The sequence below is a fragment of the Lolium perenne genome, chromosome 6 (assembly GCF_019359855.2).
Source record: "Lolium perenne isolate Kyuss_39 chromosome 6, Kyuss_2.0, whole genome shotgun sequence".
NCBI lineage: Eukaryota > Viridiplantae > Streptophyta > Magnoliopsida > Poales > Poaceae > Lolium > Lolium perenne.
This window is the reverse complement of record NC_067249.2, coordinates 26,471,697-26,542,447: the sequence shown is the minus strand read 5'-3', so window position 1 is coordinate 26,542,447 and position 70,751 is coordinate 26,471,697. Positions and strand designations below refer to the sequence as shown.

The 70,751-nt window shown below is 46.2% G+C and overlaps 5 protein-coding genes and 1 pseudogene across 12 annotated transcripts; 2 read left to right on the top strand and 4 right to left on the bottom strand.

Annotated features, from left to right (window-relative positions):
- Positions 1-14,509: 14,509 nt before the first annotated feature.
- LOC127308533 (uncharacterized) lies at positions 14,510-18,790 on the bottom strand. 2 transcript variants are annotated; one of them, XM_051339386.2, is made up of 3 exons: positions 15,371-18,790; positions 14,836-15,264; positions 14,510-14,695 (listed from the first exon to the last, which is right to left on the bottom strand). In XM_051339386.2, exons 1-2 carry the CDS (start codon positions 18,303-18,305, stop codon positions 14,840-14,842), a joined length of 3,360 nt encoding a protein of 1,119 aa, XP_051195346.1. In that variant the 5' UTR covers positions 18,306-18,790; the 3' UTR covers positions 14,510-14,695; positions 14,836-14,839. The 2 variants fall into 2 exon arrangements, with proteins under 2 accessions (XP_051195346.1, XP_051195345.1); XM_051339385.2 differs by lacking the exon at positions 14,510-14,695 and having other exon boundaries at positions 14,770-15,264.
- Positions 18,791-20,928: 2,138 nt separating this feature from the next.
- LOC139829702 (uncharacterized) lies at positions 20,929-25,545 on the bottom strand. The gene is made up of 2 exons (XM_051339389.2): positions 21,880-25,545; positions 20,929-21,774 (listed from the first exon to the last, which is right to left on the bottom strand). Exons 1-2 carry the CDS (start codon positions 24,803-24,805, stop codon positions 21,350-21,352), a joined length of 3,351 nt encoding a protein of 1,116 aa, XP_051195349.1. The 5' UTR covers positions 24,806-25,545; the 3' UTR covers positions 20,929-21,349.
- Positions 25,546-25,878: 333 nt separating this feature from the next.
- LOC127308534 (pre-rRNA-processing protein ESF1) lies at positions 25,879-32,767 on the bottom strand. The gene is made up of 7 exons (XM_051339391.2): positions 32,035-32,767; positions 31,189-31,305; positions 30,041-30,354; positions 29,565-29,727; positions 27,399-27,527; positions 26,337-27,040; positions 25,879-26,228 (listed from the first exon to the last, which is right to left on the bottom strand). The coding sequence occupies exons 1-7, from the start codon at positions 32,659-32,661 to the stop codon at positions 25,994-25,996; spliced, it is 2,289 nt and encodes a 762-aa protein (XP_051195351.1). The 5' UTR covers positions 32,662-32,767; the 3' UTR covers positions 25,879-25,993.
- Positions 32,768-32,887: 120 nt separating this feature from the next.
- Positions 32,888-37,355, top strand: LOC127308535 (uncharacterized). 7 transcript variants are annotated; one of them, XM_071821501.1, is made up of 8 exons: positions 32,888-33,235; positions 33,804-33,854; positions 33,943-34,068; positions 34,210-34,260; positions 34,402-34,453; positions 34,560-34,618; positions 35,362-35,407; positions 37,003-37,355. In XM_071821501.1, exons 3-8 carry the CDS (start codon positions 33,985-33,987, stop codon positions 37,140-37,142), a joined length of 432 nt encoding a protein of 143 aa, XP_071677602.1. In that variant the 5' UTR covers positions 32,888-33,235; positions 33,804-33,854; positions 33,943-33,984; the 3' UTR covers positions 37,143-37,355. The 7 variants fall into 7 exon arrangements, with proteins under 7 accessions (XP_071677602.1, XP_051195354.1, XP_071677601.1 ...); XM_051339394.2 differs by having other exon boundaries at positions 33,943-34,100; XM_071821500.1 differs by lacking the exon at positions 33,804-33,854.
- A 61-nt stretch (positions 37,356-37,416) lies between these two features.
- LOC139832325 (nucleolar GTP-binding protein 1-like) lies at positions 37,417-39,248 on the top strand (annotated as a pseudogene).
- A 1,952-nt stretch (positions 39,249-41,200) lies between these two features.
- Positions 41,201-41,680, bottom strand: LOC127310659 (agamous-like MADS-box protein AGL61). Its single transcript, XM_051341311.1, has one exon. The coding sequence runs from the start codon at positions 41,678-41,680 to the stop codon at positions 41,201-41,203; it is 480 nt and encodes a 159-aa protein (XP_051197271.1).
- Positions 41,681-70,751: the final 29,071 nt, after the last annotated feature.

Here is a 70,751-nt window from a genome sequence, read left to right as displayed (position 1 = left end):
TAAACAGCTCACATCATTTATCTATTTAGCCAAGCAAGAAATTACAGATAAATGAAACAGACAAGTAACCAAGCACTAACTTGTTGCCAGTGAACCAATGGCTCACTGCAAGCATCAGATGATGCTTGAGCAAGCATTAACACTCACCAGCACAAGTGCATGTGTCACACAGACACCAGGAGAGCACCAGCTAAACATAAGCATGAAACAGCAGCCAGTCACCAAGCAATTGATGATCATAAGATCATCAGGGCTTGACAGAGCATGCTAGAACCAAGCCTAGCACCAACACATTAACCATATAAATTAAATGGCCACATAACAGGAATAATGGCCCAGCAGACAATCAAATACATGTTATAGAATTGTATGCAGTAACACATCATCAAGGGATGGTGTTGTTTAGCCACATGCATGCTCAAGAGAGCATGACTATAAAGGATAGAACACTGAAGAGCACCCAAGTGCACTGGTTCTTGCAAATTTGCAAGAAATTGCACACTATAATCAAGCCAGGGACAGAATTATGCACACACAATATGTCCAAGTGACAGTAAAAATAACAGGAGCAAGCCAGTAGGCCATGAGCATCACTGGATGCTCATGAGCAATTACAGGAGGGCCACAGCAGGAGATCACCATAAACAGAAGTAGCTAGAAAGCACAGAAGCTATACACAACAGTAGCAGCACAGCCAACAAGCTTGGCAGTAGCATCACCGCAAGCAGCATACGCATAGCAGCAGAGCAAGCACATTAGCTAGAAGCCATGGCGCATGTAGGCAGCAGCAATGAGCACAACCACAGAACAGCATAGGCACAAGGAACAGCAGGCAGTAGCCAGAGCTAGCTCAGAAGAACAGAAGAAGAGGATGAACTAGCAGTAGAGAAGGAAGAAGGAAGAGGATGGCGGCGCACGTACCTTGAGCGGAGCACCACAGCAGGCCATGGCGGCACGGTGGCACGGGACACCCACGGCAGCGCCAAGCCGCGCCTGGCCTGGCGTCGCCGAGCGCGAGCGCCCCAGTACCGTCACGGCAACACCACGGCGGCGCCACGGCACCAGGAGCATCGGCGGCGAAGAAATTGCCGTGAATCCTCACGGTAGGCGAACAGAGGTGATGGGGGCGAGACGAGGAGGCGACGAGAGCCAAATCGACGCGGACCACCATGACCACCGTCGAGAGGCGGATCAGATCCACCTGATCTCGCCGGCGGCAACCGCCGGAGTTGGCCGGAGAAATTGCGAGAAGGGGGAGGCGACGAGGAGATCGCCAGAGAGGCGAAGGGGAATTAGGGTTTCGGTGAGAAGCGAGAGGAGAGGACGAGTGGGCCGACCGAGCCGGACTGGTGGCTCGGGTGCGACCTAACCCACTGGGCCACCCTGACAGGTGGGGCCCAGGGGCATTATGGTCTTTTCACAAATCCTTTAAATTACAGAAACTTTGAAATTCCATAAGAAATGTTTAAGAGCTCTAAAAAAATAATTAAAAATATGAAAATTGATTAGCCTAAAATTATCTATCTAAATAAAATATCAAAGAGAATTTTTTACGACAACTAAGAATAAGTCTTAATTTGATGATTTAAAGAATCATTTAAATCCCAAATATTATTTTCAATAATGAAAGTAAGTCCATTAAGGTATTTGGACTTTAAAAACACCTTGACAACATTTCAAGGTTGTATCTTACTTTAAATAGAGTTTCTCCAATTCATTCTTAATATCAACCTCTTACCTGAAATAATACTGTCATCGGAAGGGGGGAACAAACCCTAAAAACTGGAATCATGCATAATTGCTTCTTTAACCATTGCCCTTATCGGACAATGATGCTATTTTTCAGCAGAAGGGGACAAGAGTCGGTCCACACCATCCAACTGCAAAACTTTGCAGTGTTCAGGCAAGTTCATCGCTTGCTCATGTCATTTGAGTATTTCTATCAAATTACTTGCAAAGTACTATGGTTATCACTATTGCATAAAAACCAAAACCACTATTTTCATAACTATGAATGTGACTATGTGGTTGGCAATGGAACCATGGATTGTGTTGATATGGTGGAGGTTCCATTGCAAGGGTTTATATCTATCTAGGATTAAACAACAAATGTCGTCCAGTGATTCTTGTGCCGTAATACCCGTGTTAACCATAAGATCCGGAGTGGGACGGAATAGTCAAAAGTGTTTCCACCTCTCGTTCATCAACGGATGCGCTTTACCGTAGTACACTTGTAATCCAAGGGGGCAAGCGGTGAGGCTGGGGAGTCCTAAGTCCCCACGGCATTGTCCGTAGTACACTTGTCGCCCGAAGGAGCAAGCGGTGAGGCTGGGGAGTCCTAAGTCCCCACGGTATTGCGGTCTACGATGGGTTGCAGCTACCGGCGTAGGAATGTATGGTAGAGCCCTGCATTGATGTCGTGGTCGGGGTCCACCCTGAAATCTACGGGAATAATGGGACCGGCGTGGACCCAGGGTCGGGGCATGCAACAAAGGGTGGGTGTTCGAGGTAGTGGAGGAACATGATTGGCTAGACCTTATACCGGGCCTCACACCATAGGAAGTGTGGACGGGAAAGCTGCCCGGTTGGCACCAAGGTTAAGATCTCTTATGGGTAAAGCAACACACCTCTGCAGAGTGTAAAGAACCGTGACCTGTCACTCCCTGTTCCGGGATATGGAACTGCGAACGCGGCCGGAAAGGAACTCCATGAAGTTCTAGTAAACCGGTGAAGGCTGACGGACATAGCTCTTTGAAATAAAAGCAATCTCTTGAAGAAATGTTTATCAAAACCTGCATTGGTATTAGACTTTCTGGTCTGATATCGTAGCTAGTGCATTAAACACCTCTTCTCTATAATGAACTTGTTGAGTACGCTCGTACTCATACCACTCTTAAATCCCATGCTTAGATTATGCAGATAAATGCCCTGGAGGAGGACGACGACAACCATGAAGGAGCCGAGATCATCGGCTATGAAGAACCAGACCTCTCTGGAGGTGTTGAAGGCGTAGACTACCTTATAGTCTACGGAACCGGGGAGGCTTCCGGAGGAGATCAAGCCTAGAAGTACCAAATAGCAGTAGTAGCCGAGCAGTGCGAACTCTTAGTATTTAGCTGCTCGAGGTAATAAATGTATAACCTAGTAAAACTTCTATATTGTAAGTTAAGTTGGGTTCGCCTCGAACCCAGGAGTGTCCCTCTTAGGACTCAAGAGGAGCTCCGAGACGATATGTATATTATGCTTGTAATAATCAATGAATGAGTTATGGACCTGCTATGTTCTGTTGTACTACTCTGAGGGATGTAACATTTGCGGATTGGTACTTCGTGAATGTTATATCAACGACTGACATACTACAACATGCAGTGGTATGCAGGGTCACCACAGTTGGTATCAGAGCAAAAGCATTGACCTTAGGTTGGAACCTAGTAAATGGGACGAAAGGTTAGGAGTCAAATAGGATTAGTAAACAATTCTCTAAAAATATGGTGTATATTCACTTGAGAATAAAACAATTATATCTTTTAGTGCGATAATTCTTTATTATCTCTGTTATGATGCATTATTACTAATCTTATATATTCTTCTATTCTACAGCCAACAATGGCAAGTTCACGTCCAGGACGAAACGTGAAGGTGTTGGATTCCACACTGAGTGAATATGAAGGAGGACTCGCAGATATACTTCGTGCCATGTTACTTGAATTTGGGTGTGATCCCCAGATCCAAGTAAAGAAATACTGGTTCTACGACGGACCAGTGTTGGCCAAGTGTAGGGTGGGACTTAGACTTCCCGAATCCCTAGGGTTGAGCATAGTAATGCCAGCAGGGGAAGCCAGAACTATCCAAACAGCCTACCACATTGCAGTTATGAGAGCCATTACTGATATCAGGGAACATAAGACGAAAGAGCTTATTGGTTCCGAGTTTAGCCACATTCCACACTTAGAGGAGGAAGATGACCCTATGCTTAATCACTTCAAATATGCAAAACGCAAACCAGCAGAAGCTGCAAAGTACATGGACAACAGCCGCAATCTATTATCACTGTTCTTTCAATTGAACCGACATTTGTCGGGAGCAATTGATACAATGCTGGAAGAGTTCACGGAACCCAAAGAGGAGGCGAAAGGGAAGGAACCAGTGGTGGATGAGGTACACACACCAGTTTATTCACCTGGTGATTACATTAGTATTGACCATCCCGAACAGCAAACTACACCCATGACACCTAGGTATTATTCTAGTAGCTCCTATAAGGGATATGAGGGTGGAGAGGAATCTGGGAACCATCAGCGTTCCGAGACTCCTATAGAAAACTCAACAGGTTGGCGTTGGGGGTCGGACACAGGAAACTCTGACAATCCAGTCAGGGGTAATTCTGAGATGGAAGAGGATGCCACAAACCAGTTCCAGAACAATCAGTACAATAGGGGAGACTATGAAGAGTATCCTATACTGATTGAGTCGGATACTGATGGTGGGAATACCTATGGTGGAGTCATCAGGGAGTACACCCGATGGGTGGATTATGATGCCCTAAATAATCAGTTTATGACCACAGATTTTTCTCTGGGATCATCTTCGAGTTCCGATTACCAGCCCACGGGAAGACCCTATGTTCCAGAATCCGTCAGGAGGACTACGCGTTCGACCGGATGGAAGCCTGGAATGTACCGGGAGTGAAGCACGCATAGAGACCACCAAGGGAGGCGAGACTACGATACACAAGTACCACGTGTATCGTAGTATGTAATATTTGTAGAAATTTGTACATATACTTTAATAAGTGAGTTTGCATACTCACATTGACTTGAGTATTGTAATAAGACCACTTAAGTATGTAAATACATGGTATATGTTTTGTATGATTTGGATTTGCTTCTTGATTTCCATTGCGTGACTAGTTCTGTGCACAAAGTTGAGCTCAGAAAACTTGCGCATGGAGTAATTATGAGTATCATCTTGTGTTGCAGAACTAGGGGGTTATGTCGGGACCGGTAGGAGAGGAGACCGAAGCGCAGCGAATGGAGCGCGAGGCAAAACAGAAGGAAGAGGCTGACGAAGCAGCCAGGAATCAGTTTCCACCACCACCACCTATGACGCAGCAGAACTTTGTCCAGTATATGCATATGATGGAAGAAAGACAACGTGTAACGTTGGAGCAGCAGAATAAATTCTTCCAGGAGTTGCTGCAACAGAATAGGGCTGAGAGGCCCGAGAACCAGGGAGTCACCTTATCAGACTTCCAGAACACTAAGCCTATATCTTTCGCATACGCGCCTGAGCCGATGGACGCGGAGGACTGGCTTATGGACACTGAGCGAAAGCTCAATACTGTTGGTTGCAACGACCTGGAGAAGGTCCGTTATGCTACACACTTGTTGTGTGGACCTGCCGCATCATGGTGGGATAACATCGTAGCCGTCTATCCGGCTGAAAAGGTATTTACCTGGGAGGAGTTCAAAAGGAAGTTCAGGGAATCCAATGTCCCTGAAAGCATAGTGGAACTGAAGCGTCGAGAATTTGAAAGTCTCGAGCAGAAAGATAAAGGTATCCTGACTTATGTCAGGGAGTTTTCGAAGCTGTCCCAGTACGCTGTTGAGGAGGTCAACACCGAGGACAAGAAGAAAAAGAGGTTCTTGCGGGGATTAAGTCCCCAGTTTAAAGTTCAGCTCAGGATGATGAGAGCAACGGAATTCCAAGAGTTGGTGGATGCAGCCATCACTCTTGAAGATGATTTTAAATAGTTACAAGAAGAAAAGAGAAAGAAGGCCAAGTTTGAGCCTAAGAGGTTTGTCAGTAACAAGCCCAGTACCAGCTTGAGTTTCAAGCCAAGGTACAACAACAACAACAACAACAACAGCAACTATTACAATAGCAGGAGGAATCAAGCATTTCAGACTGCAAATCAAATAGTTTGCAGAAGCTGTGGACTCACAGGACATTTTGCCAAGGATTGCAAGAAACCAAGGATAATATGCTTTGGTTGTCGCCAGGAGGGGCACATGCTGAAGGACTGCCCCAAGAGAAATGCTGGAGGAGGTCAGTCTGGAGGGGGAGGAAGCCGAGGAGGAAACTCTGGAGGGAACTGGAAGAACAGGAAACCCTTCGGCAAGTTAAACTGCACCAGCTTGGAGGAGGTGGTTAACTCCGATCAAGCAGTGATAGGTACGCTCCAGATACTCACTCATCCTGGCAAAGTACTTTTTGATACTGGTGCAACTACATCATTCATTTCCCAGCAATTCATCATCAAACATGGGATTAGTTGCACTAAGTTAGATAAAACCATCACCATACTTTCTGCGGGGGGGGGGGGGACGATAGTAGTAACCCATACCAAACAAGGACAAGTCATCATGATCAATAAATGCGCATTTGGCGCAGACCTGTTCATTTTACCAATGAAGGACATTGATGTCATTCTTGGTATGAACCGGTTAGAAGCTAACGGAGCATTGATCGACTGTGTGAACAAGACTGTGTCTTTGAAAAGCCCCGACGGAAGTAGAATGATCTATCAAGGAGACAAGCATACACAGATCGAATTTGAGCTACAGCTGAACAACATGAAGGAGGTGAAGTTGGAAGATATACCCATAGTGAATGAATTCCAGGATGTGTTTCCTAAGGAATTGTCTGGAATGCCACCTGATAGGGAGATAGAATTTACTATCGACCTAATTCCAGGAACAGCTCCGATTGCTAAAGCACCATATAAGATGGGGCCTAAGGAGTTGAAAGAGCTCAAGGAGCAATTGGATGACTTGGAACAGAAAGGATTCATACAAGAAAGTGTTTCACCATGGGGATCACCTGTGATCTTCGTAGATAAAAGAGATGGAGGAAGAAGGATGTGCGGAGATTACAGGAACTTGAACAACGTCACAATCAAGAACAAGTATCCACTTCCTAGAATTCAAGATCTATTTGATCAAGTTAGAGGTGCGGGAGTCTTTTCCAAAATTGATCTACGATCCGGTTATCACCAGATAAAGATCAAGAAGGAAGACGTTCCGAAAACCGCCTTTGTCTCAAGGTATGGACATCATGAATACCTTGTAGTGCCATTTGGATTAACCAATGCCCCAGCAATTTTCATGAATCTCATGAATAAGATTTTCATGCCTTATCTAGACAAGTTTGTCATCGTATTCATTGATGATATCTTGATCTATTCCAAAGACAAAGCAGAACATGCTGAACATCTGAGGTTAGTGTTGCAAACACTAAGAGAACATCAACTCTATGCCAAGTTCAGCAAGTGTGAATTTTGGTTAGATCAAGTGGAATTTCTTGGTCATGTCATTAGCAAAGATGGAATAGCTGTTAACCCGAGCAAGGTAGCAGCCGTTTTAGAATGGGAAGCACCCAAGACTATCAAGGAAATCCGAGGATTCCTAGGAATGGCAGGTTACTATCGGAGATTCATTGAAGGATTCTCCAAGATAGCAGGACCAATGATGAAGCTGTTAAGAAAGAACACACCATTCGTGTGGTCAGAGGAGTGTGAGAAGAGTTTTCAAACTCTGAAGGAGAAACTCACCACATCACCGGTGTTAGCAGTTCCGGAAGTTGGTAAGGATTACACCGTGTACTGTGACGCATCCAAACATGGATTGGGTTGTGTACTCATGCAAGATTGGAAAGTAATATCTTATGGATCGAGGCAACTCAGACCTCATGAAGTGAACTATCCAACACATGACCTAGAGCTAGCAGCAGTTGTATTTGCACTTAAAACATGGAGACATTTTCTTTATGGAGCCAAGTGTGAGCTCTATACGGATCATAAGAGTCTCAAGTACTTCTTCACTCAGAAGGAGCTCAATATGAGATAGAAAAGATGGCTAGAACTAATCAAGGATTACGATTTGACCATCAATTATACTCCAGAAAAAGCTAATGTTGTAGCAGATGCCTTAAGTAGGAAGAGCACTGGAGGAGCAGAACAAGATTTATCACCGGAGTTGAGGAAGGAATTAAGCCAAGCCCAAATACAACTTTGGGAGAAAGAAGCTCATGAAGGACTATCGGCGTTACAAGTGGCCGATGAGTTAAATGTTAACCTCAAGAACGAGATAATGATGGGTCAATTGGATGATCCATTTATCGTAGAGGAGATGAGAAGGATAGATGAGGGTAGACCATCAGAATTCCACCGAGGAGAATCGGGATCACTTTGGTTCCAGAAGAGGATTTGTGTTCCGGATATTGCTGAAATCAAAGAAGTAATACTCCGGGAAGCACATCAAACACCATACTCCATTCATCCAGGAAGTACAAAGATGTACATGGATCTCAAAGAATTATTCTGGTGGAACAATATGAAGAGAGAAATAGCACAATACGTGGCGGAATGCCATACCTGCCAAAGAGTGAAGGCTGAACATCAGAGTCCGGCAGGAAAGTTACAACCTTTACCAATCCCAGAATGGAAATGGGAGGAGATAGGAATGGATTTCATCACCGGACTACCCATGACTAATAAAAAAAGAAGGATATGATATGGGTAATCGTGGACCGGTTGACGAAAAGTGCACACTTCTTAGCGGTAAATCAGCAGGATAAAGGAGAGAAACTCATCGATCTCTATATCAAAGAGATCGTGAGTAAACATGGAGTGCCCAAGAAGATCGTGTCGGATCGAGGATCCGTGTTCACATCAGCATTTTGGAAGCAACTACACGAAGCCTTAGGATCCAAGTTGGACTATAGTACCGCCTATCGTCCTCAGACAGGTGGACAAACCGAGAGAACTAACCAGATCCTAGAGGATATGCTTAGGGCTTGTGCCCTAGACTTCGGAGGATCATGGGAGGAGCACTTGCCACTAGCAGAGTTTTCATACAATAATAGCTATCAAAGCAGCATCAAGATGGCACCATTCGAAGCTCTGTATGGAAGGAAGTGTAGATCACCAATATGTTGGTATGAAGCTGGAGCAAGCAAGGAGTTTAATCCTGATTATGTCAAGGAAAAGCAACAAATCATTGACATTATAAGAGATAGATTGAAGATAGCCCAGAGTCGACAGAAGAGTTATGCTGACCAAAAGAGAAGGACATGGGAGCCACAAGTTGGAGACATGGTATATCTCAAGGTGAGCCCGATGAAAAGACTTCAGAGATTTGGAGTAAAGGGAAAATTAAGCCCTAGATACATCGGACCTTTCAAGATTCTGAGTCAAAACCGAGGATTAGCCTTTGAATTGGAACTACCGGGAAGGTTATCTCAGGTTCACAACATATTCCATGTGTCGCAACTCAGAAAGTGTTTGAAGACCCCAGATGAGCCAGTATCACATGATGAGCTCGAGTTACAACCAGACTTGACCTACATCGAGAAGCCAGCAAAAATTCTAGAGGAGAACTGGAAACAACTCCGGAATCGAGCCATAAAATACTGCAAGATACAATGGAAGCATCATCCCGAGAAGGAAGCCACCTGGGAAAAGGAGGAAGACATGAGGAAAACATACCCCGAACTCTTCAGGTATTACAACCATAACTTTGAGACGAAGTTTTCTTTAAGGGGGAAAGGCTGTAATGTCCCAGGTTTAGAGACGATCGAGGGGTAGATTTTAGAAAGGGATGTGCATTGCATTGTAAATTACGGGGAAATTTCGCGCTTTTAAAACAAAAACTGCATCGAAGGGGGACAGGTTTCTCTCTCGACATCCTACAGGGTTAGGGTTTCGAGAGTGCGACAAACTTGTTCCTACTTAACTAGATTAGGGTTTTGAGAAGAGAGAAGAGAAGATGCATCACAATCTTAAGTTGCATGATTGAATTTGAAATTAAGTTATATGATTGAATTCAAACCACATTTGAATTTCAAATTCAATCATCAAATGGATATCACATAATTCAAAATTTGAGACAATTTAATAAACAATTATCATTAATCAAGAATACAAATAATACAAATAAGAAGACAAGCTCATTAGAGAAAAACTTGAACTTTATTGATTAACACACATTATACAATGTCTTTACACTATTCACAAATGAAATAAAGGCATATTACAACATATTACAAGAATTGGACAAAAAATAGAAAAGAAAAGAATAGGAAATTACAATTCAATGATCTATCCTAACACTACAAGTTAAACTTCATTTGATCTCGTACTTGATGATCTTCATGATCATTAGATCACCATTTTGCTCCCTGCACATAATCACAACAAAGAAAAGTTATGCCAAGTGGCATAGCCACTTGGCAAGTTAGAAATCAAATGAAATGGAAATTAAGCAGATATGACCAAAGTGGCCGAGCTGATCCACTCTCAGCCAAGACACAAGCCAGATACCAAGTACGTGCTCACACACACAGCTAGGCTGCTCACAAAGCAGTGTGCATGCAACACAACACACACACACAGCTCTGTGTGTCACCAAGAGAGGACAAGCCTTGTCGTCGACCAAGAGATCATCACCAGGTTCATATAAAACCTTTCCACCGCCAGAATCAACAATCCATCGACAGGCAGCAGTGGTAAGTCACCAAGAACAGCAAGAATAGCTCAAGAACACCAAGAACAGATGAACAGCTAAAGCTGTCTCATCCACTCCACAATCCCCAGAAGTGAAACCAAGACCACAAGCTTGCTAGGAGGAGCAGGGCAAGCAAAAGATCATCACAGAAGCAAACCCTCTACACCAACACTATTTCTAGGAGCTGGAGTGAGGTATACACAAGAATCATGAGCAAGCATCTGCCTTGCTCATAAATAAGCATATGCATCAATCACACACAAGCAAAAGGGTGTGAGTACCAGTTTGTATCATCATCTGGCTACTAAGCCTTTTGGTGCAAGCAAACTAGAGAACAGTCAGAAGGAAATTACCAAGGGAACATTGGCATGTCAACAAAGTGACATACCAGAGGAATCCAACCTGGATTAATCTCTCACTAGCCATTCAAAACCATCTAGCACCTAAAGCCAAGCAAGCCACCAGATATTAGACAGATCATGTCTATTTTTATTGTCAACAGCAAAGATAACTGGAAAACCAATATGGTTTCTTCCAGTAATGCATTCACCAAATTACAGCAAGCCAGAAAAGGTGGGAGCCACCCTAACAGCAAAGCATGGCTGCCAGGGCCACCTCAACCACAATCCCAAACCCAGCAGAGAAGCCATGCACAAATATCATCACCAAGATGGGTTCAAAAAGGAGCTAGGGTTCCCAACAGATGTTGGCATCCCTCTAGCTCAAACTTATTAATTGTAAGATGATCATTACTGATAACCCACAAGTATAGGGGATCGCAGCAGTCTTCGAGGGTAGTATAACCCAATTTATTGATTCGACACAAGGGGAGACAAAGAATACTTGGAAGCCTTAACAGCGGAGTTGTCAATTCAGCTGCACCTGGAAACAGACTTGCTCGCAAGAGTTTATCGATAGTAACGATTTATAACGATAGCAGTAGTAAAATAACAGCAACAGAGTAACAAAGACAGCAGTAGTAATTATAGTAAACAGCAGGATTAAAATACTGTAGGCACAGGGATGGATAACGGGCGTTGCATGGATGAGAGAAACTCATGTAACAATCATAGCAGGGCATTTGCAGATAGTAATAAAACGGTGTCGAAGTACAAAGCAATCAATAGGCATGTGTTCCAATTATAGTCGTACGTGCTCGCAATGAGAAACTTGCACAACATCTTTTGTCCTACCAGCCGGTGGCATCCGGGCCTCAAGGGAATCTACTGGATATTAAGGTACTCCTTTTAATAGAGTACCGGAGCAAAGCATTAACACTCCGTGAACACATGTGATCCTCACGTCACTACCATCCCCTCCGGTTGTCCCGATTTCTGTCACTTCGGGGCCATTGGTTCCGGACAGCGACATGTGTATACAACTTGCAGGTAAGACCATAAACAATGAATATCATGATGAAATAATAACATGTTCAGATCTGAGATCATGGCACTCGGGCCCTAGTGACAAGCATTAAGCATAACAAGTTGCGACAATATCATCAAAGTACCAATTACGGACACTAGGCACTATGCCCTAACAATCTAACACTATTACATGACCAATCTCATCCAATCCCTACCATCCCCTTCAGCCTACAGCGGGGGAATTACTCACACATGGATGGGGGAAACATTGCTGGTTGATGGAGAGGCGTCGGTGGTGATGGCGGTGATGATCTCCTCCAATTCCCCGTCCCGGCGGAGCGCCAGAACGGAGACTTCTGGCTCCTGCGGCGGAGTTTCGCGATGTGGCGGCGTTCTAGAGGGTTTCTGGCGACTTCGACTTCTCCCCGTGCGTTTTTAGGTCGAGGCCGATAAATAGTCCAAAGGAGGGCGTTGGAGGCCGACCGAGGGGGCCACACCACCAGGCCGCGCGGGCCCCCCCTTGGCCGCGCCGCCAGGTGGTGTGGGGCCCTCGGGCCTCCACCTTACTTCTCCTTCTTGCTCCGTCAGTATTCTGGGAAAATAGGGCCTTCTGCATAAATTCCGAGGATTTTCCCGAAAGTTGGATTTCTGCACAAAAACGAGACACCAGAACAGTTCTGCTGAAAACAGCGTTAGTCCGCGTTAGTTGCATCCAAAATACACAAATTAGAGGCAAAACAATAGCAAAAGTGTTCGGGAAAGTAGATACGTTTTGGACGTATCAACTCCCCCCAAGCTTAGCTTATTGCTTGTCCTCAAGCAATTCAGTTAACAACTGAGCGATAAAAGAGCTTTCACGAACACATTTGCTCATATGATGTATATATTCTCATGCTATGGCTAATACTTAAGCAGTTCATAATGAAATACATGTAAATAAGATCATCTAACAGCTATATCAATCATGGAGAGGTACCAACAATTAATAATAAGCATCATGAATCATGTATATAAGCAGGATTGCAATGTTCATAAGAGAATATGATAAAGTGGTATCTCGCTTGCTTGTATTTGAACAACAAAACATAAATGCTCAGGCACCTCTGAGGTTCATAGAAAGACTAGAAATAGAGATTGTCAAAGATAAAAGCATCAAAGTTATACCACAATCAAGAGTGTGAACGGGGAGCTAGCTGGACGGTTTAATGTTTGCATGCGAGCATTTTTTTTTGGACTGGCATGTGAGCGTGAACATGATGATTGCGTGAGCGCCTAGCTTTATTCGCTTCTCTAATTAACAGTCCTAATTAAGGACGTAAATTTAAATGCTGCATGCAGTTTTCTCTCCCAATCAAGTATGCCATGGTCCTAGCAATTTCTCTTATAGATGGAAATATAATTTTGCAAATTTTTCATGCTTCCATTCAACTTTGTTCATGCTCCAAGAATTATAAAATTGCGCTTCCACTATCCTCAGTGTCCTACTACCCGATAGGTGTTTTGGTATTAGATTTGACATGTTTCGAAGTTAAACACAATACTGAAGCATGCAAATATTATCGCCGAGACCAGCAACTTCTATCCATAGACAAATGTCCACGAAACAATAATTTTTTCACATGGAAGCATATCGCAATGTTATTGGAAACAAGATTTTGTTCCTAACGAAGCTAGCATACTATAGAAATTTCTTCATGTAAAGTAATTAGTCTCAAAATAATCTGAAATTAGTTTCCTAGAATCAAGCGCTGCAGATTCAAACCGGAGTCATTAATGGCAGGTTCACGCAATTAGCGACAAAAATTACATCTAGCGTTTACTAGAGTAATAATTAGGAAACAAATCGAGACCAACACCCACGCATGAGCCTGTTTTGGTGGTAAATCGTACGCTCTGGATGCAACTGATCGGTGTTGTAGTAGTTCGATCGAAGGCAAATATCGGCTTCCAATCCCTAGCGCTGCCTATTTTTCTACTAGGCCGGTTAATCTGGCCTAGAAGGAGTACATGCACAAGTGCGATCTAGTACACAACTTCAATCAAGAGCCACATATTGAACCAGGGGCAAAAACGTCATTTTACGTCCCAAGCTAACACCGTTAGTGCACGAAAAATACTAGAGTGTCATGTAGGGAAGAAAATGAAGTTTACATGTCGAATATGGAAGAAATATTTTTCAAGTGTCAAATAAGGAACCAGATTTTAAGACAGTGTCAAATAGGGAATTCTCTCGTAACCTGTTGTACGAGAACGAATCACTAAACGTTGAGGATGATATCATAACAAGGAAAATGGCCTACATGCCGTAAGGTTCCTCTTGAGAGAATTCACAGCAGGCAGCATCTGCAGTTTCTCCGTGGAAGCCCCATCGCATTTCCGGTTGGCGTTCTTAGAAGATGCAGCATCTGGTGGCAATGTATTTCCCTGAGACGATTCCTCCACAGGTGGTTCACTATCAAATGTGCCTGCACGCGGCACGCGCACCTTTCTTCCCAGCTTGTTTTTGCAGGAAGGTGACGCTCCTGCACAAAACAATTCACAGTCAGCACAGCGCTATTAGGATAGGGAAATGATAATTATGGAAGTAGGTGGTACCTCTTGCACTGGGGATCAGTATGATCAGATGAGACATGAACATGGGTGAGAACCTCGGGTATAATCTACATGTTGCTGCTCCTCAAAATTTGTGTTTTAAGCAGTCAGACCTAGACTCCATGCTCCCAGCCACTTTTTTTGGATTTTCCAGTACACCCCGAGTAATTTCGTAAGTTCAGTGGACCATCAGTCAATATGCCGTATGGGCTGGTTAGACCAGGATAGGATCTGCAATAGACCACATCCGTTTCAAACCAGATGTGCATCTTACAACTTACATGAGCCGGTAAACACATCTCGAATATTTTTAGGACCTTCGATACATTTTAATCAAATATGTAATATACATACATGGCACTACACATTACCATATCAATGCCGTTGCTGCACGATTCGAGTTGCTGCCATGAAAGCAGAGCTATCCTTCATGATGTTCTTCAACCTCATGACCACTTCGCTAATGCTTGGCCTCTGGTCGACAGGATCACTGGAACACTCTAGACCAATCTCGAATATCGACATGAGAAAGTTTGCATTGTAGCCAATGGACGATGACGAGGGCGAAATAGTATATTTTTGGTGATGAAAGGCTTGGCGCATCTGTTCACCCTGATGTAGCTTCACATCCAAAACATCAATGAGCTTTGCTGGAAATGCTTGCAAAACCCACTGCCTAAGACTGGATTCCCCAACAAACGAAGGATCTGTGGGCCTCTTCCCTGTGAAGACTTCAAGCAGCATGATCCCAAAGCTGAACACGTCGCTGCTTCTCGACGCCCTTCCCATGAATGCAAGCTCTAATCAAGATAAGAAAGTCAAGAGAGTTCACTAATCAAACCAATGCCACAATGTTTAATGGTTTGGCAAATAAATTGCTCAAGCATGATCATGACAAAAACGCACCTGGGGCCATGTACCCGATTGTGCCGGGCATACTTGCTGAAACCAAGGAGTTTTCATCAACTAGAAGTAACTTTGCAATGCCAAAGTCGGCAACATGCGCCGTCATATCCTCATCGAAAAGCACATTGCTAGGCTTCAGGTCGCAGTGTAGGATAACTTGATAGTGGTGATTGTGCAGATAATCCATTGCCTCTGACACGCCAAGCATAATGTCCAATCTCTCGGTGAAGCCCAGTGGTTCCCTATTTTCCTCGTGCAAGTGTGCCTCCAAGCTACCGTTGGGCATGTACTGAAGCAGCAATGCCCTGAAATCCAGGTTGGAACAGGTATTCAATATCTGTATCAGGTTGCGATGCCGAGCCATCCGCAACACTTGACATTCAGCATCAAAGCTCCTCACGGCCTGCTCGACATGCATATTGAGCACCTTTATAGCAACCACCAAACCATCATCTAGCTGCCCCTTGAAAACTTTTCCAGAACTTCCAGCTCCAAGTAGGTTATCCTCGCTGAAATTTTTGGTGGCACGAGCAATCTCGTGGTATGATACTAACCTATGACTGATCAGATCAGCCATGCCATTAGAAGCCGTAACATGCGGCTGCTTCTTATTTTTCTTTTTGATCATTAGGTACAAGCAAGCTACAAATACACCAGCTCCAATGATGGCAACTGGGAGTATAAACTTGAGGATTTGTCGACCAGAAGTCAGTCGAGAATTGTCTACACATGGTGACACTCCTAGACGAGGAGCACCACATAGCCCAACATTCCCAATCAAAGATTGCAAGGTGATATTTGAGAAAACACCTCCATTTGGTATCTGCCCTTCGAACCTATTAGAGGAGAGGTCCAGATAAGAAAGGTAGGTGAAGTTGGCGAGGTAGTTTGGTATCGTTCCAGATAGATTGTTCGACGATAGGTCCAATGTTGCCAAGCTGGTTAAGCGGGCGAAAGAGTCGGGGACTAAATCCTTGAATGAGTTGTGCGAAAAATTTAGGTAAGTTAATGGGATCGCAACCTGTCCAAATGAATTTGGGAGGCTACCAGACAAGAGGTTGCTAGAAAGATCTAACTTGTCCATATTTTGCATATGACTGAGATCAGAAGGCAATGTACCGGTTAGGGAGTTATGGGACATATCTAATGCAATAAGGTTACTATGATAAAACAAGCTTGATGGTATGGTCGAAGATAGATGGTTATAAGATAAATACAAATACTCTAACATGGTGAGGTTGCTCACTCCATCTGGTATGGAGCCAGATAATATATTATCCTGGAGTTCTAACCTTATAATACTCCTTAGCATACCGAATTGTTCAGGGATTGGGCCAACGATGCTATTTCCAGAGAGACCAAGTGCCTGGAGATTCTCCAACTTAGAGATGGATTCTGGTATTTCTTTGGTTAGATGGTTGTCAAAAAAGCTTATCGCAAGAAGACCACTAAGATTTGATAGTGTTGCTGGAAGCCCACCAACCAAATTGTTTTTATCTGCTTCAAACACTAACAGGTTAGTCGAGAGGTTACCAAAATAGCTGGGAATACTCCCAGAGAAAGGATTATTAGATATGTCAAGGTGTTGGAGTTGCCGACAATTACAAAGGCTGGCCAAGAAACTAAGATCCCCATCGAGATGATTATCTCGAATATCAAGAAGCCTAAGAAATCTGTTGTTTCCAAGTGTTGATGGTACTGGTCCAGTCAGCTGATTCGACATTAAACTTAAGTAAGACATTTGTGAAAAATTTCCAAGAAAATCTGGTAAGGGGCCTGTTAGTTGATTGAACGAAAGGTGCAGATATGTGAGTTGCATCAATTTCCCCAATTCCACAGGAATCTCTCCACTTAGGTTGGAGACTGCAATGTCAAGCACACGGAGCATGGTAAGATTGCTTAGCACTGCCGGGATCTGGCCAACAAGCTCATTGCCACCGATAGAAATCACTGTGAGCTGCGATAGCTTAGCCAGCCATGTCGGCACCACATCCACAAATAAATTTCCTGGGATGCTAAGTATCTGAAGATGCTTGCACGCTGCAAGGCCCAATGGAATTTGACCCTTGAATTTGTTCTTATATAGATCAAGTATTTGCAACATGGGGAGACTGAAACTTGTATTGCCAGGTATATGGCCCGTAAGATTTTCGTTGTCCGCTAGACGCATGTCAACAATCCTAGACATGTTGAAGATGTTAGGAGGTACTGGGCCGGAGAGCTGGTTATAGTTCAAGCGTAGAACCTGGAGCATCAGCAGGGAGCCAATACCAGATGGTACTGTCCCGGACAGACTGTTGTTCTGAATGTATATATGGCTTATTGCAGGCATGCTGTCGAATGAGAAATTGGGTATCAGTCCGGTCATGTAGTTTCTGTCTAGAGAGAGGTACCTAAGGCTATGCATGTTTCGCAACTCACCGGGGATCCCTCCAGAGAGCTGGTTGAAATTTAGGACCAGAAATTGGAGTGCTGTGAGGTTTCCTATAGTAGACGGGATTGTATCCGTTAGATTATTGTGGCCAAGATCAAGATATCTTAGCCGGGATAATCTTCCAATATCAGCTGGGATGGAGCCAGCGAGGGCTGTGTTGGTGAGGTTAATTTCATGAAGGAAAGAAAGGTTACCGAGGTGAGGGCTGAGCTCTCCTTGGAGGGGAATGTCGGGCAGCACCAAAGCGGCGACACGCCCTTTGCGACGGCGGCTGCATGTGACGCCGATCCAGTGGCAGAACGACACATCACTTGTCCAGTTATTCCTCAGGATGGACAAAGGATCAGATAGCTGGGATCTGAAAGCCAGCAACGCCGCAAGGTCGGTGTCGTTGCTTGGAGCAGGAGACGAAACAGCCATGAACGGGATCAGCAGCAAGCTGGTGGCCATTATTAGCATGACCGGAATGTATGAAGGGAGCATGCCGCTCAGGACCGGCATATTTGTGCTTGCAGCAGCTCTGGGAGTGGGAGCTGTGGACAATACTACTAGATCTAGATGCTTACTGCCCTTGTACCTCAGACACCTATATAATAATTATGGTTATTATTTTGGTGCACCCTAGTCTCTCGTTCTATTTCTATGTTTACACCAATGATGGAATCGAGAGTGTCTGGTGCGATGTCCTTGATCTGATGTGGAACGAATGGTCAGTTCTTTGCCACAATTTCCAAGTCATGCTGTCTCAGTGCCCCGTCAAACTTGTCCTCCGTTCCCCTTCTTCTTCTTCTAGGTGGTTGGCCCATCAATTTTTCAATCATAGACGGGAAATCTTCCCAGGTCATTGTAAACAGCAGTAGAAATTGGAATCAAATACGGAGTACTTCTTTGCTTCGAGTAGCTAAAGTGTAAGGAAGATGACCGCTAGATGGAGCAGCTCGTCGAGGCGCCTCCGCATCAACCCGCGGCAGATGCCTGCGCGCACACGCTAGACGCCGTCACCGCCCACCGGCGACATCCGCACCCACCTCCGTGAGCTCCGCGCTTCCGAGGGCTACGCCTGGCAGTGCCTCGATCCGCGACAAGGCCATCGAGACCGCCGCGGAGATCCCGGGCTCCGAAGCGGACGATCTCGCACGGACGAGAGCGGCGGCGTCGCACAGTGGGGAATCGAGGTCGCTCGGAAAAAATACAGTACTCTATATTTTTCTCGAATTTTAGAAATAATACGCAGGTTTCGGAATTTTCACAAACTGTACGCTCGAGGCCGGAGTTCGAGAGGAGGGGTATCCGTTCGGCCCAAGCGCAATAGAAGGAGAGATTTGCCTGCGTTTGGCAGCAGAAACATCTGAACTCTATTTGGCATTTCTCAAAAAAAAAAAAGTCTGAACTCTATATTTGACTAGGTATACAAAATCTTGTGACGAAGTTGCACAACATGTCCGAATTGTCCTAGGGCTGACACATATCATTATTATTTTTGCAAAAAATAATAATCTCCAAGCTGAATAGAAACCCAGGTGATGGGCGCCAAAAAAATTGTGATTTCCAATGAATTTTATGTTGCAAAGGCGCCAAAAAAATGTGGCCAACATACGGTAGGTGATGTGACACATATTCCTCCTTCTCACAATTCAAAATATCAGCTCGGCATCTTCAACTTCGAGTGAGACGAGAACTAAGAGGCAAGGTTAGCGAGTGCACCGCCAGCCCACCGGGATTCGAGTTTCAAGGATGACCGAATTAAAATGTGGTGCTTATAAATCTGTTGATGGAGAGGTTCCATCTTCTACATAACAACAGACAGCCAAAGGAGGAATCCGTTCCCTTTTGATCAACGTTTTTTTTTAAGCTTTGAGTGAAACGCCTAACTTCGTTGTGCGACTCCTACACTTATGGGATTGTCACGGGGAAGTGGAGGTGCACATCCTTCCGGACGGCTCTCACCGACAAAGTCGTTGGCCGCGAGTAGGTGCACGTGCAAACCAATGTGAAAGGCCTGGAGGTACATGGCTCCGGTAACCACATGGAAGACGGGGCGTGATAACTATAAGTCTAACTTTACCGAATATGTGCCTTTTCCCCTTTGCCGAGTGTCCTCCTTACCAAACTTGGCAAAGCCACCATATACCTCGCCAGACACGCTCACGCGAAGTACCGCTTTACCGAGTGTCAACACTCGGTGAACCTGGAGAATTGGCAAAAAAGAAAATCCAACTTTCGCATTAGATTAGGTGGGCCTTGAAAATACTAGCAAAACAAACAAAAAAAGTTGGTAAACCGGAAAATGGTCGGCAAAGCTGCAGGCCAATGGACACTCAGCAAAGCTTTCTCCCGCCACTTTCTCCTGCGTGCTCCACTCATACCTGGCCATGGGCAGCCCGGCCCGAAAAACTCGGGCTTGGGCCGGAAAATGTTGGCCCGACACCCGGGCCAGGCCAGGCCTGGGTAGCCCGAAAACACCGATTTACACTATGGCCCAGCCCACGGCCCGATGGCCCGATGGGCTTGGTGGGTATTTGGCCGGGCCGGGCTTGGGCCGGCTTTTTCAACGTTGGGCTTTCCTTGGCCCGGCCCAGCCCGACACATGCCCAGGTATGGCTCCACTACATTTTCTGCCGTCTCTTTCCTTTTCCTGTTCTTTTGAAGCATATGAATTTGGAAACTTCCCCTTCCATTTCTTTACTTGAAAACTGTTAAGAATTTTAACTTTTGAAAACTTCAATTTCGAAATTTTGAACTTCTTTAATATTTCAAACTTTTCATTCATATTTCTGTAAATATTTCAAACTTCAAAATGTTAAAGTTCAGAATTCGAAAAGTTGAAAATTGCATAGTTTTTAAAAATCCAACTTTCGTATTAGTTATTAAAAATCCAACTTTGGCATTGTAAACGTTTGTCTAATCTACATGATGCTGCCACGCAAAATTGTGTATTGTCTACAGTAATACTGGTACCATGCTCCCAGCCCCTTTTATCGGATTTTCCTGTACACCACGAGTACTTTCGTAAGCACAGTGGACCATCAGTTAACAGACCACAAGGTCTGATTAGACTAGGGTAGGATCTGCAATGAACCACTTATTATTTTCTAAGATCCAGATATACATTTTACAACTTATAGGATCCATTGATACATCTAGAATATATTTAGGACCCAAATACATTTTATTCTATTGCGCACTACATACATTTTTTTGCCGAGCGGGCTAACACCTTTTCCAATTAATTGCTTGCCAGAAATAATGAGCTCTTACAAAGCAAAAGGAGATAGCACGTCGGGGACATAACACCAACCCACTGTAGAGTGCTCGATCTGGAACACCTGCTAACTCTACTTCCCTCTAACCTACTAACAGTTCATATTACAAGCCACAACACAAGTTTAGGAAACACCATAAACTCCAAACTAGAAGAATTGAAGAAACAACATATTCAGTCCTCCGTGATCAGCAGGATTCATGCAACAGGAGTCGAAGTGGAAGAAGCAGCAATACATGGCACTACAGACAACCATTTTTTTTTCTTTTTTTAGAGCTCCATATCAATGTTTTTGCTGCACGCTTAGAGTTGCAACCATGAAAGCAGAGTAATCCTTCTTGATGTTCTTCAGCCTCCTCACCACGTCGCCCATGCTCGGCCTCTGGTCTGGAGAACCGCTGGAACACTCCAAACCCATCTCAAATGTCGACACCAGAAAGTTGCCATTGTGGGCAATGGAGGATGATGACGGCGAAGTAGTAATTGTTTGGTGATGAAAGACTTGGCTCATTTGTTCAACCTGATGTAGCTTCTCATCTAAAACATCAAGGAGCTTTGCTGGAAATGCTTGTAAAACGCACTTCCTAAGGCTGGAATCCCCGACAAACATAGGATCTGTGGGCCTCTTCCCTGTAAAGACTTCAAGCAGCATGATCCCAAAGCTGAACACGTCGCTGTTTCGCGACGCCCTTCCCATGAGTGCAAGCTCTGATCAAGAAAAAAATGTCAAGAGAGTTAACTAATCGAACAATACTCAAATATTTGATGGTTTCACAAATAAAATGCTCAAGTGTGATCATGGCAAAAACAAACCTGGGGCCATGTAATCTACTGTCCCGGGCATACTTGCTGAAACCATGGAGTTTTCATCACCTAGAAGTAACTTTGCAATGCCAAAGTCAGCAACATGCGCCGTCATGTTCTCATCGAACAGCACATTGCTAGGCTTCAGATCGCAATGTAGGACAACTTGACAGTGATGATGGTGCAGATAATCCATTGCCTCTGACACGCCGAGCATAATGTCCAGTCTCTCGATGAATCCTAGTGGTTCCGTGTTTTCAGTGTGCAAGTATGCCTCCAAGCTTCCATTGGGCATGTACGGAAGCAGCAATGCCCTAAAGTCCAGATTGGAACAGATATTTAATATCTGTATCAGGTTGCGATGCCGAGCCATCCGCAACACTTGACATTCAGCGTCGAAGCTCCTCACGGCCTGCTCGACTTGCATATTGAGCACCTTTATCGCCACCACCAAACCATCGTCTAGCCGGCCCTTAAAAACTTTTCCAAAACTTCCAGCTCCAAGTAGGTTATCCTCGCTGAAATTTTCAGTGGCACGAGCAATTTCGTGGTATGATACTAACCTATGGCCGATCAGATCAGTCATGCCAGTAGAAGCCACATATGCATGATGCTTATTTTTATTTTTGATCATTATGTACAAGCAAGCTACTAATGCACCAACTCCAGTGATGACAGCTGAGAGTATAAATTTGAGGATGTGCCGACCAGAAGTCGGTTGAGATTTGTCTATACACAGTGACAGTCCTAGACGCGGAGCACCACATAGTCCAACATTTCCAACCAAAGATTGCAAGGTGATGTTCAAGAAAACACCTCCATTTGGTATTTGCCCTTCTAACCTATTATACGATAGGTTCAGATAAGAAAGGTAGGTGAAGTTGGCGAGGTAGTTTGGTATTACTCCAGATAGATTGTTCGACGATAGGTCCAATGCTTCCAAGCTGGTTAAGCGGCCAAAAGAATCTGGGACTAAATTCTTGAATGAGTTGTGCGAAAGATTTAGGTAAGTTAATGGTATCGCAACCTGTCCAAATGAATTTGGGAGGCTACCAGACAGGAGGTTGCTAGAAAGATCTATGTAGTCCATACTTTGCATATGACCAAGATCAGAAGGTAATGTACCGGTAAGGGAGTTATGGGACAGATGTAATTCTATGAGTTTACTACGATTAAACAAGCTTGGTGGTATGGTCAAAGATAGATGGTTATAAGATAATGAAATATACTCTAACATGCTGAGGTTGCTCATGCTATCTGGTATGGAGCCAGATAATCTATTATCCCGGAGATATAACTTCACAATACTATTTAGCATACCAAATTGTTCAGGGATTGGGCCAATGATACTATTTCCAGAGAGATCAAGTGCCTGGAGATTCTCCAACTTATTGATGAATTCTGGTATTTCTTTGGCTAGATGGTTGTTGGCAAAACTTAGCTGAACAAGACCACTAAGATTTGATAGTGTTTCTGGAAGCCCACCAACCAAATGGTTGCTATATGCTAAAAAGTCTAACAGGCTAGTCGAGAGGTTACCAAAATAGCTGGGGACATGCCCATAGAAAGAATTATTTGATATGGCAATGGCTTGGAGTTGCCGACAATTACAAAGGCTGGCCAAGAAACTAAGATCTCCATGGAGATGATTATCTCCAATATCAAGAATCATAAGAAGTCTGCTGTTTCCAAGTGTCGATGGTACTGGTCCAGTCAGCTGATTCGAACTTAAACTTAAGAAATACATTTTTGATAAATTTCCAAGAAAACCAGGAAAGGGACCTGTTAGTTGATTTTCCGCAAGGTGCAGATATGTGAGTTGCATCATTTTTCCCAATTCCACCGGAATCTCTCCGCTTAGGTTGGAAAATGAAATATCAAGCGTACTGAGCATGGTAAGATTGCTGAGCACAGCCGGGATCGGGCCAACGAGGTCATTGTCACCTATAGAAATCCATGTGAGTTGTGGTAGTTTAGCCAGCCATGTCGGGACCACATCCACAAATAGATTATTCGCGATGCTAAGTACCCGAAGACGCTGGCAAGCTGCAAGACCCAATGGAATTTGACCCTCGAATTTGTTGTTATATATATCTAGTATTTGCAACATCGGGAGACTAAAGCTCGTATTAGTAGGTATATGACCTGTTAGACCGTCGGTGTTCACGAAACGCATGTCAAGAATCCTAGACTTGTTGAAGATGGTAGCAGGTACCTGACCGGAAAGCTGGTTATATACCAAGTGTAGAACCTGGAGCATGGGCAAGGAGCCAATACCAGATGGTACTGACCCAGACAGACTGTTGTTGTGAATATATATTTGGCGTAGTGAAGGCATGCTGTCGAATGAAAAATTGGGTATCAGGCCGCTTATGGAGTTTCTTTCCAGAGAGAGGTACCTAAGGCTACGCATGTTCCGCACCTCATTGGGGATCTTCCCAGAGAGCTGGTTGAAATTAAGGACCAAAGATTGGAGCATTGTGAGGTTTCCTACAGTAGAAGGGATTGTGTTTGTTAGATTATTGTGGCCAAGATCTAGATATCTAAGACGAGCTAATCTTCCAAGATCAGCTGGGATGGAGCCGGCAAGGGCTGTGTTGGTGAGGTTGAGGGCATGGAGGAAAGAAAGGTTACCGAGGTGAGGGCTGAGCTCTCCTTGGAGGGAAATGTTTGGCAGCTCCAAAGCAGTGACGCGGCGGTGGTGACGGCGTCCGCATGTCACGCCGATCCAGCGGCAAAATGACACATCACTTGTCCAGTTATTCCTCAGGATGGACAAAGGATCGGATAGCTGGGATCGGAAAGCCAGCAGCGCAGCGAGGTCGGTGTCGTTGCTTGGAGGAGATGAAACAGCCATCAACGGGATCAGCAGCAAGCTGGTGGCCATTAGTATGACCGGAATGTATGAAGGGGCCATGTCACTCGACACTGGCATCTGTGTGTGTGTGTGTGTGTTGGTCCAGAACAAGCACAGCCGGTCTATTTGTACTCTGCAAGCGCTAGGAGCTGGGGACAACACTAGGTGCTCACTGCCATTGCACCTCACACACTTGGAAAATCACTTATTTTCTGGATACCAAGGATTGCCTGAGAGTGTCTGGTCCGGCGTTTGACAGTGCCATCGTTCGTCCGAAGTGGGAGGAGACGAAAACTTTGACTTGTGAATTTGCGGTAATTGCTATCACGAACAGCAAGCTCGCGGGTAAAAATGGAAGTAAATCTTTTATTTTCTTGAAGTAACTGGAGACTGAAGTGTAAGGAAGATGACCGCTAGATGGAAGCGATGGGCAGCATCCATCAACGTGCTAGTGGAGTTCAAGCCTGACCGCTGCATCAACCCGCGTCAGGCGCCGCCTCCTCGCGAACGCCTAGGCGCACGCGCTAGACGCCGTCACCGGCCAGATCCGTCCGCGCCGCTGAGGGCTACGTCTGCCACGACCGAGTAAGTCACGACCAAGGTCATCGAGACCGCCGATGAGACGACGGGCTCCGACGCGGATGCGATGCTCAGGCGCTCAGCGTGCCTCTCCCCTCCCTGCTCGTTTGAGAGGAGACGAGGGGTATCTGTTTGGCCCAAGAGAAGGAGAGATGGGTTCGGCGACATTTTCCTGCATTCGGTAGGAGAAACATCTGAACTGCTTTTACCAGGCCTTGTGATTTGACATGCTTTTTTCCCATCAAGTTTGAATCTACAATAATATTAGCAAATGATCTATGAAAATATCTTATGAAAACTCAACTTTTGGCTATCTTCATGGTTTAATTGTGTTGCTCAGTGTTACCTAGCATCCACAACTAGTTCAATGAGCTGCTTCATACTAATTTGACAACAACTAAATCAACAGGTTCAGCAAAAAAAAGCATTTTGCAAGAAATCAAAACCCTTGTAGTAACGCCGGGGTAACCTACCTGTTGTATGAGAAAACGTCAAAGATAATTATCTACCCAGATCATTGTACTGTCATAACACAAAATTTTGCCTATCAGCAAGAACCCAACAGCCAGGCATACTCGCACATAAACACAAAACCTTCAAGCTATTCAAAAGCAAATCCATCGGCTGACTTCTGATGCATTTTCACCAAAGAACATGTATAAGGAGCAAAACGAACGACATTCTTCTCTATGGGTCACTCTTCCTTGCTTTTTTAAACGCAGAAAGGTTCCTTTTGAGAGAATTGACAGCAGACAGCATCTGCAGTTTCTCCGTGGATGACCCACCGCGTTTCTGATTCGTGTTCTTAGAAGATGCATCATCTGGATTTCCAAGAGGTGATTCCTCCACAGGTGGTTCACTATCCAATGTGCGTGCACGCGCACCCTTCTTCCCACCTTGTTTTCGCACGAAGGTGGCACTCCTGCAGAAAACCATTCACAGTCAGCATAAATAAATGGACACTACAGAGGGCAAGCAGATTTATACAGAAGAACGATATGTAAATGATGAGCATGGAAGCTGGTGGTACCTCTTGTACTGGGGATCGGTAGGATCCAATGCATACAGATGAGACGTGAACATGGGCGCGAACCTCGGGTCTTCGCTAAGATCGATTTCAGGAAGTTTGTCCTCGACCGAATCCTTGCCCTTTTTGCCCTTCTTGCTCTTGCGTTTTATGTTATAACCCTTTGCACCATTGGCTGCATCCTGCTCAGCAGCAACCAAGAGCTCCAACTCTTCTTTGGTTGCTTCTGGCTCGAAATGTTCATCCTCTGGAAGCTTGTCCTTTCCTTTCCCTTTGGCCTTCACCTTCTGTTTCTTGACTGGCTTAACTTCTTCATCAGACTTATCGTCCTCAAAGAAATCATCCTTTTCATCAGCGCTATCTTCATCACTAGATCCATCATCATCCTTTGACGACCTCTTCCTAGCTTTCCGCTTCTCCTTCATTTTTTCTTGGTGCATCTCCCAGACAGTCTTCTTCGTCTCGGTGCTCTTTCTCTCAAGAATACGTTTGCTGAGGTCCTCAAGCTCGGTGTTGAATGTTATCTCCATGTCCTGGTCATCATTCTCTTCCTCGTCAGATTTATCTCCTTCCAGTAAAAGAGCCAACCTTTCCTTATTTGTTAACTTTCTTTTTGCTACACCATTTGGTCTAGACTCATCACCGGAATCGTCTACATCATCATCTGAACTGTCATCACTTGCCAAAAATATTTCAAGGTCATCTAACTGCAACAGGAAAAATATAAGACATCAAATATGGTCAAACAGAGAAGGACAAGAAACGATAACCAACAGATTGAAAAATTTCACGAGACAAAGTGGTACAAAAAACGCATGGCATCATTATCAAGTTATGTGATTTTGTAAGAAAAAAACAATTGTACAATTCACAGCTGTTCAAAGAAGATCTGAAAGATACAAGAGTCTATGATGATACTGTATTTCCTACTTTATTATTTACTAGTGCTGAGCCTATCTTGACAGTTGACACTGGGGTTTCCTCCCTTGACATTTACAAAGTCCATGAGAAACTGATTTTCAATTCCACATCAGCAAACAAAATAAAATAACAAAATAAGCTGACCTGATCCTCTTTGAACTTCCGCCTCAAGATCTTCTTACGATCTGGTTCATCATCATCCCAGGTGGGATTAACTTTGCTATGTTGCAAAGCACGAGTTTCAAAATCAGGCTCCTTGTAACTAGGAGGTGCCTGCATGAAGTCAAAAAAGTACCAAACTGAACAGACCTCTTTTAACACAAGTGAAAGGCAACTTGTGCCTACATAGCATAACTTTCAAAAGCAGTATGGAAAGAAACATAATATAATCATCTGCTGCCGAAAAAACTTTTTTTTTTTCGAAACGGAGGCAAAAGCTTTGCCTCATCCATTAATTAAGAAGAAGATGCCCGATTTTTAGGAGAAAATCGGGCGAAAACCTACAAAGACAGGGCCAAGCCCACACCCACCCACACGACGCCGCGAAGGGCATACCGAGCCACCCTGGCTACCCACAGAAGCTACACAAACGTGAAGCTCGAGTTGGCCTATGCCAAACAGGTGGCTCCCCAAGAAAAACCGGTAGCTCCGATTTTGACGACAAGCCCTGGAGAGGAGATGCACAAGACCTGCGCCGAAAAGGACCTTCACCGCCAGACCGCCCCTCGAAGGTCATCGTACACCACCCAAAGGCAGCTTCGACTTCACAGCAAGAGGAGACCAATTTGAAGACATTCGGACACGCCGGGACGGAGCCGACTAACACGGTCTTGTAGCAACCAAACCATGCTCAACACCATTGTCGTTGCCACCCAAGCCCACCGTCGAGAGTCACCTTATCGCCCACGCGACCCAAGGTCAAGCACCCTCGAAGATGACGAACATTCGGAGCCGCCGCTCCGACATACCGCTGCTCCGTCGTGCCCTGCACGTCCACCAAGACCACCACCTTCCGGGGCCGCCGCCCCGACATACCACCGCTCGCTCTCGAGCTGCAACGCCGCACGAACCATGAACCCGCAGCCCAAGCTGCACAGGGCAAACGGCCGCAGACCACGGGCATCACACCAACTCATCCGGGGCCGCCGCCCCGACATAACGTCCGACCATCCTCTCAAGGACACGTCCGACCGAGCCGACTGCCCTGCCGCCCACACGGCCAGGGCCGCCACCCAAGCTGTGGCAAGCCGCATCCCTGCACCATAGAGATGTTGCCGCACCGCCTTCCGGGGCCGCCGCCCCGGCACACAACCATCTACCCGAGGCCGCCGCCTCGGCATCCTCCAACACAGACGGCAAGGCAACGCAGCCCGGCAAACAAACCACCGTCGCCGAATGAAGATCATGCACTCCAAAGACGACGCCTCCAAGAAGGGAAGCGACGAGACCGCCGCCGTCGCTCGCTCCGGCCGAGGCAAGAGCTTGGGTTTTCACCCGGAGGGCACGAAGCCTCGAAGGCAGGAGAGGTGGGAGCTCCACGACGATGCCTCCAAGAAGGGGAACGGCGCCCTAGGGCGTCGCCATCGCTGGCACCGATCAAGTCGGGTAGAGCTTTCACCCGGAGCAAGCACCTTCCCATCGAGAACTCCTTCACCGGCAGGACAGCCCGCATGCCATCACCGCCGTCCACCAAAACGCCGCCGCTGCCCGGGGGCGCCGCCCCGGCACACCACCACCATCCAGCTGCCGTTGCAATCCTGCAGCACCTCCACGCCAAGGGGCCCGTGCCGGCCTGCCGCAGCACCGCCGCATCGCCCAGACCACCCGCACCCCCGAGCCGGCCCTCGTGGCCCAGATCCGGCCCGCCGCACACTGCCCCGCGCCAGAGGCCGTGCTCCCCATCCCGCGCCACCGCAAGCGGCACAGGCCGGCGCCGGAGCAGGCTACCACGCCGCCCGAGCGGCCGCAGCAGCAGGCCACGCCGCCATCAACACCAGCGACCCGGGGCCGCCGCCCCGCCTACCGATTCTCCCGCGCGAGCCACGGCGAGAAGACCCTGCCCACCTTTGGGGACAGGGCCCGCCGCCACCGCGGCGATGGCCGGCGGCAGCGGCGGCGAGGGGCGGCAGCGGCGGCGGGGAGCTCCTTGGCGGCGCGAGGGTTAGCTCCCGAGCCGCCCAGGTCGAGCGACGCGAGAGCGCTCTGTTCTTTTCCCACTGGCAAAAAAACTTTGATGCTGGCAAGTGCCAACAGTTCAATAGTTCCACCAAACAAATATGGATGCATATACAATCTATTCAAGTGAGGTACCTCTGTGGCTACATCGCGAGCAGCATGCTTGAACTCCCTAGAATCAGGAATGAACTGTAAATCAAACACATTTGCCGTTTTCAAGAACTCAGTACCATCAAGAGTGGTGTATAGGTGATTTGCAGTTGCACTGGAATCACACACCACAACTGCATAGTAGTACCTGCAGCAAGATCAACATAATCAGCAGAGAGCTTAATGGGAAACCCTTGGCAAGCAGTAACATTTTCATATGGTTCACATGAAAGATGGATAGGCAAGGCTATTTGGACATATGCAAGCAATCACAAACATCTGAAGCTGAAGCTACCGTAGTTACATATAGGATTTGAACATATTAATATTTAAGTTAACAACGTGAAGATTATGGACTATGGTTAAAAAATTCATGCAAAGTCTATTCAGTAAGTCCCAGAAAAACAGATAAATAAACGAGATGACAATCAACAAAAACATCTTTATGCCTTGTTGCTAACCTCAGTTTGTTTAGCTCATAAGCACGCAGCCTGCTGTTCTCGGTCTCAGAGTCATGTTCACTATCTTCTTCGCCATCAACATCATCACTGTCATAGTCTTCATCGCCATCGTTATCATCTTCCCCACCATCATCACCATCATCGTCATCCTTATCATCATCCTCATCCTCATCGGCACCAATAAGAGCAGATGGGCCTTGAGTTGTCTCAATATTCATGCACTCCAGTCCAAATTCTGATGGATATATCGAGACTGACAGAACTCGCCCACCTTTCGGGACGCAGGATGTCATCACCATATACAAGTCCACCGCCTGTTAAGGGAGACAAAGAAATGAAAATATCATTGAGCAGAAACATGCCAAGGGGTTGTTTGGATCTTCAGTTTTGGCAAAAACAGGGGTATCATTAAGTTGAACTTGGACTATTAAGTATCAAAACATTTTGATGGGTTGCTATAAAATCACAGTTTGCAGATGCCAGATGCCCTGCAGCAGTTCTGTTCCACTACTGTTACAGCTTACAGCTTAGTTGCGGTGTTTTGAATATAGATAGATATGTTCCCAATTTAACTATATATATATATATACATACATACATGTCATCATTATGTGGGGATATCTGGACAAAAGAATCCAGAAATTTGACACCACTTCAGATTTTATTCTTAAAATTAATCCTCGATATCTATATTTGTGCATTTATCTCTCAACTACAACATGAGAACTTAACTGCTAGATATTCCACCTGTTGTCGACAAAATAAAAGGAACATTAATGAAATCATCTTTAAGCTAAACAACATGAATCCATGAATATTGAGACAACATAGTTTTTTTCTTTCAGAAAACTAGAAAACAACATAATTTTTTTCTTTCAGAACTCACTACTTTTACCAGCACCTATAAAAAAATCCGATCCAAACAGCCTCTAGAGGTTTTATAAGTCTAATAAACATGCAAATGCAAAAAAAGTGCAGAAATACAAGTTAACCTCACAGAAAAAAAAAACATGTTGGCCTCAAACACATTCTTTCAAGAGATTCTCAAGCAACTGAAATAATAAAGTTGGCTTTTGAACATGGCTGAAACTGTTCAGCAAGAGAGGAATGCTTCTCAAGATAATAGAAATTAATGAATTGGTACACACCTTGATATGATCCCAGTCCATATTAACAACAGCAAGCCTGTGAGTTTCCTTATCAGTCATAGGGGTATCATCATGCCTCGCCATCAAGTAATGAGCAATGTCACTGCCGACAGAGTACTGCAAAATATAAAGAAGTCAAGGAATTGGAAATAATGCAAGAAAAATGTCCCTCTTGAAGAAATGAAAAATACAACTAGCAAAGTGTATCATCAAGATAATTTAGCAACCATATGGAGATCCAACATATAAGCAATAAAACGAACTATGCGGCAAGTTGCCTTAGATTCAGAATATAAGATCAAGAATTCTAGTTAAAAGTTTTGCTCCTATAGTTCACATATGGAATTGCATGGCTACAGAAATATGCATATCTCTATCCCTAACAGGCATCACTCAGTAAGGTTCATGCTCTACAAGGAAAAATAACACCAACACTACAGCAAGCACACACAAACATACACCAGAAGCTGAGAACTAGCCATAACTTAACCTGCACAAATAAATGGGGAAAAACGACATCTGTTCTATCCACATGAAAGATGATATTAAACAGCACATAGTCAATACTTACAAACAACCAACCAGACCATATATATTTAACCTACTAACATACGAAAGTGCTTTTATTCTCTTCCAAGAACTGAACAGCTTCTTATTAGGCAAACTGAGGCTTGGAGAGGAAAATACCCCCTATTCACAAACAGAGAAAATAGACTGATCACTAACATATGCATTATCAATTATGGTTGAGGAAAATGGATAAGGCTGCAGTCTTTATATCAGGGAATGGTAATCAATCGAAATTCAACACAGCGACACGGAATTGGAGTGGAAGGGAAGCATCACCTGGTCATCGTCCTCCGCATCCTCCTCCTCATCATCATCGCTACTAGAACTCTCTTCATCATCTTGCTCGTCTGCTTCATCCGGCTCATCCTCCTCCTCCTCTTCACGAACCAGCTTCTCTTTCTCCTTCTCCTTCTCACCCCCCTCCTCTTGGTTGAGATAGTAGTGCAGCATGGGGTTCTCCCTGGCGCTCTTCTTGCGGCGCCTGCCCCGCTTGTCCACGGGCGCCTCGGACGAGGCGAACATCGGGTTGGTGAGCATGCCGTCGAACCTCGAGTCGAGGGCCACCTTGGCCTCCTTCCGCCGCATCGGCCGGAACCGCGGGTCGGTGCGCGCCCCCGCGAACCGCTCGTCCTCCATCGCCCGCCTCATCCTGTCGTGCCCGCGCCTCGCCTCACCCGCCCCCGTGGCCTCGGCCTCGGCATTCTTCTCCTTCTTGGGCTTCTTGCCGTGCTCCTGCCCGTCCTTGTGCTTGCGCTTGGCCTCGTTGCGGAGAGGCGCTTCGTCGGCGGCGGCGGTAGGAGGAACGCGCTTATCCTTCCTGCGCTTCCTCTCGTCCTTGGAGTTTGATGATTTCTTGTACTTTTTTGCCGACTTGGGGTCGACGGAGCTGCCCGGCGGCGCCATGGCGGCTGCGGCTGCTGCTGCTAGGGGTGCAGCGGCGGCGGCGCGGAAACCCTAGCGAGGCTGCGGCGGCGGGAATGAGGAGAGAAACGGGTCAGGAAACGTTTGCGGCGCTGCTCTCTTTTGTTTTTGATGAAGCAACAGCCCACATGAACATAAAGCCCAGCTATAACCAGACCGTACCTCGGCGGGAAAGGCCCATGTACGACAATAGGCCCAATACGACATGAGGCCCATCTCCAATCCATCAGTCGTCCGTCGCCAACGCAAAGCCCGTGCTCTCTCCTCTGCGACCTCCATCTATCTCCTCCGCCGCGACGTGACGCGACGCAGCCACCGGCGGCAACTCCCTTCCTTCCTCCACGAGTTAGGGTTTTCAGGTACGGTGGCCACTTCCGTTCTCCTTTCGATCTCCTGATGAACCACCTTGTTGGCTGCAGCTACCTCGCTCCACCAGCTGCATCACCGAGGAACCTGCAGCGGCGGCAAGAAAAGATCCCCTGCGTCTAGGGGATTTCGCGCTTCGGCAGCCGCGGGCGAGACCAAACATCCTTGCTCTCCACCTCTGCCCAGCAACGTACGCCCGCCCGCCCGCACCCATGTACACTGACGAATCTTTAACTGAAAGTCACCTTCAGGTGCCATGTTTGCCGGCATCTTTTTCAGTTGATGCGCATCACCTTTTAGTATTTCTCTACATGGCTGAGATTTTTATTGACAGAGAAGAATTAATATATTAATTCCGAAATTGTTTTCTAATATATAAAGAACTTCATTTGTACATTGGCACGCCATGTTCATTAGTACTGCTTAATATTATTAAACATATTACTCATATTAGAGTCAATTAATATGAATCGGAAGAGGAAGTAGTTTATTTGTACTGCACTAGACCACTGGATAAGATCAAAGGAGGGACCTGAACACACAGAAAAAACATGTCCACTTCCATTGAACACATGTAACGACAATGTAAAGTTAACAGTTGCAGAGTGCCAAACATTAAACAGGTCAATGCAAGTCTACTTTCAATTGCTTGAAAACACACAACAGAAAAAGTCCAACACAAGTACTTAACAACAAATATCACCATCCCAATAGTATAGCAGATGGGAACGAACCTGAACTTATGTTTAAGTGCACAGACTAGACAGATAGATGTTTTCAATGGCCGCATGATCTATCCAAGCTGTGAGGTAAGACTTTAAAACAGATAAACACAACGTAATTGGAGATACACCCTTCCTGATGTTTTGTCACGGTCCACGTCTTCCCCCAACTCAGGCCTAGCGCAGCCGCCGGAGATCATGGGGACACGGGAGGTGTATGAAGAGAAGCTCCGAAGCGGCGCCCACCTCCACCGTGACCCCACCATCAACCCTGGCCTTGGCTCTGCCCGCTGCCCTCGTTGTCTCTCCCTTCTCAACCCTACCACCAACTCTGTACGTACTCTTCAATCCCCTTCAGTCCTCTCCCGGTTCTTCATCCTTCGTCTATCACGATGTTTGCTCTGACCGGGTGTTTGTGCTCTTTTCTTGTTCGGCTATGCAGGGAGAGGGCGACTGGGCCGTCACCTCCGTCCTGCACGATGCCACCTCTGTGGTAACGCTATTTCCCCCATGCTGCTTAGTTTTTCGGCTGCCTGCCCAAGATCTGTGCTGCCTTCAGTATGATGGGAAATATTTTGTCGATAATTTGTGTGCTTATTTTTTATTTTTTTTGCTGCCTGTCCTATTGCTGTAGACTGGTGCGGGTGCTGGCGCGATGCTCAGTGCCATCCACGGGTTTAATACAGGTTCGTTGTGTTCTGAGTTTTGTCAATTATAGGTTTTCTACCTATGTTTTGTTGTTAGCGAAGCGGTCTGGATAATAAGAAACTGAGCCTTGTGGCTTTGGGACAGGGATCCCGTTTGTCCAGAAGCATGTGAAGGGGCCAAAGTGGCTGCATTTACTTGTTGGGGTAAGTCTTGTTTTTTGCTTCATGTAATCCTAGTACCGTATGCAAGTATTCTTGCTATTCAATTTACTCATATTGATTGTTAGGTTTACAGTTTCGTAATTTTAAAGCTGGAAGATGTATATAGTGATAAGGTTACATGTCGCTAGTTTATCAGGTGAATGAGTGAAAGTTTGATGCAAATTGACCCAAGTTCTCTTAGAAATAAAAATACACAACGAACCCTATTCAATTAAGTTCTGTTTCGAATCTGCTGCAATAATGATAAATAGTAGTAGTGGAGAAGCTTATACAAATCAGGAAAACTGAAGGAAAAAATTGGCTAAACCAGTTCCTTCAAGCATGATTAAGTATTGAACATAGCTGTGTGTAACACTTAAGACTAAGAGCAGAGTATATTCTGAGTGTAATAGCATCCTAGAAAAATTTTATTTGCCAAAAAAGCAAAGAAAAGCCATCTCAAAAGGCCTTCAAAGGAATAGGTTGAGTTTAGGCGCATAAACATGTGATTTCTGCACTTAACATAAGTTCAGGTTTGCTCCCATTTTTTAGACTATTGGGATAGTGATATGCGATGTCTAGTACTTGCGTTGGACGTTTTCTGTCATGTGTTTTCAAGTAGTTCAAAATAGACTTTTATCGATCTGCTTAATGTTTGGCACTGTTGGCAGTTTCTGCAACTGTTAAGTTTAAATTGTTGTTACTTGTGTTCAATTAAATTGGAGATTGTTTTTCTGTGTGTGCAGGTCCCTCCTTTGATCCTACTCTCTGGTGCAAGTTCTTTATTTGGTGGTAGGTCTTTGCAATACTTCTAAGGTTTCTTATAAAAGATACCTATATATCCGTGTATCCACTATCAGCAAAGGAATGTAAGAGGGTGCAGAAATAGAGATTTTAGGTGTAACAGAAAGGAATTATTTGATCAGGATGGGACTGTACTACAGTGGAAATCGGCAATGGTCCATTTTAGTGTTCTTGAAGCATAATATGCACCTTACCAATTCTACTGCCATCCTAATTATGTACAGTTAACAATGAGCAGAGTTATAGATGACCTGTATCCTGTTCTCCCCAGTTTTACCAGCTTAAAATTTCTTAAGTTAAATAGACCTGATGTCAAGCAAAAAAGCGGGGTCATCCGCACTTTGGCGGATTAGAGTTTAGGAGTGGGTGTACCTACACTCCCATTCATTTTAGATGTTTTCTGTGTACAAAAAAAAAAAACTGAAAAATCTACACATTGTAGTACTAAAGTTATGGGGGTGATATTTTGGCTCTTGGGTGCATATGCTCCTGGGTGTACCTACACTCCCATTCATTTTAGATGTTTTCTGTGTACAAAAAAACTGAAAATCTACACATCGTAGTACTAAAGTTATGGGGGTGATATTTTGGCTCTTGTGTGATATGCTCCCTTTATTTTAAAATTCATCTTTGATACATTTTGAAATTTAAAAAATTCCAAACGAAAAATTCACGTGTACATGTTCACATGCTACGTGCGCACAATGTCTTTCCATGAAAAATCGACTTGTTGTTTGGACTGTGTAAAAAAGACAAAATTCGGTGCTAAAAGTAAGATTTTTTCTGAGAGATATGTTTTGTCTTTTCTATGTCAACCACACAAAAAATCGGTTTTCCGCGAAAATTTACGAACGCACATAGTTTGTTGAGATGTACGTGCGAATTTTTTTTTAGAAATTTTTGACACTTAGAGATATGGTTTTTGGATGGAGAGAGCATATGCACCCAAGAGCTGAATTGAATTTCCGTAAAGTTATCTTGACCTGTAAAGCTTCACTTTCATATGTTCTCCTGCTTGCGGGAAAAAAAGGAGAAAAATCAATGTAGTATTATATTCATATATATTAGTTACCAATTGTTCCTTTTTTCTATGAGGCACATACTAACTATTTTTCTTTTAATTCTTTCTCGCGTGATTTTGTATCATGTTGTACTGCACTTTTTTTTCTGTGAGTTTTTTTTACGATTACAGTACTAAGAAATCATGTCGATGAGCCAGCTCTTTCACAACTTTCTCTTAGAGTTTATTATAAATCTTGTCTTATTCCAAGCTTCTCCAAAGATGTTTCTATTCTTAGCCACTACGAATTGTTGGAATTAGATGTTAGTCTTTTTTTTATACTAAATTACTTGTCCAGTCTTCAAGATTTGAGGTGTGCTGAAAATGTTAGCTAGGTTGCAAAGTAGGTTAATTGTGGAACTTAGTTTTTCAGACATTATGCCGTGCCACAGTAAAATAATTTCCGTATGTAACATTTGAGGTGTGCTGAAAATTGGCACCATCTCATGCAAGTGATTGGCTTTGTGGACTTGGATTATCTTTATTTGCTAATTTCTGATGATCTACAACTTCTTTTTTGCAGCATATGCCCTCCCGACTTTTGCTCAACTCACTGTGACATCGTATTATGCTGCATCAAGTGCCTCACACTATGCAATTTCACAGATCACGCGCCAGATCGAGAAGTTCCATCTATCGGGCACTAATGAGAAATCTTCATGAGCTGCTCTCAATCAGTTTGAGTTGGTGCAGATGCCATGTACATGGTACATATGGACTCCCTGCTTCTGCATGTTGCAATAGGCTGATAGTTTTGCTGAGTTCCAGGCTCTCAAACCTGTTATACCATGCGTATAATTAATTGTGATATAATAGAATTTTGTTAATTGTTATTCATGTCACGTTTAAGAACATATATATTCTTTTCCTTGGCTCTTTCTCCTGTTTGGATAAAAATCCATCTGAAATTGTGATCCTTAATAATTTTGTACCGCACATGTATGATATGCATGGTGAAAGGGCTGAGTATGGATCCACCATGAAACCACTTAGTAAATTTTAAGCAACACGTTGTAATATGTGTCAAACAGGTTAACATTGGACTTGTAATTAGCGGAGGGTTAGGTGTTTGAGTCGAACACTGTAACCAGGGCCTAATAATATATAAAGGCACCATGGTATTTTTCCCCATGTTTCTTTTTTGGTATTATAGGGAGTTTGGAACTTGCAGATTGTTGTTACAAACCTGCTGACATCAATTTGTTGGAAGAGAAGAAAATTGTCGGGCAAGTCGGTGAGTCCGTGGCGTACCTGAACAGCAGCAACGCTTACATAGAAGCTGAGCTTTGTTTTTTGAACGGACATAGAAGCCGAGGGTGTTCTGTTGGCAATGAGCGTTTTAACAGATGGGGGTGTGATGGCTGTCAAAAATGCTGCATGTGAGAGGCTTGTGGAGCAGAGGGTGGAGAACTGGAGAACTGGAGATCAAGATGAAATCAAAGAAGATCACAGGGAGGCCTACTTTCATCCCTCAGGGTGTCCTGGAGGCTCAAGCAGTTGCTGTTGCAAAGGAAAAGAAGAAACTTTGAGAGGGACCCTGAGAATGAAAATCGAGGTGCTGGTGTCTATTCTGCCAGTCTCAAGAAGCATTATATATTGGCCAATTATGAATGGAAGGAAGGCATTCTCCCTGAGATATTGCATGAACAAAATGTTGCTGATTTCCTGGAACCAGATATCTTGAAAAGTTGTGAGAACTGGAAAGGGAGGAGGGGCTCCGTCTTGAAGAGGAAGCTGCCAAAGATGCTTTCATGATCGGTGGCCATGATGAATTAACTGAAGAGCAGCTTGAAATATTGGGCAAGAGTAGGAAGAAGGCAATGCTCAACCAAAAGCATAGGATGAACAGAACTGCAGAGAGCCATCCTATCATTCCAAGGAAGCATCACAAAGATAGGAAATGCACAACCAAGAGAATGGGCAGGCAACTTTCATCCCTGGGCGTTGATCCTGTGGCTGTGAACCGACTTCGCAGCCAGTGAAGAGGCTTTAAGCGTGAGAGGTGGTGGTATGGAGGTAGATGGCCAGCACTCTGCTCAAAAGAAACTGTGAACAAGGTTTAGGTCAAGGTTCCAATCACGACCGGTCAAGGAGGTCATACCAGGTTACTCTGCTCAAAAGAAGAAGGCCATCAAGAAATCAAGAGACTTGGTGAAGAACGCCATGGAGAGCCGTGTTGTGAAGCGTATAAGTGGATTGTACTAGCCCTTTCCATCAGTTCGGACTTTTGGTTGGGTTGGCTAGTGCATGAAGCTTGACAAGGCGGACCGTGTCATCCCCACCTTGAAACTGCGGCACTGCTGCTTGCCATCACTGGATCAGGTGCGGGACCGTGCTTCACATAATTCTTATTTTCACGTAGTTAAAAAAATTTCTTTTCTGTTTTTATTTATTGTAGGTTAATTCTTATCTCTACATTTTCTCCTTCTGCAGGAACTCCAGGAATTACTCTTACTATCGGGCTGGGGATCAGGGGAGGCTTCAATACCCAGCCAGCAGGATGAGATACTACTGTCTATACTTCTTTCTGGTTTTCGCTCTCATTTCGGCATCTTTTTCTTTTACTAGACTATATATTGTTGCTGAACTACATGATACCTCTGGGTTATTCTGTTATATCCAAATGGGCGCTTGTTTTCTTTTTATTCAAACGTTAGTACTGTAATATTCAACTTGATAGCTCCTCCATAGATTCTTTTTTTTTGTTTCGATTTGTTCTGTCCGGTTGTTGTCACGAGCACCGTTGATTGAACACATGAAGTGTTTTTTTAAGAAAAAATATTGGAGTTCCTGACACTATACAGTAAATGTGCATGCTATCTATATGCCTGCATCATTTTTGTTTGGGATGCCAATTTTATCATGATATTTCTGTCAGAATGGCTTGCCTATCCAAAAGATGGAATGTTGCACTTGGATGTATGATTATCTGCTTAAAATGTGACCCTGATATACTCATGACTGGCTATCAGAACTAATGGATCTAAACTGGTTATGCATGGTGCTGGTAAGAAAAAAGATTTCGTTTGTGACTGAACAACCAGTTCTGTCATCCTTGCTCGAGCCTCGAGGAATGATCGAGGGTATTCTTTTTATTTGTAGCTTAAATGATCTATTCAGTTCTGGAAATAATGTTGGTTTTGTTTACTTCTCCCAGGTTGTAGCTGCCAGTGCTAATCTAGTACTGACCTCTAGTTTGCGAGCTCCTGTAAGATGTCAAAGCCGCTAAAATCTGGCTAACCGGGAAACATATTAGTCTATTCCGGAAATACCTTCATTCTGAGTTCAATATTCTTTAGCTTATCTGTTGCTCTAGAATCTCAAATATCCCAATAGAATCATAAATGCTCTACCAATTTTGTAGTGTAAATATGTGGCCGTAACAAGATTCGGGTTACTTTGGCTCACCCCTGTACAAAACCTTGTAATGTAAATATGTAATTGCAGAATGGTGTTCTTGTGCAACTTGTGCAAAAGCTGTAACTAGATTCTATGATTCACTTTTAACACCACTTGAAACTGTGTTCCGAGTGTGTGCCATACTGCCATTCTTATATTCATTCACACTTTGTTCTGTATGTTGTGTACATGGTTTTTGAGTCGTTGTATAGTCGCTGAATAGTCGCCGAGTTGTTTTCCAAAAATCACGGCGACTCGCGACTATACAGCGACTTATGGCGACTATACATCGTTTATCGTCGACTATACATGAGTCGCAGCCTCAGGCGACTCACTTTTGAGTCGCGACTCAAAATCCATGGTTGTGTAATAGCTTAGTGATTTGAGGTGGTTGAATAAAGATAACCTTGTTTGTTATAGTGTATGGTTCTCTCACGGAGCAGCAACTGCAATATTTGAGTACCATCTGATTGCTATTCTATAGACATATATTTGTTGTCACCTGATACTTCTGGTGTTTCTTTCCTGGCTCTGCCAGTTCTCTTGAGGACCTGATGGATGCAAAGAAGCGTGGCTGCATTACCAAAAAGAGAACTTAGTAAACCAAAAGTATATCTGAAGTCAAGCTATGGATGTGACGCCGCAGCTTCTTAGGCTGCAGTTCCACCTTGTATAGAGATCAGTCGGAGCCGGGATGCCCTTGTTCTTGTTGATCCTGGTAACTTAACTGTCTACCTGTGCCCGAAACCCCTCTGCCACACAAGGGAAAAACATAAGAGGTCCTGTCAGCGAAACATATGATGCTCTCTTCTTCCCTGACGTGTACAATCTCTTCCAATTCAGGGTAAATCTGTACTATTTATCCATCTTCTTTCATCTTGGCAACACTAGATAGCACGGTTCCAAGTACTGATGATTGCGTTCGAGTTCAATTAGCACGCTCTAAATTGCAGGGGTTAAACAACATAATATTTTGGTAGTGTTGTTTCTTCAGAATTAAGTCAAAACTAGTTGGTTATTTACTTCATTTTTTTGCATGATCGATTTTTTACCATTCAAATGTTACAATAAAGGAGGATAAAACTGCGCTGGCCATGTGGTTGAACCCGCTCATATGTATCCAACTAATTTTGCTTTCCTTATTCAGACACAAATTTATTCATTTATTCATTCCATAAGGAGGACACATCGACACAGAGGCAAGGATAACCCATCACCCATGAGATAAGGTTCATGATCGAAGACCAAATGCAGAAATACATGATTCACTAAGATTATTCAACCAACAAAGACACACTAGATGGCAGGCTTCCAATTCAAAGTTAGTACCCACGGGATCCAACATCATGTCCATATCCTCCGTCAGCACCGGCTCTTTCCCCTTGAGTAGAGGACCCTAAACGCATCAGGGAAGTGTGTGATGGTGGCATCTGTGGAGCCACCTGGACATGTGCCAACTCATTGCCCACCTTCTCTGATGCTTTTCCCATCTCTTTCACCCCCGGGAGATCCCTCTCCAACTCTACTACTTTGCTCTGCAGCTGCATGATGCCGGCATTCTGCTCACCATCGAAATCCGTACATGGATTACCTGAGAGGAAATCGTCGACGACTGATTCAGCAGATGGGGAGCCAAATGTGAACATCTGCCCGTTTTCTGATTCTAGCACGATGGCGATTCTTGCTCCAGTGAGAGTAGAGAATTCGGCCGCCTTCTTGAAAAGCTTTGTGTGCAAGATGTTGAAGGTTGCGGCGCGCTCAACATCGCTATCAATAGGTTTAGTGGCTCGACTCTTCGGCATCTTCGAGTGTGAGTTTCTAAGTTGTGGCTTGAGTGTCGAGAGAGTGCGGTGTCGATCTTTATATAGGAGCCGATAGTCTCTAAATCGTGTAATACTTTGGTTGCAATTAACGCGTTTCTTGTCTCTAGTGCACACACATTTATAGCAATTAAAAGTGATACTTATCTGTTCCGGCGATAGTTTGGAAGCAATCAATATACATGGTTATCCTTTCCGCACCGCAGCCGATAAGGATCATGTTTCGGTGTGTATTTTTTCTTAGATTTAATTGGTAAAATAAATCATTCTTTCACAAATTTAGTTATGAGAAAAAAAACACAACATCGACCAATCTCTTTCGTCCCTTTTCCACCGAAAACCTGTCATTCCCACCATGTTTACTGAACCATGTTGTCAACATTGTTGCTTGAACCTTGTGTTGCCAATAAGATGATGAAACGGGTGACATAAACAATACAAATTTATCTAGAGTATTAGGTGAACTATACCAATTCCATAGGGAGAAAAAAAAAGAACATACTATTGACATAAGAAAATAGGACTACATAAAACCTTGTTGAGCTATGCTAGAGCCTAGAGGAAAACTTGAAATCCTCTCATGTATTACATGGAAGTAGTGAAACCTGTTCTTGCTATATTATATAGTATATTACCATTCTTCATATAAACCTAAGCAAGAGCCGAATAGGGGAAGGGATCCAGACTGGGACAGGAACAAACTTGATGTCAAGGACACAAAAGTCAAAAACATACTGATATGACACATAAGTTGGTTCAAACTTATAAGGATGTTTGATGCTAATATCACAAAACCTATTGAAAATACGCCCTAGAGGCTATAATAAGCATGTTACTATTCTATTTCCATGCTCTCCCAATCATTTTATCAAGGCCATGAAGGAATTAAGGCTCTACTTGGATGTAGAGATTCAGCTCGAGGAATTGAATGGGCTCAAATACCAAATCAGACAAGATACAGAAATGGGCTTCAATGGTAATTTTGTTGGTTGAGTCTACAATGTATTGGCACTTGGAATCCAAGATTAGCAAACGGCTCCAATGCATGTTTGGTTTGATAACTTTTCAAATGTAAATTTTGAAGACCGGGTACTTCTTCCCTACACCCTTCTGATTGTGAATTGCCTCAACACCACCACGGTGAAATGAAGAAAATAATAACAACCATGTTTGTTGCCTACGGCAATCAACAATGTCATGTTCTGTTTGCCATCCGCTAGTAGAACATGGACTTGTTTGGTAGATCGCATGTTCCTTAGCCAGGCCCGGTGGAAATGAAAAACAAGTGATTGGATTCTCAGTCAGGGAATGCGTTGTGGCATGCACGGGTCTTAAAACACTGTCGGGTCATGCCCGGTAGGAACGCTTGGGTCAGCAGCAACGGTGTGAAAATAAACAACTCCGCGCGCGAGGGAGCTTGGCACAACATGACGGGTTACCACGAAATCCCGGCAGCGTTGCTTGGCAGAGCTGGGGTCACCTCCCTCTTTTTGGTCACCTTCTCCATTAGCCCCCACCAAATATCCCCATTTCCCCCTTTCGACACTTGCGGCAGCAATGACGTAGATCTCTACCCTTCCGTCAGATTCCTTTTACTCCCGCACCATACCCTCTCTGTCCTCTGGAGGATCTCGTCTTCTTGGTCTCCAACACTAGATCCACGCCTCCATGTGAAGCGAAGGCAGGGGTTGTTCCCCTTCTACTTTGACTCGGGTTCATCTCCATTGCGTGTCATCGTGGAGGTAAACCACAATCTCCTACTCCACTATCTACCCTAATATAGATCGATTTAGGTCGAACTATGTAGGGCCAATTTTGTCGTTGCTCATGTTAGATCACTTTGATTGGGGCAGCCAGACCGAGCTTCTTCATCAGGCAGCTAGCAGCACTCATCGTTGTCATTCAGGCCTCGATCATGTTGCTACACAAGAGAGTAGTTAGGCATGCTTACTTTCCTCATCTCACCTAAGGTCCTATGTTACCACAAGACTAGGAGAGGATAGCAAACCTGAATTACATCTACAACTGCAACGATGTAGAGGTTATCCAAATGATTCGGATGAGAAGAGCCTATTTCTATGCACTTGTAAAAACGTTTATGGAGAGAGGGTTGCTTCAAGATAGCATCCACACCTCTGTACAATAACAAGTCGCCATACTTGTTCATGTTGTGGGTCATAACCATAGGTTTAGAGTGATCCATAGCACATAGTGAGTTGTTGCCATCAAGAACATTTTATGGTGCCATTGCTGGCGAGTTGCAGGGATGCATCATAGTGGTTGTTGTGTAGTGGAGTATAAGTCAGCTTCCACTGCAACTGCTAGAACATTTTCTGGCGTCATCAACACCAGCTTTGTGCAAACACCTAAGTTTGGGAAGGTTGTACTACTATGAGCTTTTCCTTCTCCTTTAGATTTTCAGAGTAATTTTCTGTCTTGTTTTTATTCTTTTTAGTTCCCTTTAAAACACAAAACACATAAAATAGTGTAACCCTTGGAAAAATGGAGAACTTATTGGCCTTTTAGTGTGAGAAACTTTCCACAAAAAGATGAAGGGATTTCTATTTTCGTGCCCTCGGGTCCTTAGTTGTGCTCAGTTTTCCCCAGCCGCTTAGTTTTTCCTCAGTTTTGCCTAAGCCCTTGTTTGAAACCCTCACAAGTGCTGTAACGGCCGGTTGCCCGACGGGTCAACAACTTTGACCGTTATCTGCTGACTAGTGGGGCCACGTAGAGCCCGCAAAGACACGTCAGACCATCCATCTTTGTTTGACTATAAGCATCGCCGTATCCCTGACCAAAACGCGGACGGGTGGGGCTTCGGTATATCGAATGACAAGTGGGACCATGACGCTGATACAAGGGGCAATACATGGGTAGGATTAGATTTTTAAATGGAGCTCTACAACGATGGCACGGAGGAGGTGGCCTGCGGGGTGCCGAGATGAGATCGACGTCCACAAAGAACTGCATGAGGCGAGACCAGACGCATTAGATAGATATGAACTAGACGTGTTTAACCATGCAAAGAAGAGAAGAAATGGTCGAGGACATCGATGACTACCTCAACACTTTGACTGACGGTGTTGGACACGAACGCGAGCAATGTAGAGAAAACTAGTGTCTCTCCTTTCTGGCGTGTATAGATGGGTGCTAGGGGAGTGTGGTGGCGAAGGGAAAGACCTCGCGGTGGTCTATGGCGTCCAGCATAGCGGGGCAGCGGGGCCGTGCCCACAGCGGCGTGCATGGTCGGCATTGGCATCATCATGTACGTTCGACATTGGCCTCGGCGGTATCTCTGGTGTGTCAGTGATCGAATGAGGGGATGTGATTGAGGGTGCATCCCGACGGTGACCTAGCAGTGGCGGCGAGCATAGCCGTTCTGACCATGTCGATATCGGCATCGGCATCGTTTGGAGGTTGTGGTGCTCGAATCAAGCTGAGATTTGTTTCTTGTACGCCAAAATGAATTTGAAACAAGTTTCCTGTTGAAGATTAGGTAAAATACCAAAGTTTGTAACTAAAAATTTTAATGGCACCATGGTGAGGTTCTCTTTGATAGAGCTATACAGTTCGGCAAAAGTTTTTGACACTTTTTAGATATTCCTTGTTGTTACACGTATGGCATCATGTATGGCAAATTTGGGGTCATTTGGAGATGTTCGAAAAAATCACTTTGCTTAAGCGCATGCCGTTTGGTCTCATTAAAACTAGCTTTTGTAACAAGTTAGGTTTTTTTGACCTTCTCTAAATGACCTCAAATTTCATACAGATGACCTTCTGTACAAATATAGGTTAGTTTGTTTCGTTTTTACATTTTTTTGAACTTTTATTTCTCTTTATAATACCCAGTTGATTTTCAGGTCAAAACCTCGAAAGTTAACATAAGTAGATGGTGAACCCTCCCAAATTTCAAATACAAAGATAGATAGATAATATCGTTTATCATTTTTAGCGTGAAAAGTAATGGCTACAAAAAATCGGTGTTGGTTTATCATTTTTTACGTGAAAAGTAATGGCTACTCCCTCCATACCTGTTTATAAGCACATTTCGTGATTTGAGAAGAACTTTGACCATTAATTTGGTCAACAAAATATGAAATATATATCACAAACATTATATCGTTGGAAACTTCTTTTGCATATGAATCCAATGGTATAATTTTTTATAAATTATATTGGGTTGATCAAATTAATGATCAAAGTTTTTCTCGAAACACGTAATAGGCCTATAAACCGGTATGGAGGGAGTACAAGAAACCGGTGATGGTTTATCATTTTTTGCGTGAAAATTAATGGCTACAACAAATCGGTGATGGATTATCATTTTTTGCGTGAAAAGTAATGGCTACAAGAAATCGGTGATGGTTTATCATTTTTTGCGTGAAAAGTAATGCCTATCCCAAGAGTTTATAATTTTTAGCGCGTGAAAAATAATACAGAAAACCAAACTTGCTGAATCCGGTGGCAAAATGGGTATTTAGCATACATAGAGGGTGGAAGCTAGCCGCCGACAGAGAGAGAGAGAGAGGGTGGTGGCCCCGATCAGAGAGAGAGAGGGGTTATCCTGCCCGTTAGATCATACGATCAACGGTCGGCGGGCACGATCCGCGTGACAAGGGCTAGACCAATCAGGACAAGGTTGGGCGTGTGTGAGAATTTGTGAAAGGAGAGGGCAAAACTGAGTAGTATCAAGAAACCAAGGGCACGCGAGTAGTAAACAAACTAAGGGATTTAGATATGAGATTTGAAAAATGGAAAATGTGTGTTTTGTACAATGAAACCCATCTTGGCCTACCTCAAACTATTTGCAATACAAATATACATGAGTGTGAAAATTGTGGCCTCATTCAGACAACGTATGTTTTGGGGAAAGCTGTTTTGGGAAGGGCTTATTGACATAGGCATCCCCAATGGGCCTGCCGGAGATAGTACCCGGGGTTTGCTGAAGGCCCACTACCCGAGGAATAAGAAGACTCGGAAGCCCAAAGATACTATTAGGGAAAGTTAGAGTTGTAATAGGAAGTGTTGTGTGTAATCTTGCGGGATGAGTTAGAAACCTTCCCGGACTCTGTAAACTTGTACAACATGAATCCCTCTGCTCCGCCTCATATATAAGGGGGAGTCGAGGGACGAGAAAGGCATCGAATCATTGTTGAGTAAACCCTAGTTTCTATTTCGTCGAGTACTTTTCGGCTGAAACCTTCGAGATCTACTTGCCCTCTACATCCAACGAAACCCTAGTCTACTACTTGTAGGCATTGACAAGTTAATACCTTGTCAATTGGCGCCGTCTGTGGGATTTAGAGGCGACAAGGAGCTGATCTCGATGGCACGTTCAGGATCGTCGACTTCATCGGCAGCAAGCAACATCATGGACAGAGGTAAACAGATCGAAACTGGTCTCGTTGATTTTGTACCTCACCCGCCCTCCCGTTTGGATGCATATACATATCCGGAGGAGCCCATGGAGATGACGTTCGGGAGGTTCCACTTTCGCGTCGGGAAGGAAGGAAGTTATCGTCTCGAAATTCCGACCTTCCCGAGGTTTCCTGTGGAGCATACTGAATCTTCAAGCTCGGCATCATCGATCGAGTCAGGCGACGAAGGAACCTCTTCGCCACGCTTCGTCAGAACCAAGGCAAGCGAAAAACTCGCCAAGATCTTCAGCGACATGTCTTTCGAGTCGTCTGCGGACTCCTATATAAGAAGCGATTCTGAAAGCATCGACAGCTTCGACTTCATCGACAAATCTATCACCATTGGAAAGGTCTTCACCAATCTCTATGATGGTGTCACCGAATCCAGCAAGGCGCAGAATTCAAAATATCATCAAATCTACGCCATCGGAGAAGCAAGTCGTGATCAGGATGAAACATCGGAGGCTTTCGACGATCTGGGAAATCTATACGTCGATCCCTCTGACTTAAGGCGAGGATTAGGCAACAAATACGTCGGGCCTACACCACGTATGAGAGTTCAGTTGCCATAAGCAGCATGGGACAGAGCCGCAAGAGCTATGGATGGTTCAGAACCAATGGCGACAACAGCCACGGTTGAGGAATTGCAGGCATACCAATATAGACTCGCTCGAGCTGGAAGGGAATTGGAAAAACAAACAGCGGTTCTGAACAGAAGAAAGCAGGCAGCTTCCGCGTCAAGCAGGCGAAGGGCAGACCTCAGTCGACATTCAGGAACTTCGGGAGATAGTCACAGAGAAGCTCGGAACAGGGCAAGGTCAAGGTTGCAAAACATACCTGAAGCAGAAAGAGAGAATCTAGTCCAAAACCTCGACATGTCCTTTATGTCGATAGACACGAGAGGAAACATTATTCCCAAAACACCGGAAGCTGGGTACATGGCGACACAAGCCTTTATCCTCGCATCTAGGCCACCTCCTGGAGATCCAAGGGAAGCATTGTATAACATGGCCATGGCAGGTGTTGGAGCCATGGGAACAGCGTTTGCATCGACGCCTCCCGAAGGATCAGCAAGGCAAAATAGTCCACGACCTGCGGTTGCAGCAGCAGCTCCCGAAAGAATAGGCGAAGCAAGGGACGCAGAAACTCAGGCAAGGGTAGACAGGGCACGACAACATAGAAGGGAACATCGACACTCTCCAGACATAGCTGAAGAGGATATGTGTGGGCTACCATGTTTCACTAGAAGGGTCCGAAAAACTCGGGTGCCCTCAGGGTTTAAGCTACCCGATAATTTCAAGAAATTCGACGGATTACAGGATCCTGAGGATTGGCTGGTAGATTACCTCGAGACAGTGAAATTAATTGGCGGCACAAGGGCAACGGCAATGCAAAGCATCCAGGTGCACTTGAGTGGAGCCGCAAGATCGTGGATAAAGAAGCTTCCTGTAGGTTCCATCGATAGCTGGACAGATTTCGAGGACATATTCATCAAGAATTTCTGGTCTACTTGCAAAAAGCCTGCGACACTCGAGGAGTTGAGATCGTGTCGATAAAAACATGATGAATCAATGAGGAAGTACATCCAAAGGTGGAACATCATCAAAAACTCAGCAGAAAACATATCTGACGAGAGAGCCATAGATGCGTTTGTTGCAGGAGTACGACGAGGAGATTTCGTGGAAGATCTGGGAAGAACTAACCCAAAAACGGTATCAGCATTAATGGAGATAGCAAACAAATGGGCAGATGGCGAAGATGCTGTACACAACAAACGACACAGGTCACCAGAGGAGGACCGCAGTCGAAATTATCAGGGCAGGCGACGATTCTCTCGATTTTCGAGTTATGATCCTGTTATCACCAGAATTTGACCGAGTCAGAGGTGGGCCGCGATCAAGATTGGGCTTGAAGAATATATATATGGAAGAATATGTGAACCGGCCTTGTACACAAAGTTTGGGCTAGTTCGCCCGTGTATCTGTAATATAGTAGATTACGTATCAATTAGATAGAGTTTGGCCCGTGCCCGGTTGGGATTATTCCCACGTTAGAAAGTCTACGGACTATAAATATGTATCTAGGGTTTATGAAATAAACAACAATCACGTTCACCACAAACCAATCTAGGCGCATCGCCAACTCCCTTGTCTCGAGGGTTTCTTTCGGGTAAGCATCATGCTGCCTAGATCGCTTCTTGCGATCTAGGCAGTACACGTTTATTCGTTGTTCATGCGTTGCTCGTACTGAAGCCTTTTTGATGGCGAGCAACGTAGTTATCTTAGACGTGTTAGGGTTAGCATTGTTCATCGTATCATATGCTATCGTCGTGCAACCCTGAGACGTCTAGCCGCCCTTACGCCTATCTTAGGTGTAAGGGCGGCACCCCGCTTGATCATTATTCAGTAGATCCGATCCGTTATGATTGCTCCTTGTTCTGCAAGGATTAGTTTAATATCTGCATAGTTAGGCCTTACAAACGGGTTGAAGGATCCAGTGGCGCGTAGGGTGTAGTTTGCTAGCCCTAGACAGGATGTTCCGGGGATCAACCTCGTGTTGGTTTTTAGGCCTTGTCTAGGGTCGGTTTACGATCACCGTGCGTGGCCGCCAGGCTCAATCACGAGTAGGATGTTCCGATTATGCGGTGAAAACCCTAAATCGTAGTAGGTCGTTTTAGCTTTGTTTCGATCAAGTAGGACCACCATATATTCGTACACCTCGTACGGATCATGGGTGGATCGGCTCTTTGAGCCGATTCACATGACAACCTGAGAGCCGATCGAGGCTCGTATTTAATGTTTACGTGTATGCCATGCAGGAAACTAAGCGAGGCACATCCATCACCTTCCTGACCAGGTATAGGTCAGGTGGCACGCCCTTGCACCAGCATCGGACGTGCGTGCCGAGTCTTTGCGGGCCGTCGCTCAGAGGGACCAGGGCCAGCCGCAATCCTGGGAGCCTCCCGGCTCTACTGTGTTGCCCGTCGCTGCTCGCCGGTGGGTTTCTGACCGCAACACATTCTGGCACGCCCGGTGGGACCATCTTCGACATCAACCCCATCACCATCTACATCTGAGATGGTGGAAGGCACCCCAGTCACGTACGAGGATTTGACCGAGGAACTCAAGAAGAAGTATGACGAGGTCAAAGCACTCCTCGAAGCCGACCTCATCGGCTCTTTTCACAGAACCCGCTCACATGGCATCAGGTGGAAAGGGTTCGCACCTGAAGGCGCACTCGATGGAGTGGACCTGTCCGCCCCGTCAGAAGAACGCACCAGGTCCCTGCGTCAGGAGATTAACTTCCTGGTAGCTCACTCGCTGCACCGCCATTCTGAGAGACTGGTGAACACTTTGGAGCGTGTCGCTCTTCGGGTGATCCAGGAAATCATGAGGCATCAGTACTCTCCGTCAGGACCAGCTCTCGGGACTTACCAAGGGGAAATGCCACTCCAGTCCCGTCCACCGCTGCCATTCGCGTCGGCAGCACCAGAAGTGCCGAATTCACCGGCATACGTCGTCTACAAGATCGGTGGTGACCCTAGTGACTACCAGTTCTTGCATGAGGCGCCTAAGGAGATCCCTCACGGATACACGTGCACATACGTGCCGCATCGCAAGAATCGGGCACTCACAAACCAGGCATCGCAACAGCAGGGACTTACGGAACAACAGGAGGAGCTTCGGGAACAGATCTTGAGAAGCAGACGTGGCTAGCTAAGTATGCCACTCCGACAAACCTCCAGAGCGCAGCTCCTGCAGTTGGCTCAGAGCTGGAAAAGCAAGCATGGCTGGCTAAGTATGCCACTCCGGCGAATCTTCAGAGTTCGACTCCGGCAGCCAGCACCGCGGATCAGATCAGTACCATCTTGAGAGACCAGTTCGGCATGGTGCCGAAAAGGAGGACAATCGGCTATTCCAAGCCGTACCCCAACGCGTACGAGTTGATCCCGCTACCACCCAAATATCGTCTCCCTGATTTCTCCAAGTTTAATGGATCAGATGGTTCCAGCTCCATCGAGCATGTGAGCCGATATTTGGCACAGCTGGGCACGATCTCAGCATCAGATGAGCTGCGTGTGAGGTTCTTCGCACAGTCCCTCACAGGATCGGCTTTCGGGTGGTACACATCGCTGCCACCAGACTCAATCCGGACTTGGAAGCAGTTGGAAGAGCAGTTCCACATGCAGTATCACTCAGAGGCTTCCGAGGCTGGCATTGCCGATTTAGCACAAGTACGTCAGAAGCGCGGAGAAACAGTGTCAGAATACGTCCAGCGCTTCAGGACCGTTAGGAACCGATGCTATTCGGCTCGTGTGACTGAAAAAGAAGCAGTCGAGTTGGCGGTGGTGGGTCTCGCATCATCGATCAAGGACGTGGCCTCCCAAGCAGACTACCCTTCACTGGCGCACATGGTGCAGAAGGCATCGATATATGAACAGCGCCAGGGATGTATACCAGGATAAATTCAAGCGTGCGGTGGTCCTGGTTGAGGCAGATGAAGACGAAGGCTCTGCGGGAGATCAGGAGGTAGCAGTGGCTGAATGGACTCGGGGGGCAAGCCCCGTGTCCTGCAAGTGGGTTAAGCCACAAGGTCCTCCCAGAGGGTTTGACTTCGACGTTACCAAGGCTGAGCAGATTTTCGACCTCTTACTTAAGGAGAAATAGCTAAAGGTACCCGAAGGCCACAAGATCCCCACGGCGCAGGAGCTGAACGGGAAGCCATACTGCAAATGGCATAACACGTTCACCCATCCCACCAACGACTGCAGGGTGTGGCGTCAGCAAGTCCAAATGGCGATAGAACAAGGGCGTCTAATTTTTAGCCAGTACGCCATGAAAGTCGACACACACCCCTTCCCTGCCGTTAACATGGTGGAGTGCACTTACCCAGAAGGGTGCCAGCCAGGATTCTTGTTCAATATCAACATGGTAGGACCTGGACACCACTCTGGTAAGGACGGAGACGAGGGCAGCTGCTCTCGTAGCAAGGACACAGAGGAAGCCGCTCCACGCGATCGGCTTCGGCACGATGGCAAGCGCTACGTCACAGAGGGAGAAGTGAAGAATGTACGATATCAGCGACCTCTCTCTGATCACCTCCTCAACAAATATGTGAGTCAATATGACCAACGCCGACGATACAGCGACGGTGATGAAAGGGATCGCCTGGCTAGGGATGCCAGGAGACATCGTCGGCGGGAGCGCGACGAGGAGAGATATGAGCGCCACGCCAAGGAAAAGTCGAGAGAGCAAGACGATGTGGATAGGCACTGGGGCTGTCTCTTCTTCAGCACCTTTGCTGGAATTCAGGAATGAGCCGATTGCCTACAATCGGCAACTGCCCAGAATGTAGACAGAAGAAAGAGGATGCAGCTAACGTGTCCGTGTTCAAACGTCTAGGGCCTCTCCCGCCTCGGAACAAGCACGCTGAGTCCTCTCGGGTAGAAGATCTCGAGGAACTAGAAGACGATGAAGAAGTAGAAGAAGATAAGTACCACCGGCCAAGGTGGTGCCCTGATGGACTCAGCCGTTCCCAAAAGCGTCGGGTTCAGCGACTACGTGGTTTGGAGGAAGCCGAAAGGTTATACCTGCACACGTTGAGAAAGGCGCGGCCTGATCTGGCCGCTAAAATTCAGCGAACCCTGGACGAAGAAGGTCGGTCACAAAGGAAAGAGTGGCGACCCAGACAAAAGAAAGCCGATGATGAAACATCGGCTGGCACAAACATGGTGTTCATCCTTCCGACGGAGTTTAGTGCTCCAGGATTAGACGAAGCACCTGTGGCACAACTTGACTGCGGCCCGCGGCCGGTTATCTTTGATAAGCCACGAGAAAGAAGCTACAGACATCTGAAGGCCCTGTACTTGCGAGGTTATATCGATGGGCAGCCTGTCAACAAGATGCTGGTGGACACCGGAGCGGCAGTGAACATTATGCCATACTCCATGCTACGTCGGTTGGGACACTCTAGCTCAGATTTGATCAAGACCAACGTGACATTGAGCGATTTCAACGGCCAAGCGTCTGACGCACAAGGTGTTCTGAACGTGGATCTGACCGTAGGAAGGAAAACCATCCCTGCGACATTCTTTATTGTCGATAGCAAGAGCACCTATGCTGTCCTGCTAGGAAGAGATTGGATCCACGCCAACTGTTGCATTCCATCCACGATGCACCAATGCGTAATACAATGGGATGGAGATGAAGTAGAGGTCGTCCATGCAGATGACTCAGCCGAGATTTCAATGGCTGACATGAACGTTTGGGAGGCAGCAGGCCAAGAGCCACTCTCAGGCATCAATTTGGACGACTGCGAGCGCATCGACGTCACGAAGGACGGGGTTAGGCTGGTCTTAGCCACCGGCCTGACTGTATAGCAAGAACAAACTTATGAACAAACATGGCGAGGCCGATCCTTGGGATCGGCCCCAGAGATCTATGGAGGAACATTGCAAAACCTTCATTGAGCGATTCAATCAACGTGGAGGCCGATTCCAGCAATCGGCCAAAATTATCTTCACCACACGTTCTGCCTGTGTTCAACGTCGATCTAATGAGCAGCGGTTTTACGTCGGCTGATGAGAGTAAACATTAGTCCTAACAGAGCCGACGTTCAAATACAGTGCCTTGGCTAACTACAGAGCCGATATCTGCAGTTACCTGACAGATTCGGCTCGGGGGGCACCTAATCAGAGGAACATGTGCGATACATGCGCAGTGAAATATTGGGGGCCGATGGAAAATCGGCCAGTAAATTTTTTTTACCATGATGTACAGCCGATGCACAGCCATCGACTCTAGTACAAATTACACAGGATCTACCCGCTGCGTGTTCAAGACGCGGATTTTCACCAAGTTGATCTTCAGTTCAGCTTCAAGGCCTTCTGCTTCCTTGAGGGAGTGAACAATGAGAGCTTCCTCAGCGGCAATGAGCCGATCTTGGTACCCGAACCTGCTCTTCGAGGACTTCCAACCCCTTGCGCAAGGTCGCCAGTTCAGCAGTACTGTCAGAGGCGTCCGTTTCGGCATGCAAGGTAGTCTTTTGCTCACAAGCCGTTGGTGTTTTCGTCTACAATATCGGCTTTCAACAGAAGAAGAGGCAGTCGATGGGGGCAAGTTTGGCTAGCTCTGCGTGGTGACTGTCTCAGAATTGCCTGAGTTCAAAACCCTTCGTCTGATCTGTGCATCCTCACCGCTATTCTCGCCTTGACTAAGGCTCGGGGGGGCAGCTGGCCTGGTAGACGCTCTGTGTTGGAAGCCGATTGGGGTGTCATCGGCTGGTCCTTCGTCGCAACCTTCTTCGAAAATAGGAGTTCACGCAGAAGAGGATCACTGGGCCTGGTGGGAGGAATTTAAGGACTCTCTTGAAGGCAAGGGTCTTCCACATTATCCACCAGATCTCGAAGTCATCAGGAGAAGACTTGAAGGATAGATTGCTAAGAACCGATGCGTCGTCATCGACTGTAGAGGAACAAGCTCAATTAAGCAGTTAAGGTTGGAATATGGTTTGGACATGGGCTGGACCTGTTTGACCGTGTGAATAGGCAACTAGTGCAAGCCGATGCCCTGCCATCGGCTCTCTGTACAGCGACTTCGTTCAACAATCGGAAAAGTTGACAAGAAAAGCAAAATTAGTGGGGAAATACTTCTTCATTGATAATGGGATTTCTTACAAAGAAAGAGCCGATTGCTCGAGGGAGGAGGAACAAAAGAAAGGTCTATTGACCAATCTACTACTACTAGGCCTATACTAGTAGATCCTAGTCTACGGGCCGTCGCTGCCCTCGTCGACATCCTCAGAGCTCTCGTCAGCACTGCTGCCGGCGGGCTCCTCGTCGCTGCTCCCGTAACCCTCTACGGGAGCTTCATCCTCCTCCTCCTCGTCGTCCCACCAGGTGCGGAGGCGTTTCGCCGGCGGGTAGCCCTCGAGGGAGTCGTCGTCGTCGTCTTCCTCCTCCTCTTCCTCAGAAGAGGTGTAATCGTCCCAGGAGAACGAGTCGTCCTCGCTCTCCGACTCCAGCTCCCCATCAGCAAGGAACTGGAGGTCTTCATCTCCGCTGGTCAAGGACTTGTCGTCCTCAGACCAAACGGAGGAGGCGTGATCCTCCTGATCCCACTTCTCCGGGGCGCGTATGTCCTCCGACGTCTCGCGGGAGGAGGAAGACCGGTAGGAAAGACCGGAGGAGGAAGAGGAGGAAGAATCCATGGTGGGAGAGGGTTTTTTCGAGTGCTACAGAGGAATAGAGGATGAGGAGGGGATGGAGAAGCGAGTTGCTCAATACTGTTAAATAAAAAGGATACGGTGGAGATTCAATGCCACAGCAGTTTCCGAGGAAGTGGTGCCCAAAGAAAAAAAAAAATTGCCAAGTCACGCGGAGAAGTTGAGAAGGCAAGGCATCATGATGAAGGATACTGCGACGGTTCTGCCACGACATGACCCGACGAAGAAAGAGCAGAGTGATTTTGGAATTCTCAATTCCAAAACCAGGGGGGCATGTGTTATCACCAGAATTTGACCGAGTCAGAGGTGGGCCGCGATCAAGATTGGGCTTGAAGAATATATATATGGAAGAATATGTGAACCGGCCTTGTACACAAAGTTTGGGCTAGTTCGCCCGTGTATCTGTAATATAGTAGATTACGTATCAATTAGATAGAGTTTTGCCCGTGCCCGGTTGGGATTATTCCCACGTTAGAAAGTCTACGGACTATAAATATGTATCTAGGGTTTATGAAATAAACAACAATCACGTTCACCACAAACCAATCTAGGCGCATCGCCAACTCCCTTGTCTCGAGGGTTTCTTCCGGGTAAGCATCATGCTGCCTAGATCGCTTCTTGCGATCTAGGCAGTACACGTTTATTCGCTGTTCATGCGTTGCTCGTACTGAAGCCTTTTTGATGGCGAGCAACGTAGTTATCTTAGACGTGTTAGGGTTAGAATTGTTCATCGTATCATATGCTATCGTCGTGCAACCCTGAGACGTCTAGCCGCCCTTACGCCTATCTTAGGTGTAAGGGCGGCACCCCGCTTGATCATTATTTAGTAGATCCGATCCGTTATGATTGCTCCTTGTTCTGCAAGGATTAGTTTAATATCTGCATAGTTAGGCCTTACAAACGGGTTGAAGGATCCAGTGGCGCGTAGGGTGTAGTTTGCTAGCCCTAGACAGGATGTTCCGGGGATCAACCTCGTGTTGGTTTTTAGGCCTTGTCTAGGGTCGGTTTACAATCACCGTGCGTGGCCGCCAGGCTCAATCACGAGTAGAATGTTCCGATTATGCGGTGAAAACCCTAAATCGTAGTAGGTCGTTTTAGCTTTGTTTCGATCAAGCAGGACCACCATATATTCGTACACCTCGTACGGATCCAATGTTAAGAAAATCGGTAATCGTTAACTGCTCGGCCGGCTTGGGAGTAGCGATTAATCGGAATTCGGACGATTAACTGATTTAATCGGTCGGCTATTAATCGGTGCAACCTACACAAAGTAGCCCTTAAAACAATTTATATAAGAAAAATAATAATATATGAGCCTCTATATGTGGAAATGAAGCTACTGGAGGCTGCAATCAAGCGGCTTCGCAAAATCTAATTTATTGGGGAGGGGTAGCGCTTGTATTAGCGTTATGCATTGAAAATATTGTAACTTTTTTGACCAAGTGTGGTAGTTAATCGGGAAAATACCTAGTAATCGGACTTTCGGACTGATTAATCGGGCTAAAGGATTAACACAAGAGATTAATGGTAATCGACAAGGTCAAGCCCCTAGTAGCGATTAGTCGGCCTAGTAATCGTTGAATCGGCCTAGTTTTTGAACAGTGTACGGATCATGGGTGGATCGGCTCTTTGAGCCGATTCACAGGACAACCTGAGAGCCGATCGAGGCTCGTATTTAATGTTTACGTGTATGCCATGCAGGAAACTAAGCGAGGCACATCCATCACCTTCCTGACCAGGTATAGGTCAGGTGGCACGCCCTTGCACCAGCATCGGACGTGCGTGCCGAGTCTTTGCGGGCCGTCGCTCGGAGGGACCAGGGCCAGCCGCAGTCCTGGGAGCCTCCCGGCTCTACTGTGTTGCCCGTCGCTGCTCGCCGGTGGGTTTCTGACCGCAATAGATCCACCTGGCCAAATTTCGGCTGGGTTTCGATCAGGCACTGGAGGAAGCAATAGAGATAACTATCAATGAAGCAACGAGCATCGAAGTGACAACAGAGATGATTCGCGAAATAATAGGCCAAACAATGGACCTAGGTTTCAGAGGCCCTTTGTGACCCCTGAGGATATGATGAACGGTCCATGCCAGATGCACTTCTTTGTCGACAACAATGGGGTAAGGCAGTCAGGACATCTACAGAAAGATTGTCGGAATTTTCAAGCGATGATGAGGGTTGCCGCGCAAGCCCATGCTCAGGCAGCAAGTCGAAATCCCCAAGGACCTAGGAGTGAGATCCACCTACCACCTCCTCCCGCAATTACGGAAGAAAATCGACACCAGCTCAGAATAGCGGCAGCACCAGCACCACCACCATATGTCGATCCCAACTCCCATGGAGCGGTCTCGATGATTCAGAAAGGCAGACCATCCAATAGAGCTCAGAAAGTAATTTCGCGGCAGGTGTTCATGGCAGAGAAGATGCCTCCACCAACAAACGAGTATCTCAATTGGTCGGGACAAGATATTGGTTTCACAATTGCGGATCACCCGCAGCAAGTTCCTCGACCAGGGCAATCAGCACTTATTTTGCCCGCAGTAATTGCAGGATTCAACGTGTCTCGAGTTTTCATCGACGGAGGAAGCAGTCTAAACCTTATGTATGCAGATACACTTAGGAAGATGAACATATCCTTGGCAAACCTCAAACCAACGGATACGCGTTTTCACGGCATCACACCAGAGAAGCCAAGTTACCCACTGGGGAGGATCAATCTCGACGTTCAGTTCGGCACCCGAGAGAATTATAGGATTGAAAGGCTGGAGTTTGAAGTCGTGGATTTCCCATCACAGTACCACGCTCTGTTGGGGCGTCCAGCATACACTAGGTTTATGGCAGTACCACATTACACGTACTTGTTGTGGAGGATGCCTGGACCTAAGGGGCCAATCACAATTAAAGGAAGTTTTGCGCTTGCCGATAAATGTGATAAGGACTTTCATCGGCTCTCAGAAACCTTCGGGATGCAAGCAGAATATATGGAGTCAAAGCTCACGACAGACTACGACGTACTACCAGATGTGGGGAGGCCTAGCAAGGAGTCAACCTTTAACACAGCAAAGGATTCCAAGGAAGTACAGATTCACCCGACAGACCCGAAGAAAACGACGTCCATTGCAAATAACATGGACCTCGCATAGGAAAGGACGCTCGTCGAGTTCCTCCGTGAGCACTGGAAAATCTTCGCATGGTGTCCAGCTGACATGCCAGGAGTACCCAGGGAACTTGCCGAGCACCACCTACACTTGGATCCAATCGCGAAACCAATCAAACAACCTCTGCGGCGTTTTTCGGAACCAAACCGCAAGGCTATGCTGTCGGAAATTAACAGACTCAGAGAAGCAGGTTTCATCAAAAAAATACATACAGAGGCCACATGGGTAGCTAACCCAGTGTTGGTGCCGAAGAAAAACACGAAAGTCCTTCGCATGTGCGTCGACTTCACGTGTCTCAACAAACATTGTCCAAAGGATCACTTTCCCCTCCCAAGGATCGATCAAATTATCGACTCCATGGCAGGATGCGAACGTCTTTCCTTCTTGGATGCTTATTCCGGTTACAACCAGATTAGATTGAAAGAAGATGACGAGGTGAAAACAGCGTTCATCACTCCCTACGGCGTGTTCTGCTATCGAACAATGCCCTTCGGTTTGAAAAACGCGGGAGCAACATACCAGCGGATGATGCAGAAGTGCTTAGCAACACAGATCGGGAAAAATGTACAAGTATACATCGACGATGTCGTCATAACATCCAAAAAAGGCGACACGCTAATTGAGGATTTGAAGGAAACTTTCGACAACCTCCATAAGTTCTGTCTCAAGCTGAACCCGACAAAGTGCTCTTTTGGCGTCCCTGCAGGAGAACTTCTTGGGTTCTTAGTTTCAGCAAGAGGGATTGAAGCACGTTCACCACAAACCAATCTAGGCGCATCGCCAACTCCCTTGTCTCGAGGGTTTCTTTCGGGTAAGCATCATGCTGCCTAGATCGCTTCTTGCGATCTAGGCAGTACACGTTTATTCGTTGTTCATGCGTTGCTCGTACTGAAGCCTTTTTGATGGCGAGCAACGTAGTTATCTTAGACGTGTTAGGGTTAGCATTGTTCATCGTATCATATGCTATCGTTGTGCAACCCTGAGACGTCTAGCCGCCCTTACGCCTATCTTAGGTGTAAGGGCGGCACCCCGCTTGATCATTATTCAGTAGATCCGATCCGTTATGATTGCTCCTTGTTCTGCAAGGATTAGTTTAATATCTGCATAGTTAGGCCTTACAAACGGGTTGAAGGATCCAGTGGCGCGTAGGGTGTAGTTTGCTAGCCCTAGACAGGATGTTCCGGGGATCAACCTCGTGTTGGTTTTTAGGCCTTGTCTAGGGTCGGTTTACGATCACCGTGCGTGGCCGCCAGGCTCAATCACGAGTAGGATGTTCCGATTATGCGGTGAAAACCCTAAATCGTAGTAGGTCGTTTTAGCTTTGTTTCGATCAAGCAGGACCACCATATATTCGTACACCTCGTACGGATCATGGGTGGATCGGCTCTTTGAGCCGATTCACAGGACAACCTGAGAGCCGATCGAGGCTCGTATTTAATGTTTACGTGTATGCCATGCAGGAAACTAAGCGAGGCACATCCATCACCTTCCTGACCAGGTATAGGTCAGGTGGCACGCCCTTGCACCAGCATCGGACGTGCGTGCCGAGTCTTTGCGGGCCGTCGCTCGGAGGGACCAGGGCCAGCCGCAGTCCTGGGAGCCTCCCGGCTCTACTGTGTTGCCCGTCGCTGCTCGCCGGTGGGTTTCTGACCGCAACACATTCTGGCACGCCCGGTGGGACCATCTTCGACATCAACCCCATCACCATCTACATCTTAGATGGCGGAAGGCACCCCAGTCACGTACGAGGATTTGACCGAGGAACTCAAGAAGAAGTATGACGAGGTCAAAGCACTCCTCGAAGCCGACCTCATCGGCTCTTTTCACAGAACCCGCTCACATGGCATCAGGTGGAAAGGGTTCGCGCCTGAAGGCGCACTCGATGGAGTGGACCTGTCCGCCACGTCAGAAGAACGCACCAGGTCCCTGCGTCAGGAGATTAACTTCCTGGTAGCTCACTCGCTGCACCGCCATTCTGAGAGCCTGGTGAACACTTTGGAGCGTGTCGCTCTTCGGGTGATCCAGGAAATCATGAGGCATCAGTACTCTCCGTCAGGACCAGCTCTCGGGACTTACCAAGGAGAAATGCCACTCCAGTCCCGTCCACCGCTGCCATTCGCGTCGGCAGCACCAGAAGTGCCGAATTCACCGGCATACATCGTCTACAAGATCGGTGGTGACCCTAGTGACTACCAGTTCTTGCATGAGGCGCCTAAGGAGATCCCTCACGGATACACGTGCACATACGTGCCCGGGCTGCGAATGGCCCAGGCACTCACAAACCAGACTGCAACAGCAGGGACTTCTGGAACAACAGGAGGAGCTTCGGGAACAGATCTTGAGAAGCAGACGTGGCTAGCTAAGTATGCCACTCCGACAAACCTCCAGAGCGCAGCTCCTGCAGTTGGCTCAGAGCTGGAAAAGCAAGCATGGCTGGCTAAGTATGCCACTCCGGCGAATCTTCAGAGTTCGACTCCGGCAGCCAGCACCGCGGATCAGATCAGTACCATCTTGAGAGACCAGTTCGGCATGGTGCCGAAAAGGAGGACAATCGGCTATTCCAAGCCGTACCCCAACGCGTACGAGTTGATCCCGCTACCACCCAAATATCGGCTCCCTGATTTCTTCAAGTTTAATGGATCAGATGGTTCCAGCTCCATCGAGCATGTGAGCCGATATTTGGCACAGCTGGGCACGATCTCAGCATCAGATGAGCTGCGTGTGAGGTTCTTCGCACAGTCCCTCACAGGATCGGCTTTCGGGTGGTACACATCGCTGCCACCAGACTCAATCCGGACTTGGAAGCAGTTGGAAGAGCAGTTCCACATGCAGTATCACTCAGAGGCTTCCGAGGCTGGCATTGCCGATTTAGCACAAGTACGTCAGAAGCGCGGAGAAACAGTGTCAGAATACGTCCAGCGCTTCAGGACCGTTAGGAACCGATGCTATTCGGCTCGTGTGACTGAAAAAGAAGCAGTCGAGTTGGCGGTGGTGGGTCTCGCATCATCGATCAAGGACGTGGCCTCCCAAGCAGACTACCCTTCACTGGCGCACATGGTGCAGAAGCTGTCAGTATATGAACAGCGCCACCCAGATGTATACCAGGATAAATTCAAGCGTGCGGTGGTCCTGGTTGAGGCAGATGAAGATGAAGGCTCTGCGGGAGATCAGGAGGTAGCAGTGGCTGAATGGACTCGGGGGGCAAGCCCCGTGTCCTGCAAGTGGGTTAAGCCACAAGGTCCTCCCAGAGGGTTTGACTTCGACGTTACCAAGGCTGAGCAGATTTTCGACCTCTTACTTAAGGAGAAACAGCTAAAGGTACCCGAAGGCCACAAGATCCCCACGGCGCAGGAGCTGAACGGGAAGCCATACTGCAAATGGCATAACACGTTCACCCATCCCACCAACGACTGCAGGGTGTGGCGTCAGCAAGTCCAAATGGCGATAGAACAAGGGCGTCTAATTTTTAGCCAGTACGCCATGAAAGTCGACACACACCCCTTCCCTGCCGTTAACATGGTGGAGTGCACTTACCCAGAAGGGTGCCAGCTAGGATTCTTGTTCAATATCAACATGGTAGGACCTGGACACCACTCTGGTAAGGACGGAGACGAGGGCAGCTGCTCTCGTAGCAAGGACACAGAGGAAGCCGCTCCACGCGATCGGCTTCGGCACGATGGCAAGCGCTACGTCACAGAGGGAGAAGTGAAGAATGTACGATATCAGCGACCTCTCTCTAATCACCTCCTCAACAAATATGTGAGTCAATATGACCAACGCCGACGATACAGCGACGGTGATGAAAGGGATCGCCTGGCTAGGGATGCCAGGAGACATCGTCGGCGGGAGCGCGACGAGGAGAGATATGAGCGCCACGCCAAGGAAAAGTCGAGAGAGCAAGACGATGTGGATAGGCACTGGGGCTGTCTCTTCTTCAGGCACTGCTGGAATTCAGGAATGAGCCGATTGCCTACAATCGGCAACTGCCCAGAATGTAGACAGAAGAAAGAGGATGCAGCTAACGTGTCCGTGTTCAAACGTCTAGGGCCTCTCCCGCCTCGGAACAAGCACGCTGAGTCCTCTCGGGTAGAAGATCTCGAGGAACTAGAAGACGATGAAGAAGTAGAAGAAGATAAGTACCACCGGCCAAGGTGGTGCCCTGATGGACTCAGCCGTTCCCAAAAGCGTCGGGTTCAGCGACTACGTGGTTTGGAGGAAGCCGAAAGGTTATACCTGCACACGTTGAGAAAGGCGCGGCCTGATCTGGCCGCTAAAATTCAGCGAACCCTGGACGAAGAAGGTCGGTCACAAAGGAAAGAGTGGCGACCCAGACAAAAGAAAGCCGATGATGAAACATCGGCTGGCACAAACATGGTGTTCATCCTTCCGACGGAGTTTAGTGCTCCAGGATTAGACGAAGCACCTGTGGCACAACTTGACTGCGGCCCGCGGCCGGTTATCTTTGATAAGCCACGAGAAAGAAGCTACAGACATCTGAAGGCCCTGTACTTGCGAGGTTATATCGATGGGCAGCCTGTCAACAAGATGCTGGTGGACACCGGAGCGGCAGTGAACATTATGCCATACTCCATGCTACGTCGGTTGGGACGCTCTAGCTCAGATTTGATCAAGACCAACGTGACATTGAGCGATTTCAACGGCCAAGCGTCTGACGCACAAGGTGTTCTGAACGTGGATCTGACCGTAGGAAGGAAAACCATCCCTGCGACATTCTTTATTGTCGATAGCAAGAGCACCTATGCTGTCCTGCTAGGAAGAGATTGGATCCACGCCAACTGTTGCATTCCATCCACGATGCACCAATGCGTAATACAATGGGATGGAGATGAAGTAGAGGTCGTCCATGCAGATGACTCAGCCGAGATTTCAATGGCTGACATGAACGTTTGGGAGGCAGCAGGCCAAGAGCCACTCTCAGGCATCAATTTGGACGACTGCGAGCGCATCGACGTCACGAAGGACGGGGTTAGGCTGGTCTTAGCCACCGGCCTGACTGTATAGCAAGAACAAACTTATGAACAAACGTGGCGAGGCCGATCCTTGGGATCGGCCCCAGAGATCTATGGAGGAACATTGCAAAACCTTCATTGAGCGATTCAATCAACGTGGAGGCCGATTCCAGCAATCGGCCAAAATTATCTTCACCACACGTTACCGTGTTCAACGTCGATCTAATGAGCAGCGGTTTTACGTCGGCTGATGAGAGTAAACATTAGTCCTAACAGAGCCGACGTTCAAATACAGTGCCTTGGCTAACTACAGAGCCGATATCTGCAGTTACCTGACAGATTCGGCTCGGGGGGCACCTAATCAGAGGAACATGTGCGATACATGCGCAGTGAAATATTGGGGGCCGATGGAAAATCGGCCAGTAAAATTTTTTTACCATGATGTACAGCCGATGCACAGCCATCGACTCTAGTACAAATTACACAGGATCTACCCGCTGCGTGTTCAAGACGCGGATTTTCACCAAGTTGATCTTCAGTTCAGCTTCAAGGCCTTCTGCTTCCTTGAGGGAGTGAACAATGAGAGCTTCCTCAGCGGCAATGAGCCGAACTTGGTACCCGAACCTGCTCTTCGAGGACTTCCAAACCCTTGCGCAAGGTCGCCAGTTCAGCAGTACTGTCAGAGGCGTCCGTTTCGGCATGCAAGGTAGTCTTTTTCTCACAAGCCGTTGGTGTTTTCGTCGACAATATCGGCTTTCAACAGAAGAAGAGGCAGTCGATGGGGGCAAGTTTGGCTAGCTCTGCGTGGTGACTGTCTCAGAATTGCCTGAGTTCAAAACCCTTCGTCTGATCTGTGCATCCTCACCGCTATTCTCGCCTTGACTAAGGCTCGGGGGGCACCTGGTGTCAACACCCGGATTTTTAAGTCCGAATGCCTATTATGTCATTCATCGCAATCCCAGGAATATTGTTGTTGCGAGGCATAATAGTTAAGTATCACAGTCATCATTCATTACAAACCATAAAGTCTTACAACTTGGAATCACATGATCCATATTACACGAATAGTTGATCTATTGATCAACGAACAAACACACATTCATAGCGGAAGCGTAAGATACAAGGACTCTCTAGTCCACAGGCCAACGCTTGACGTCGGAAAACTCCTAGTTGTGGTAGACGTCCTGCTGGTCGTCATCCTCGTACTGCTGCTCGGCTTCATAGTCTGGCCATTTGAATAGCCAGGGACAAATCCGTGAGTACTTCAAGTACTCGCAATCTAATACTAATACAAGTGCTAACATTACTCTAGAGAGTGCTCTAAGCTCTAAGTTTATTTGCATAAAGCCAGTTTTAGTTGCGAAACCATTTAGTAAGCAAACTCATTAAGTGCTAACTAACTCAAGTGGGAACATTAGTGTCATTTCCACCATTCCAGTGGTGATTTCAATTCAATTCACCACTTCACCACTTAAAACATCCAGTTTTCAGAAATCCTGATACCGGAAACTGTATGGCCTTTCCAACCGTCCGTAACCGTGGACACGGCTATTCGAATAGGTTTACACTCTGCAGAGGTTGCACACTTGTGCCACAACATTTGATTTCATCCGTCAGGGATAAACCCTGAATCATCGCAACTCAGTACGCGGATCATCAACCATAACCTTTCACTTACACACCCTAGTATAGGCACCTCTCCCCATGAGCTTGGCCTCCCGGTGATAACCAACTGTTAACCCGGGAACTGCACAGGGCTTGGCCGTACAATTCACGTCATTTCACTTTCAACGGAGGCAGCCTCGGCATAACCCCTATGACGTTTGTTCAGAGGGAACCCATACTAAGACACATAAATTTCCAGCTAAGCCTTACCCATAATCAGGTATTGTGGGGGTACTCAAATATTGGAAAGGTATCGCATTCAAACCACTATCAGTTTTATCAAAAAAAATCACCATCTTCTCTTAGTCATATTCACCTTCAAAAACTTTCAATGGAGATGAATCATCATTCCAAGGTTTCAACAACTTTATTCACAAACACAAGTTCCCATCTAGAGTAGTCATTTTTAATTTAGTACCTAGCATCTAGGTGTGAGGGGTGCTAAGTACTTTGCTTTGCTTCTAGGCTAACTTTGATACTCTTGTACTAGTCCAATACTAACCAAGTAAATCATGAATCAAAAATACATTGATAAAACAAAGGTAAGTAAAGCTTTGGAAAGTAAAACTGGGAGATAGGATCATGAACATAAAGTAATTTGGGTAATGCTTTGCTCATGGTGAGCTTTGCACTTTGCAAGAGTATTGTCTTGCCTTGGTTGGGGAATTGGTCGAAGTGGTCTTCTTCTCCTTGGAAGTAGACCTCCTCCTCTTCTGGGTACTCCTCGGTACTAGCGTCTAAAATACGAATACGAGGTACACAATCATCATATCAAACTTATGTACTAAACTATGCACACTCATGATGAACACAAATTAATCTAGCATCACACACTAATAATAAATGGTTGGAGGGGTTCTTCTTAGTATTTAAGAAAAATAATTTCCTCTCATACAAAATTAAGTGTAACTTCTAGTGACTTAGAGAAATAAATCCCTCTTATTATCTTATTAAGATTTAATTTCTCTCTTGAATGATATGTGACCTAGGTTGACCCAAGTCAACCTCTTCACACTTATCAATTGAGAAAATGATTTAAATGAGGTGAAGGCCTCATACATTTTAATCCTAGCATGGTAAAGATTTAATATCATCAACCAATCATATGAGCTCTATATGACCAGAGTCTCTACCTCATTGTGAAATGGTTGTGACAAGATTTAAATGGGAAAACATTCCCATAAGATTTCTTAATAGTTTTGGACAATATTTTTGACTAGAATATAGCCATAAAGTCCTTTAATTCAAAAAGGCCATGATCATTCAAAGTAAGCATGGCATATTTTTGTAGAAACAATTAGTATAAGTGAAATGTGAACTATAGGAGTTGGAATTAACTGAAAAGCAATTATGGTTGATTTTTAAGAATTATTATAAGACAGAAAAGTTCCTGCCTTGTTTATTTTGTCATTTTAATTTTACAATAGATCTTGAGTTCTATCCAGTGGCATTGTGTAGATAATTTCCCAAGGTTTCCAGAAATATAAAGTTTGTAAAATTTGGCCCAGTAGATTTGTCCCTATTGATTTTCAAAGTTTGCATCAGATTAGGGTATTTTGCAAATTTCCAGATTTGAATTCAAATCGTGGGCTCGCGCGGGAAATAACTGGGCTGCAGAGAGAATGGGAAAATGGGCCGGCCCAGTACTGCGTCCAGCGCAGCGGGCCGCCTGACAGCGTGGGGGCCACGCGTCAGTGGGACTTAACGCCCGAAGCGGTACGGGGAGAGGAGAGCCGTGCGATTAGAAGGAGATCGCACGGTCGAGGGAGGCCTTCGTCTCCGGCGAGAAGGGACTCACTGGCGACGGCGGCAGGGGGTCGGCGAGCTCGTCGGAGCTCCGGCGGTCGTCGGCGATGTGCGCAGCGACGTTGGAGTGGATGAGGAAGCGTCTGGAAGCAGTTGCGTCTCCAATGGCGGCCTCCTGCTCCGGCGACTCCGTGTACTGGCGGCGGCAGCGATCTTGCAATTGGGGCGATGGAGTGGCTAACTGGTGAAATTGAGAGGTCGAGGAGAGCTGTGAGGATGAGTGGAAGGTGTTGGCGTGCTCAGTTCAGTGGGAGGGGCTCCCCTTTTATAGCGGCGAGAGGTGGCTGTGGCGCCCGGCTAGGGTCGTCGTCATCGTTCCAGGGCGGCGAAGAGGCAAGGGATGGGCGCATCGTGTTACTGGTGTCCTGGCGAGGCTGACGCGCTTGATGGTGGTGAAAACGAGGCTCTGAGGCGACGGTGAGCTTGACGGGAGTGTGCGTCACCGTGGCGGAAGCTCGTCGTCGTGGTCGTCGCGTCTGGCGTTCCCGCGGGCCAGTGAGCGTGTCCAGGAGGTTCAGTGAGGCGTGGTGCGTCGACTGGCGCTGAGAGGAAGTGTCGAGGTGGTGCGAGGACGCGGGACGTCGTCACGCTCTGGCGCGTCCAGGGTGAACGCCATGCGCGCCCTGGAGCGGCATGGGCGAGTTCTGGGCGCCACTGGGCGCTCGTGTCCTGGCGTCTCTGGTGCCTGGCTTCGTCGGGTCAGTGGCTGGGCAGCATCAGGTGAGTGTGAGGGAGAGGATTGACACGGTGATGCAAGTTGGAATTGACCAGGTGAGGAGATGGCATGAAATGGCCATGCCATGCCACGGCATGGCAAGGTTTGATTCATTTGATCACACATTGACCAGTGCAAGTGGTGGTACTGGTGTGGTGAGGTGAGGGGGTGCTCCAGAAGTGCAGAGAGGGCAAGGTTGGACCAAGTCCAAGGTAAAAATGGAGTATGGGCTCAATTTGATTCCCTGCATACAAGGTGTTCGATAGAATGCCCGCAAGAAAATAATTTTTGAATTTTGAATTTCTTTTTGGTGGGTTGTAATCATATATTAAAAGGAGCATTTTGGTGGTGGTGGTGGTCAAAATGGAATTGAGATGCAAAATCACATTTTGCATATGATCTTGCATATGTGAGTTTGTTCCAACTTTGCTTGCCTCTCATTTGAATTTGGTAAAGAATTTGGGGTGATGGTTTTGGGCAAAGTTGAAGTGCTTGATGTTGTCTTGGATGAGGTGCAGAGAGTTGACAAAGTGTAGAGGTGAAAAGTAAAAATCCAGGGGCTCAAAGTGGGCATCAGGGTAAAAATGGCACATATGACCATAATCACATGTGAGCTCCATTTTGGTTCAAATTTGTTTTGAATTGAGTTTGATTGATTTCAAGAGTGTTAATAAGTGTTTAGTAACCTTTTACAAGTAATGGTGCAAACCAATTTGGCCTAGATCAAAGATTTGTAAAAATGGCATAGGCCTTATGTGAGTGTGAAGTGGATTTTTAGAATTCCTTTTCTATTTTATTTTTACTTGGCTAAGGGTGATCAAGTGATCATTGCTAGGGTTTTAGAAAGAGAGTAACACATAACCAAGCATCATGGCAAAAGCACACTCAAATAAATTCATAAGGTGAGCTAATATGCATAGTCCTATATGATGAGAAAAAGTTTTTGTTGGCTCCAAAAATTTGGATTCTTGAATTCTCTCTCTCTTGTTCCTTTTATTGAAACTTGGGATGTTACAAACCCTTCCCCCTTACAAAAGATCTCGTCCCGAGATCTAGAGAAAACTAGGTACTAAAGAGATCTGGGTATTCCTTCTTCATGTCTTCCTCGAGTTCCCAAGTTGCTTCTTCTTCAGTGTGATTACTCCATTGTATCTTCAGGAACTTGATACTTCTGGTGCGGGTGGTCCTGAATGCTTCTTCAAGGATGCGAATAGGCACTTCGCGGTAGGTTAGATCCTGGTTGAGGTCAATGGCTCTGTGGTCGATATTCTTGAACACTTCGGTTTTCTCCGGTACTTCTAGGCACTTCCGGAGCAGTGAGATGTGAAACACATTATGCACCGCGGACATTTCTTCCGGCAATTCAAGCTGATAAGAAACTTCTCCTCGGCGACTCAGAACTTTGAAAGGTCCGACATATCTGGGGGCTAGCTTTCCTCTGAGTTGGAATCTCTGCATTCCTTTGAGGGGTGAGACTTTGAGATACACAAAATCTCCGATCTCAAATGTCATCTCTCGGCGTCTTTTGTCGGCGTAGCTCTTCTGTCTTGACTGGGCGGTCTTGAGGTACTCTCGGATCTTGTGCACCTTCTCTTCTGCTTCGCGAAGAATATCGGGGCCGAAGACTTGACTATCTCCGACTTCCGACCAGTTCAGAGGGGTACGGCACTTCCTTCCGTACAAGGCTTCAAAGGGGGCCATCTGTAGGCTGGCTTGATAACTGTTGTTGTAGGAGAATTCTGCGTAAGGTAGGCAGTCTTCCCATCTAGATCCATACTCTAACACACAGGCTCTCAACATATCTTCCAGTATCTGGTTGACTCTCTCGGTCTGTCCGTCTGTTTGCGGGTGATAAGCTGTGCTAAAGTTCAGACGGGTTCCTAGTCCTTCATGCACTTTCTGCCAGAATCTTGAGGTGAATTGAGATCCTCTATCTGACACAATTGACTTCGGGGTTCCATGCAGGCTGACTATTCTGGATATGTACAGTTCAGCTAATCTTGGGCCTTGGTATGTGGTCTTGACGGGGATGAAATGTGCAACTTTGGTCAACCTATCGATGACTACCCAAATGGAGTCATTTCCTCTGCTAGATTTGGGCAATCCCGTGATAAAGTCCATACCGACGGAATCCCATTTCCATTCAGAAATCTGTAGGGGTTGCAACAGTCCGGCGGGGCGTTGATGTTCTGCCTTGACGCGTTGACATATGTCACACTTGGCGATGTAGCTTCCTATCTCTCGCTTCATTCCGTGCCACCAGAATTGTTCCTTCAGGTCCTGGTACATCTTGGTCCCTCCTGGGTGGATGGAATACAGTGTATCATGAGCTTCCTTCAGAATGACTTGCTTCAACTCAGAATCTGACGGTACACACAGGCGTCCGTTGTACCAAAGAACTCCTTCTTCATCTACGGTGAATCCTGGTGCTTTTCCTGCAGCTATCTGATTCTTGATTCCGTCAATGCTGGCATTTCCTGTCTGGGCTTCCTTTATCTGGCTCATCAAAGTGGGTTGGAGCTCAATGCTGGCGAGGAATCCTTCGCTCACTAGCTCTAGTCTGAATTGTTCAAACTCTTGGTATAGGCTTGGTTGCTCTACTGCGATCATGGAGTTCAACTGACACGGCAGTCTGCTCAAGGCATCCGCTACCACATTGGCCTTGCCGGGGTGGTAGTGAATTTCCATGTCGTAATCCTTGATTAATTCAATCCATCTGCGCTGTCTCATGTTCAGCTCCTTCTGGGTAAAAATGTACTTCAGGCTCTTGTGATCTAAATATATCTCGCATCGATTACCCATGAGGTAATGACGCCAAACCTTCAGGGCTAACACTATGGCTGCTAACTCCAAGTCATGAGTTGGATAGTTCTGTTCATGTTGCTTCAGTTGTCTTGATAGGTACGATATCACCTTGCCTTCTTGCATCAGCACACATCCAAGACCAATCTTGGATGAATCACAATAGACGTCGAATGGCTTGGTAACATCAGGCATGATCAGTATTGGGGCTGTGGTTAATCTGAGCTTGAGCTGTTGAAAGCTTTCTTCACATTTGTCATTCCAGTCAAACTTCTTGTCCTTCTTCAGCAGTTGAGTCATTG

Coding starts and splice junctions, on each gene's coding strand:
- LOC127308533 (XM_051339386.2), bottom strand. CDS start 18,305: ATGCCGGTCCTGAGCGGCATGCTCCCTTCATACATTCCGGTCATGCTA. Junction 15,265..15,370: donor AATCGGGTACATGGCCCCAG/GTGCGTTTTTGT, acceptor TATCTTGATTAG/AGCTTGCATTCATGGGAAGG.
- LOC139829702 (XM_051339389.2), bottom strand. CDS start 24,805: ATGCCAGTGTCGAGTGACATGGCCCCTTCATACATTCCGGTCATACTA. Junction 21,775..21,879: donor AGTAGATTACATGGCCCCAG/GTTTGTTTTTGC, acceptor TTTCTTGATCAG/AGCTTGCACTCATGGGAAGG.
- LOC127308534 (XM_051339391.2), bottom strand. CDS start 32,661: ATGGCGCCGCCGGGCAGCTCCGTCGACCCCAAGTCGGCAAAAAAGTAC. Junction 27,528..29,564: donor CTCGCGATGTAGCCACAGAG/GTACCTCACTTG, acceptor GACTTCATGCAG/GCACCTCCTAGTTACAAGGA. Junction 26,229..26,336: donor ACCGATCCCCAGTACAAGAG/GTACCACCAGCT, acceptor GGTTTTCTGCAG/GAGTGCCACCTTCGTGCGAA.
- LOC127308535 (XM_051339392.2), top strand. CDS start 33,966: ATGGGGACACGGGAGGTGTATGAAGAGAAGCTCCGAAGCGGCGCCCAC. Junction 34,101..34,209: donor TCAACCCTACCACCAACTCT/GTACGTACTCTT, acceptor TCGGCTATGCAG/GGAGAGGGCGACTGGGCCGT. Junction 35,408..37,002: donor TGCAAGTTCTTTATTTGGTG/GTAGGTCTTTGC, acceptor TCTTTTTTGCAG/CATATGCCCTCCCGACTTTT.
- LOC127310659 (XM_051341311.1), bottom strand. CDS start 41,680: ATGCCGAAGAGTCGAGCCACTAAACCTATTGATAGCGATGTTGAGCGC.